This window comes from Tasmannia lanceolata, unplaced genomic scaffold, assembly GCF_043159265.1.
Source record: "Tasmannia lanceolata isolate RefF3 unplaced genomic scaffold, GAP_Taslan_0.1 ptg000037l, whole genome shotgun sequence".
In the NCBI taxonomy this organism is placed as follows: domain Eukaryota; kingdom Viridiplantae; phylum Streptophyta; class Magnoliopsida; order Canellales; family Winteraceae; genus Tasmannia; species Tasmannia lanceolata.
Genome location: NW_027518714.1, coordinates 4,499,226 through 4,569,977, shown reverse-complemented (window position 1 = coordinate 4,569,977; position 70,752 = coordinate 4,499,226). Strand labels below are relative to the sequence as shown.

General features: G+C 38.7%; 6 protein-coding genes across 7 annotated transcripts; 2 read left to right on the top strand and 4 right to left on the bottom strand.

The window, feature by feature from the left end:
- The first annotated feature begins 28,479 nt into the window (after window positions 1–28,479).
- Window positions 28,480–31,177, top strand: LOC143861930 (phospholipase A1-II 1-like). The gene is made up of 2 exons (XM_077372900.1): window positions 28,480–29,233; window positions 30,396–31,177. The coding sequence occupies exons 1-2, from the start codon at window positions 28,634–28,636 to the stop codon at window positions 30,993–30,995; spliced, it is 1,200 nt and encodes a 399-aa protein (XP_077229015.1). The 5' UTR covers window positions 28,480–28,633; the 3' UTR covers window positions 30,996–31,177.
- A 1,084-nt stretch (window positions 31,178–32,261) lies between these two features.
- IPT9 (isopentenyltransferase 9) lies at window positions 32,262–45,364 on the top strand. 2 transcript variants are annotated; one of them, XR_013239611.1, is made up of 11 exons: window positions 32,262–32,631; window positions 32,781–32,834; window positions 35,164–35,206; window positions 37,057–37,165; window positions 38,948–39,146; window positions 39,280–39,505; window positions 39,723–39,817; window positions 41,063–41,157; window positions 42,922–42,986; window positions 43,910–43,985; window positions 44,721–44,766. XR_013239611.1 is itself a non-coding variant. In XM_077370692.1 (11 exons), the coding sequence occupies exons 1-11, from the start codon at window positions 32,350–32,352 to the stop codon at window positions 45,024–45,026; spliced, it is 1,404 nt and encodes a 467-aa protein (XP_077226807.1). In that variant the 5' UTR covers window positions 32,266–32,349; the 3' UTR covers window positions 45,027–45,364. The 2 variants fall into 2 exon arrangements, 1 of the variants encoding a protein (XP_077226807.1); XM_077370692.1 differs by lacking the exon at window positions 42,922–42,986 and adding an exon at window positions 44,942–45,364 and having other exon boundaries at window positions 32,266–32,631; window positions 44,721–44,860.
- An 854-nt stretch (window positions 45,365–46,218) lies between these two features.
- On the bottom strand, window positions 46,219–48,375 carry LOC143861858 (adenylate-forming reductase 06235-like). Its single transcript, XM_077372811.1, has one exon. It carries the CDS (start codon window positions 48,060–48,062, stop codon window positions 46,410–46,412), a length of 1,653 nt encoding a protein of 550 aa, XP_077228926.1. The 5' UTR covers window positions 48,063–48,375; the 3' UTR covers window positions 46,219–46,409.
- Window positions 48,376–48,986: 611 nt separating this feature from the next.
- On the bottom strand, window positions 48,987–57,012 carry LOC143860301 (GDSL esterase/lipase At5g45910-like). The gene is made up of 6 exons (XM_077370872.1): window positions 56,987–57,012; window positions 52,294–52,526; window positions 51,322–51,546; window positions 51,094–51,242; window positions 50,277–50,553; window positions 48,987–49,371 (listed from the first exon to the last, which is right to left on the bottom strand). The coding sequence occupies exons 1-6, from the start codon at window positions 57,010–57,012 to the stop codon at window positions 49,145–49,147; spliced, it is 1,137 nt and encodes a 378-aa protein (XP_077226987.1). The 3' UTR covers window positions 48,987–49,144.
- LOC143860300 (GDSL esterase/lipase At1g28590-like) lies at window positions 56,756–64,472 on the bottom strand. Its single transcript, XM_077370871.1, has 6 exons — window positions 64,209–64,472; window positions 61,011–61,239; window positions 59,907–60,055; window positions 59,531–59,798; window positions 56,987–57,307; window positions 56,756–56,908 (listed from the first exon to the last, which is right to left on the bottom strand). Exons 1-5 carry the CDS (start codon window positions 64,470–64,472, stop codon window positions 57,045–57,047), a joined length of 1,173 nt encoding a protein of 390 aa, XP_077226986.1. The 3' UTR covers window positions 56,756–56,908; window positions 56,987–57,044.
- A 168-nt stretch (window positions 64,473–64,640) lies between these two features.
- LOC143860993 (adenylate-forming reductase 06235-like) lies at window positions 64,641–66,766 on the bottom strand. Its single transcript, XM_077371872.1, has one exon. The coding sequence runs from the start codon at window positions 66,451–66,453 to the stop codon at window positions 64,801–64,803; it is 1,653 nt and encodes a 550-aa protein (XP_077227987.1). The 5' UTR covers window positions 66,454–66,766; the 3' UTR covers window positions 64,641–64,800.
- Window positions 66,767–70,752: the final 3,986 nt, after the last annotated feature.

The window sequence follows — 70,752 nt, the reverse complement described above, 5'->3', positions numbered from 1 at the left end:
GAGATATTGAGAGAAGATTTTCAGACAGAGTTGTGGAATCTTGAGCATAAATTCAAGATCTTTGAGACGGGAGTGGAGCACAGTGGTTGAAGTTTTGCCAGAAAACCACCAGACTCCTCAAAAAAAAAAAATTCAAAGGCTTTGAACCTTAAACAAAAGGGCTTGTACATCAAATACATCAGGAGGCCATCCTTGATCGTTTGAGCTTTTATAGCCAAAATCCTAATGTTTTAAAATCCATTTGTAAACCCTTTGGGCCAAAAGCAAAATTAAAACAACTTCTTTTCAAACACATTATAAACCCGGGGCATTTATGCACCCGAACTACGTCGGACCTGATCCCCACCTCTTCAGGGGTACGTAGGCAACTTGATTAATTCAAGTTCGGTCAAACCTTGGGATAAAATCCCCTTTGAAAATTTTGAAGCTAAATGCTAAACCATTCTTTGAAAAATCCCAAAGCGAACTACGCGGATCTGATCCTCCATCTTTGGGGTACGTAGGTAGTCTGGCTAGACCAGATTCGGTTCAAATCTTTAGAACCTTAGGTATTCAACCCTTTCGAACCCAAGCCCACCTAGAAAGTCCTTCTGGTGAAACAAGCAAAGGTTCGAGGCGAATGAAAAGAAAAACAGAAAGAAAAGAATGAGAGTCTGAAGACCCACTAGGTTGAAAACCCGAAAGGGCGGCCTAGAGATATACATTTGCTAAGTTAACAGCCAAAAGAGTTAGCTTATGCAAAAAGTCAGGGTAGTGGTCTGCTGGATTGAAAACTTGAAGAGGTAATCCAGTCAAGGGCAAGGACTTCCCATGAACAGTTGAGTTGAATAGGAGCAGAAGGAGTTCATCAGTTATGTAGAATTCCCAAGTTTGAGTACAAGCAAAAGTTGAGACAAGTAGTCTTTTAGACTGAAAGCTTGGAAAGCAAAAGTTGAGATAAGTAGTCTTTTAGACTGAAAACTTGAAGAGCAAAAGTTGAGACAAGTGGTCTTTTAGACTGAAAACTTGGAAGACATTAATTGTGATTTCTTCCGAAAAAGAAATCAAGGAGACGGAGAAGCAACCTCTACCCAGGGCAGGATCCTGGAATCCGAGTAGTGTCGACAAGACTTACTTTGATATCCTTTTAAACTAGGGGCATTAAGACCGAGCAATCCGAAAGGGGTAACAACCATGACGGAGATCCCGATGGAGGAAATTAGGTCATCTTGACATAGTTTTTGAGAGTGCTCTAAGAGTGGCTAACCTTACCATAACAAAATAACACATTTTATCTAAGGGTGAATCAAAATTTAGTCAAGTCCCTTGAATATTGTAAGTCTTCTTTGAAAGAGTCATCAGAAGTCTGTTTCTGGTTTATCATTGTTTTTCTTTTAGAATCAAAAGTGTTTGGCACTGGAGAGAATGGGTGTATACCTTCCAAAGTGAAAAGAAAATTCAAAGTAGATCCTGGTTTAAGAATCAAAGAAGGGCAAGAGATTTGTTATTCAGACCTGCCTGAAACATCAAAGCCTCAAGCACTGAGCAAAATGAAGAATTCTTACATTCAGCCTTTGTGGAGATGGTTTTACCACTATACCAAAGAAAGAACCCATGCAAACTCAAATTTTTTCTACTTACCTTGCTTTTGCCTTCTTAAGACTTTGTCATGGAAGCACATCATACTAGGGGCATCTTTTATGACTTACGTCATAAAAGATATTACACAATGATAACTGGGATATCTATTCTTAGCAAATAGAAAGCAGAGAAGCTTGAACATGCTCTTTGAGTTGAATTCCTTGATCCAATTGTTTCTTTTGGAGTCAGTTTCAGAAACTTTAATTCCCAGCGGAGTATAAAATCTACTCCTGCATCCTTCAAACCTCATCAAAATGCTTCTCACCTGTTAAAGAGAGTCAGCACCTGAAAATCTCATCAATCTATTTGAGTTTTGCTTTCAGCAAAGATCATGCGCTCCTAGTTATTCTTGGTAAGAGATGACTGGCCCATTAGTGAAATCGATCAAAGATGGTAAATTCTTCATTCCTTTTGAAAGATTTTAACAGAGTTTGAAATTACCGAACTTGCGTTACGCGGTTTGGTCTTTTTGAAAGATTTTAACAGAGTTTGAAATTACCGAACCTGTGTTACACAGTTTGGTCGTTTTGAAAGTTTTTAACAGAGATAGGAATTACCGAACCTGTGTTACACGGTTTGGTCCTTTTGAAAGATTTTAATAGAGATGGAAATTATCGAACCTGTGTTACACGGTTTGGTCTTTTTGAAATGTTTTAATAAGGAAAATATTTCCGATCCTGTGTTACACGGATTGGTCTTTTCTTCCTTCTCCCGGGTATTTAGTACCCCGATGATTAGTAGTGTAATGTCAAGTAGTGACTTACCTAATCATCGTTCCGCAATGTGCAGCTTCTTAACGAGTTAGGAGTCATGTGTATCTGCGAAGAGGTTTGTAGGGGACTGTTTAGCAGGACCTACGAATTTGGGTTTATGTGGAACTGTTTAGCAGAACCGCGTGATCCGGAGTGATTCGCTACCTTGAAAGAGAGGAGTCAGAGTTACTCGGATAGTTAAACAGATTTATTTTCAGTAATGATCTGTATAACTATCGCTAGGCTTGAGACTTAGTCTCGCCTCTGGTACTTAGTACCCAGATGATTAGTAGTGTAATGTCAAGTGGTGACTTACCTAATCATCGTCCCGCAATGTGCAGCTTCCTAACGTGTTAGGAGTCATGTGTATCTGCGAAGAGGTTTGTAGGGGACTGTTTAGCAGGACCTACGAATTTGGATTTACGTGGAACTGTTTAGCAGAACCGCATGATCCGGAGTGATTCGCTACCTTGAAAGAGAGGAGTCAGAGTTACTCGGATAGTTACACAGATTTATTTTCAGCAATGATCTGTATAACTATCGCTGGGCTTGAGACTTAGTCTCGCCTCGGGTATTAGAAGTTTGAGTTTAGCTTGAATATTCGATTACCCTAATAATTGGTCGAGTCTTTGACTGATCGGCATGATTTAAAAAAAAAAAAAAAAAAAAAAACTCTTTGAGTGTTTGGTTTTGAACTTGTTTTGGACGAGTTTCAATACATTGGTCTTTGGCCTATTTTTGTAGGTTTCTAAAAAGAAAAAAAACTCTTTGAGTGTTTGGTTTTGAACTTGTTTTGGACGAGTTTCAATACATTGGTCTTTGGCCTATTTTTGCAGGTTTCTAAAAAGGAAAAACTCTTTGAGTGTTTGGTTTTGAACTTGTTTTGGACGAGTTTCAATACATTGGTCTTTGGCCTATTTTTGCAGGTTTCTAAAAAGGAAAAACTCTTTGAGTGTTTGGTTTTGAACTTGTTTTGGACGAGTTTCAATACATTGGTCTTTGGCCTATTTTTGCAGGTTTCTAAAAAGGAAAAACTCTTTAAGTGTTTGAGTTTGTGCTTGTCTTAGACAAATTTCAACGTGGTTTCTAAGAAAAAAAAAATGAAAGCTCTTTGAGTAATTGAAGTGATTGGTTTGTTTGTTTGGTTTGTGCTCTTTGAGCAATTGTTATGTGTACTTTGGCTTAGCCTGATATATAAAAAAAAAGAAAAAGAAAAAATGTTTGTGTTTTTGTAATCGTTCGTTCGTTTTTTATTAATTAGTCGAGTCATGAGTATTAGGGAGAGACTATCTCTTTGAGATGTCTTAGTTGCCGAGTTAAGAGTCGGTGAGAGACTATCTCCCTATTGTTAGTAGAGTTTTATCTTTGTGAATATCGTTTTAAAACTGAAAACCCAAAAATTTGCTTTGTTTTGGTTTCGGGTCAGTCAAAATGTGTCGTCTGTTCAGCTTTGCCATTCGCGTGTTACACACGCTCTGCCAAAGAGGGGCATCTGTAGACACCCCATTTTGACCGGACCCAAGTTCGCTATGCTTGGGAGAAACCCCATCCGATCATTTCCGCCATGTTTTGCATTTTTCCGTGAGAGGTTGAGAGAGATTATTCATAAGAATCCAAGCGAGGGAGAATTTGGACCCGTTTGGTGGGCCCGCATTGAACATTTGTTTAAAATTCGAATCAACCGAGGGCCCACATTGTGGGGCCCACGTTGTGGGGCCCGCGTTGTGGGGCCCGCGTTGTGGGGCCTCAGTAGGGCCTCTTGTGAGGCCTCTTATGAAGAACAATAATGATGGATTCTCCACTAAAGAAACATGATGGGCCCTCCACTAAGAACAATAATGATGGATTCTCCACTAAGAAACATGATGGGCCCTCCACTAAGAAGAATGATGATGGATTCTCCACTAAGAAACATGATGGGCCCTCCACTAAGAAGAATGATGATGGATTCTCCACTAAGAAACATGATGGGCCCTCCACTAAGAAGAATGATGATGGATTCTCCACTAAGAGGGACAACATGATGAGCTCTCCACCAACACATCTCTCTCTCTCTCTTTCTCTCCCTATATATATCTTCCTTCCCATCCATAAAAAAGAGGAGAAAAGGAGAGATTTATCTTCCATTATCTTTTTCTCTTCCATTATCTCTTCCAATCACTCCCTCCAATCCCTTTCCCTATATTCTTCTTCCATTATCTCTCCCAATCCTTCCCTCTAAGAGAAAGTGAAGACGGCGGAACGGATCGGCGGCAACATTTTTTTTTGGGGGTTTTCTTTGCTAATTGAAAGGGTAAGACAAAGCGTATATCCGAGGATTACTTACCCTAGAGACAAGGAGAGCTAGCAAGGTTGGTATTCCAAAACCCTCTTTCATATATCTTAAACTAGAAGCATGCTAGGATTGAATTTGTGATTTATTTTTATTTTTTCTTATTGTTATTCAAAATATGTTTTTTTCAATCTCTGAGTGTTTTGAACATTAAGAAGTGTAGAAATCTGGAATTTCGAAGAATTTTGACTTCGTTTTGACCGTAATTTGACCTTTTGAACTTTACCCTCAAAGGGGTAAAATTCTAAAGATTGAATTTAAGAAGATGTCAACATAGATCCAAAATCAATGAAAATTTAAACATAACATAATTGTAAGATTTTGAATTAGTACGAATTTCTTTATGAATTCTTGATTTGATTTAAAGGGTTTAAAAAATCATTTAACTCTAGGGGTATTTTTGGAAAAAACCAATTTTCAAAAACTCTATAATGTTTTCAAAAGTGAAATTTGGATGAGATGCAAATTAAATCTAATCTAATCTCCCGTGAATTTTTCAAGATTTTTGGTTTCTGTTGGATATTTGTTTATGATTTTTTACGTAAAATCATGCATGCTGTATTAAATCTGATAAAAATAGTACATTGCAATGAAAACTTCTGAAAATATTTGTTTGATAATTACTACTGGAATTACATGTTTTCATAAAGTTTAAACTGATTTGGATTTGATTTACTATGTGTTTCTTTGTTAATTCATAATCTGGATGGATATTTGTAAAATCGTAAATTAATAGTAAATCATTTTTAAAATTTATGAAACTTTTACAGTAATCCTTTCTTATTGTAATAAACATACTATAGAAATTTCATATTGTTTTGAATTGATTTGCTATACGTTACTGTGTTAATTCACAATCTGGACAGAAACTTTCAACATTGAAAAACTAATAGCAAACCACATTTAAAATCTATGAAATTTTTATTATAATCTTATATAATTAAGGAGAAGTTACTGTAAAAATTTCATCTTGTTCTGAAAAGATTTGTTATATGTTGATGTGTAAATCTACAATCTGAATTGAAACCTTTTAAAATCCTTGAGTAAATTGAATTAAAATCAAATTGTTTTAAAAATTTCCAGATCATAATATTCCATCACATATTCAATAATTAAATTATCAAAATAGAAACCTTAGGAATCACTGATTTCCTTTGTAAAATCCTGATGCTGTGATTAGTTTGTATGTTTTATTTTCTCATCACATTTACTCAAACTTAATCTAACAAAACCTGAAGGCATCATAGATTGCGCGAACTTATTGCACACACTTACATCACTTGCATCTAAACCCCTGCATCTCACATGCACACACGTCCTATTTTAGGAACCCGGAGTGTTATCTAGCATGGTTGACTGGGATTTCATCACCTGGTGCCTCTGTGCTAGAGAAGCATTCCACCCTTAGCCTAGTACCTTTATGATACGTAAACGGATCTCTTGTTCACGTACTGATACGCCGGACACTGGTACAGTATATCGAACATGGATTCGCGCTAAGGGAACTCTTGGCCTTACCCCTAGATTAACCCACACATGCATGTAGTATACGAACACATGTGCATCACGTGTGTGAGCCTAGTTTAGGATATCCTACCCATTTGTGTCTAGATTAGGCCGTAGTCCATCTTCCAATGGCTACGATCGGTCCTAGGTACACAAACAAAGTCATGAGTCGAGATCCTTTCTCCACTCCGCTAGATTAGGGTTAGGGTTGATGCCTTCAGGTAACACTGATAAAATGTGTGAAGATTAAAAAACTTTTCCTTTGGGGTTAGGATGTAAATCCCATTCATTTCCAAAGATCTCATAGGATTAGTCATTCATGATCCATCCGTTGAAAGCAATCTTATGCTATCTCATCTCATCTTGATCACAGATTTTCAATCTTCTATTATATGATTCGATCGCGTTTCCATCTCTTTTAGAGAGTCTTTTGACTCATCTGTCTTTAGTTGGTGTTATTAGAGTCTTTGACTCGTATTCCTTTTCTTTTAGAGAGTCTTTGACTCATATATCCTTAGTTGGTGTTAGTGGAGTCTTTGACTCGTATTTTCATCTCTTTTAGAGAGTCTTTGACTCATTTATCCTTTAGTTGGTGTTAGTGGAGTCTTTGACTCGTATTTCTTTTCCTTTAGAGAGTCTTTGACTCATATATCCTTTAGTTGGTGTTAGTGGAGTCTTTGACTCGTGTTTTTCATCTCTTTTAGAGAGTCTTTACTCATTAATCCTTTAGTTAATGTTAGTGGAGTCTTTGACTCGTGTTTCTTTTCCTTTAGAGAGTCTTTGACTCATTTATCTTTTAGTTGGTGTCATTGGAGTCTTTGACTCGTGTTTCCGTTTTTAGAGAGTCTTTGACTCATCTGTTTCATTTGCAATATTATTAGAGAGTCTTTGACTTCGTTATCTCATTTCAGTGTTATCAGTTGCTCTTATTAGAGAGTCTTTGACTCGTTTATCCTTTAGTCGCTTTTATTAGAGAGTCTTTGACTCATTTATTCTCCAGTTACTGTCATTAGAGTCTTTGACTCATTTGCTCTTATAATAGTATTATTAGAGCATAGTTGATTTGCCGTAAGTGTTTGATAGGTAGAGAGTTCGTTTCGAACTACGTTGGCTTGATCCTCTTCCACGAGGTACGTAGTGCAGCTTGGGATCCACATCCCAAGTCCAGCCAAACCTTTAAAAATAAAAATTTTAAATCTTTCAAAGTTACAAAAATATTCAAACCATTTTCAAAAAGATCTTCCTCTAGAGTTAGGAGTATGTCCTAGCTGTTTAGGTTGTGTTCTAGAGTTAGGAGTTTGTCTTGATTTGTATTGATATGGTATGTCCTGTCGTGTGAGTGTCCCTAGAGTTAGGAGGCCTCGAGTCGATCGGTTAGACATTTAGTCGAACCGATGGCTAGACTAGGCATATAGTCATCCCGTGGTTTTCATTAGGTTGCACGGCCTAGTTACACATAGGATTGTAGGAACCACCTGCATTAGCTTAAGGCTAATCAATCTGCATTTAGTTAGGGCATATAGGATGTCCTAAAATCCATCATTCATTGGAATTTAAATAATAGTTCAAGAAGCTTTAATAACTAGTCCGGTCTTTTAGATCGAGTCTAGGATAGAGGTCTAGGTGTCTTAGGCATCATAATTTTGAATAGGGCATCGAACTACGTGGGCTCCGATTCTTCCCGAGGCCGGGATACGTAGTGCAGCTAGGATGGATGGCCATTCTGGTCCGAGTCCAGTCCTGCATTAGAGTTAGGACTTGTCTTGTCCCGTCATACATAGCATAGATTTGTGTCTCATGTTTTGATATGTTTTCTTACTTTCTTGTACTGATACTATACCTTTGGTTGTAGCTTGCATGTGCGTGTCCACCAGAAACTTAGACACCCATTAGGCATGTCACTCATAACCTAGCTTTGCTTAGGTGACACATTTTTCATTTCATTTTACGTGTTTATTTCTCCATTCTCAGGAAATGCATGCTTAGGTAGACGATTCCTGAGGATTGTTCCCATTTCACATGATTTTTACTCAAACTTCTTTGGAATTAATGAAAATGGCATAAGAGACCAAGTGCTTGCACTCGGGCGAATTGGGGGTGCTCTCAGACCTTCCCCATTCGTAACCAGGCACGAACCCATATATATTTCTGGTTATCCATTGCACAGAGGATTTGATTTTAGGGTTCCATGGCCTATCCATGGATGGCGACTCTGAGTTATTATAGGTATGTCTCGGTTTCGAACCCCGGTTCCGGATCAAGACATATCCCTTTTTTTTATATCGCCACTCGTGCTATGCTATGAGGGTGGCATCCGTTTCGAGAGTTCCTTGGCAGAGCTCTCCTTCACATTGTGGAGATCTTAGAGGATTGCTGTGGGGACCTCGCGTCCCTCGCCGCACTCGTCCTCTCCGGATCGGGGTCCACACAAATGTGTAACCCAATACCCATAAGGGTAAGGGGTATGTTGCCAAGCCGGGCAGGGTGTTCTCCCAAAACCAAACGACGCACAAAAAGGAGGGTTTAAGACCTATGAGACTAGAGGTAGTCTTCTAGAGGTTAACTCAGGTTGATTCATTAATGAGACAATGCCTGTCTCCAAAGATTTGGATCTAAAAGACTAGGCAAGTCTTTTGAGAAAAAAGAATGCTATTCGGACTGCGCAAGTCCCCTAGAGATGGGCTTGGGCTAGCGCCTTCATCGCCCTTGCAACGAGAGGGAATTCTAATATCAAAGAATTTTAACAGAAATCTATAAGACTGTGTTAGTCTATCAAAAAGAGAAGAAAAGGCTACCAGATAATCGCAAATTTTATTCTAAGAATAAATCAAGTGCTAAGCAAAGAAAAATATACAATCTAATAGCAATCATAAAATGATAAATAACATTAATTAGTCCAGACCAGCCGCTGGATAGCCTAATAAAGTAAAAAAACAATATCAAAACACTTCAAAACCAACCACAAACCCCAATACGGGGACTCCAATGAAATCAGATGATGCCAAAGTAATCATCTGATATCATATACACATGATAATATTTCTAATCCCGCCTTGAGATCAGACAGTACTCATGTCGATAATATCGAATAGAGTAGTCATCTGATCTCCTTCTTCCTATTAACAATTTATTTAAATAAATAGGAAGCAAGTAGTAAACTAATCAGTGGACAACAATTATGTGCTAGTGAAACAACCAATGGGCAGCAATTTATGCAAAATAAGGGGTAGCAAGTAATGAACCATTAATGGACAACAGCTATATGCTAGTGAAACAACCAATGGGCAGCAATTTATGCAAAATAAGAGGCAGCAAGTAATGAACCATTAATGGACAGCAGCTATATGCTAGTGAAAAAGATCAAAGGGCAGCAGTTATGTATAGAATAATGGGCTTGGGCTATCGCCTTTATCGCCCTGGTTCAATGCTTTCGCTTAACCTATCTCAAATCTCACTACCAAATGATCACACAAATTATCTTAGATCCCAAAGCCCAACTGAACCATAGGAAGGTTAATTTTAAAATCAATTTTGAACCAGATAATGTGAATAATAGTAACCATAAGTTGTTGGTAAGGATACTATCTTATTCCTATATTTGCTCTAAACTCCTTTATACCTTTGGCTTCCATCTATGCACACAACTAAACTAATATTTTATCATGAATAAAATAGAGTTATCATAGATTTTACCTCTCTCTGATGGCTACACCTAATTCAATTCCTTCTTAATCATTGAACTGCTACTATAATCATTATGATTGTTAGCAATGTATCCCAATAGGAAGGGTTTGCAATTAAAAAGAACGAATGTTAATGAAAGGTTTCTCATATAATTAGCAAAACATGCTAGTGCTAGGGACATAACTTTGAACCTCTATAATTCTTATTTAAATAGCAACAACGAGCCCATCTCATCAACTGTAATCTTAAATAAATCAATTAATGTGATAAAAAAAATTAATTTTATCATCAAAATTTCATTAACAAAATGTTAAGTTGAGGTACTCTTGAAGTAGTAAAAATCAGAATTATCCAACTGAACTGGCGACTATCCAACTGAACTTAAACATTGCAAACCTCAGGCATTTAAAAGAAAACATAAAAAATCTGATTCTATCAATTCAAATATTCAATCAACTACACTATAGTACCATCAATTCGTATTTGAAAATATAAACATAACTACTCTTCAAAATGGCACCATAAACATGCTATCTTCTCTAATATGTAAAGAGAACAAAACTCATGCTAAAGCGATCCAAGCACTTTTTTTTTTTTAAAAAAAACTAACATGAAAAGAAAAAAAATATATATATATTATAACATAGTTATCAATTTTGTCCCACACAGCATAGCTTTATATTTTGCACAGGTAACAGACCACAATGGACCACATTTATTATGCCATTCTCGAATTTATTCTTCTCTCTACTCAAGCTTTCTATTTCTGGAATTATTAATGGCAATAGTAGTAATGATGGTGGAGATTTGGCCAGAGGAACAGGTTCATGGCTAGGAATCTAAGGCCAAAATAAATAAACTTTGGTTTCAATTAAGGTAGAGAAGAGGTCTAATGGTGGTGATTCTAAAAAGTGGTTGGGTGGCCAAAATGAAGGTGGAGAAGAAAATGAGTTTCAAAATGGGTTTGATAGATAAAAAAATGATAAAAAAAAAAAAAATGGCGTTGGGTTGATAGCACTAGCAGGTGACAGAGAAGATGAAAACATGTTTTGTGATAATAAATAAAAAAAAATGGACAGAACTTGTGCTGCTATTCAAAACCGAATGTAATTGGTCATTACATAGATAAGACATATACAATACTACCCTGTTAAAAGTTAAACCATAAAGGAATGGGCTAATCTTTACAATATACGAAGTATGGGCTGAACCACATATGAATAAGCTGGACTTGTGCATAACAGGGCTGGGCTGTGAACTGGATTGTATAAGGACAAAACATGTTGAAAAAGGGTGGAAATGAATATTGTTAATATCATAGTGAAATGAGGGATGCAAACATCAAAGTGAGGTAAATATGCATGACATTAAACTGAAGAAAGTTTACTGAATTTATTTCCATTCTACATATCTGTAAAGATTATTCTACATATCTGAATTTATTTCCAATGAAATCTGACAGAAGACTAGAATGTCAATGCATCACACAGTACAACTGAGATTAGGGCCTATTTGGATGCCATAAAAATTGGTTATTATTTACAAATAAGATAATTTTAACTTACTTTTACTTGCAAATAGTACATTAAGGTCTATTAACCGACACAATAAATGCAGAAATGAGTAACAGATCTGATTTTTATTTATTTTTTTTTTGCTTTGATTCCAAAATGATACAGATATGAGGAAATGAGATCAGGCCATGAAATCATTGAATTTAAACGAATGAAATTATAATCGTTAAGGTGAAAAATATAAGATAATCATCAAAAGCAATAATCATAATATATAGATAAAACAATTTTTAATGAAAACATGAAAAATACCTGTTATCTTCGTCTTCTTCTTTCTTTTTTTCTTTTTTTCTTTCTTTCGATCTTTTCTATCTTCAAATTTCGATCGGCAAAGGAGAAATACTTGCAAGATCAGATCTGCCAAAAAAAAATGATCGGAAAAAGGAAAACCACAAAGGTTTTGAGGTTTCAAAACTCAGATCTACTCTCTTTCTCTCTGATGCTCTAATTTTTTATATTTTTTTTATAGATCTGAAGCTTTGGATGAGTTAGGGTTTAGAATTAGGGAAATTAGAGATCTGATGCTAAGAAGGATGGCAATCAAGGAGATCTAAGGTTTTGAGTTAGATAAGAGGATAGATCTAGAAATTTCAGATCTAAAATTAAAACTTCATATCTGGAGGATTTGAACGGCTGAAGGTGGAATATTCTTGAAATAGCAGAGAAGATAATCGGAGATCGCTAATAGCCGGCCGGAGAATCTTTTCTCGTGAGGGAATACGGCCGGAGAAGAAAATCGGTAGACTAGGATTTAGAAAGAGGTATTGAAAGCAAAATAACAGCAACTAATAGCAAGTAAGGATGCAAATAAGATGATCAAGGTGAGAATCTAGCCGGAACTCCGATGATCTCGTCGGAGGGATGATCGGAAAAGAAAAGGGAAAAAGGGTTAGGGATTTGGGGATTTCGCTCTCTGATTTCAACGATTTTTTTTCTTTTTTTTTTAAACGAAACTTCTGCTGGTATTTAAAGGGGATTTGCGATAATGATATTGGCACTACCATTTGATATCTGCACAAATGTGCGACTTTAACACACTAATTCACCCCCCCACACTTGATAACTGTACAAACTCTGCTTGTCTTTTGTGAAATTTTTTGTCGGATTTTTCTGGAATTTTGCCAGGACATTTCTAGGGCTTTAAGGCTTCTAAAAGTGTATTCATGGGCATTTAGGGGCTTGATTTGACTTGGATTTTTCCTAAAATACAAGGTTTTTAGGGGAAAATGAAAATTTAGTGGGCCACCCCCTATTTACACTACACACACCCTCTCAGCCCGATTACTGGGCAAACGAGCTCGGATCTTCCTGAAATTTTGGAGGGACCTTAGTGAAACCTTAACCAGGCTTGGGGTGAAGTTTGGGACCCTATTGGTGAGATTCGGATGGATTTGGCACGAGCCGGGAGGGTTTAGGGCTTAGTCAAAATGGGGTGTCTACAGTTGCTTACACATGTGAAGCCTAGAGTTAGGAGCTTTGCCCTATTTGTAGACTAGGGTAGCTCATTTTATATGGCTACAACTCGGTCCTTGTACGCACTCACCAGTCTGTCTTGAGTCGAGATTTTCTCGACTCCGCTAGATTAGAATTAGGGCTGGTGCCCCTGGTTAGGATTTGTGTGTATGTGTATATACCTATATCTATTGATTATGTATATTAAGGTTCTTCTCTTAGTTAGAGTTCCTTATTTTTTTTGTAATCAGTTATATCCCTTTGATATTCAGATCTAGACCTAGTCAGTGGCTTTTTACCGCCATTTCCTTGGCCAGGTTTGGTCCTTGATCTCTTGATTGTAGGATTTGACCTGTTGTTGTATATTCTCACCTTTGGTCAGTCTTTTAGTTGATCACCTTTCTCTGGTAATCATTATTCATATATCTTTGACTGAGTTACGAGGATCCCTTGTCTAGCGTCGTTATGCTGCCGAATTTTTCGCAGAATATTTTGAGCATAACCGCTATTTCTTAGAGTTAGGAAAACCGTGAGTTTGCCTTTTCTTGACTTCCTTGTCTAGCGTCGTTATGCTGCCGAATTTTTTGCGGAATATTTTGAGCATAACCGCTATTTCTTAGAGTTAGTTAAACCATGAGTTTACCTTACCATGGGCTTTCTTGTTTAGTCGTTATGCTGTCGATTTTTTCGCAGTACATTTTGAGCATGACTGCTACTCTTTAGAGTCAGTTTACTTAGTCTGGACCTTGACCTCATCGTATAGCTGTTATGCTGCTGGATTTTATCCAAAAACATGTTAAGCATGATTGCTATCCTTTGGAGTCAGTCTACTTTGTCTTGATTCCCATATAGACATTGCTCAGTAGGATTAGATCCTTACCTGCTTTATCTTGAGATCTGGCCGATAGCTCGTTTGCTGTCCTTATGACCATGGTCTATCATTTTTGATCATATTGATCGTACAGTTGTTGATATCCATCATTCAGATTTTAGATCTGGTCTTTGACCCTACTTTTGTCATTCTTATGGCCATGGTCTATTATCTGAGCCATTGTTTTTTCATTGATCCATGTTTACCTATCATATATCTTTTACCTTTGGATCATATCGAAATCATTGAAGAAAAAGTTTGATCTTACCTGTATTCTTTGAGTGCATGATCGTTGCTGAGATCGAAACTTATTTTAATTAGGGATGTTTATCGTTCCTGACTCTTTCATTCCCAAAGGAAGAACATTTATACTCAAAAAGACTTAAAGGTGTGGATTGAGAATTCATTGAGACCCTGTTGATGTAGGTCATGTTATCACTGTCTATTTTTTTCTTTAACCTTCATAGACAGTATTTCTTTGATTTTCAGAATAAAATACTCTTTGGTGTGTTTCAAGATTACTCTTTTCTCTATTTGTTCAGAATTTTTATCCCATGACTATTGATTTAGTGTGTGTGCTTCCAAGTCAACAGTCTGTGTTTAGCGAAAGACCATTCTTTCAAAAGACTGACCATATCCAAAATCATTTGATCCAGGCAGTCTATTACTTCTCCTACATTGTCAACATAAGCCTTTTGTTGCCCCATTTAACCTAGACCTTGTGGAGTTGCCTTTTCCGGGATTCCTACTCTGGGATTGAACTTTATAGTTATCATTATCATGAGGAAAGGTGTATCACCTATAAACTTTTAGTGTCAGTTCACCTCCTTTGAAGAAGTGTCCTGTATTTTTAGATTTGTCTTTCATTGAGTGTACATCAACTTTCTTCTCTCTAAGTTGAAAAAGTTCAGTTATGTAGATGTTTAAAAAAAAAAAAAAAGGTGACATATCTGTCAGTCTTTCTTATATAGAGTCAGTGTTCTGTTTTCTATCAGAACTGATGAAGAGCCCATTGAGGCGTGTCAAAAATCATCAATGAACTTACAGTTTTCAATTCTATAAAGTGGTTGATTTCGTATCTTTGATACTCTATGATTCACTCTTAGATCTAATGTTTAAACAACTAAAGACCCCCTTCTAGGATGAGAATGCAGACGAAATTCACCTCGAGATCTGAAAGATGGTCGAACGAGAGGAAGAGCGTCGCGCATAGCCACTTGAAGAAGAAATCGAAGCTATCGATAGTGGTATCGAAATCCGAAACTCGGGAAAGATGGATTGGCAAAACTTTATCTCCCGAGGAGTGCAAAGAATTGATAAACCTGTTTAGAGGGGTTTGAGGTAGTCTTGCTTGATCCTACAAGGATAAACCAGGGGAATGCCCTGTTATTGAGCAGAGCAAGACTCCATTGGATTTAAACATTTAGTTGAAAGTGAAGATTTTAAAAAGTGGAAACGTCAGACATTCTGTGGAGCTGATGAAATATTGAGAGAAGATTTTCAGAAGAAGTGGAGCACAGTGGTTGAAGTTTTGCCAGAAAACCGCCAGACTCCTCGAAAAAAATTTTCAAAGCTTTTGAACCTTAAACAGAAGAGCTTGTACATCAAATACATCAGGAGGCCATCCTTGATCGTTTGAGCTTTTATAGCCAAAATCCTAATGTTTTAAAATCCATTTGTAAACCCTTTGGGCCAAAAGCAAAATTTAAACAATTTCCTTTCAAACACATTATAAACCCGGGGCATTTATGCGCCCGAACTACGTCGGACCTGATCCCCATTTCTTCAGGGGTACGTAGGCAACTTGATTAATTCAAGTTCGGTCAAACCTTGGAATAAAATCCCTTTCAAAATTTTGAAGCTTAATGCTAAACCATTCTTTGAAGAACCCCAAAGCGAACTACGCGGATCTGATCCTCCATTTTTGGGGTACGTAGGTAGTCTGGCTAGACCAGATTCGGTCCAAATCCTTAGAACCTTAGGTATTCAACCCTTTTGAACCGAAGCCCACCTAGAAAGTCCTTCTGGTGAAACAAGCAAAGATTCGAGGCGAATGAAAAGAAAAACAGAAAGAAAAGAATGAGAGTCTGAAGACCCGCTAGGTTGAAAACCTGAAAGGGCGGCCTAGAGAAAGGTAAAAGTCATTTTTCTTGCTAAGTCAACAAGCAAAAGGATTGACTTATCAGAAAGTAAGGGTAGTGGTATGCTGGATGGAAAACTTGAAGAAACAATCTAGTCAGAGGCAAATACTTCTCATGAAAAGTTGAGTTGAATAGAAGCAGAAGGAGTTCATCAGTTACGTAGAATTCCCAAGTTTGAGTACAAGCAAAAGTTGAGATAAGTAGTCTTTTAGACTGAAAGCTTGGAAAGCAAAAATTGAGACAAGTGGTCTTTTAGACTGAAAACTTGAAAATTAAAAGTTGCGACTTCTTTTGAAGAGGAGACTCGAAGAGATGGTGAAACAACCTCTACGCAGGGCAGGATCCTGGAATCCGAATTGTGTCAACGAGACTTACTTTGACACCTTTTTAAACTAGGGGCATTAAAACCGAGCAATCCAAGGGGGATATAACCATGGCAGAGATCCCGATGGAGGAAATTAGGTCCTCTGGACATTGTTTTTGAGACTACTCTAAGAGTGGCTGACCTTACCATTTAAAAAATGATACATTTGATTTAAGAGTGAATCAAAATTTAGTCAAGTCCCTTGAATATTGTAAGTCTTCTTTGAAAGAGTCCTCAGGAGTCTATTCCTTGTTTATCATTGTTTTTTTTTTAGAATCCAAAGTGTTTGGCACTGGAGAAAATGGGTGTACACCTTCCAAAGTGAAAAGAAAATTCAAAGTAAATCCTGGTTTAAGAATCAAAGAAGGGCAAGAGATTTGTTATTCAGACTTGCCTGAAACATCAAAGCCTCAAGCACTGAGCAAAATGAAGAATTCTTATGTTCAACCTTTGTGGAGTTGGTTTTGCCACTAAACCAAAGAAAGAACCCATGCAAACTCAAATTTTTCTTACTTACCTTGGTTCTGCTTTCTTAAGACCTTGTCATGGAAGCGCATCATACTAGGGGCATCTTTTATGACTTGCGTCATAAAAGATATTACACAATGATAATTGGGATATTTTGTTAGCAAATAGAAACCAGAGAAGCTTGAACATACTCTTTGAGTTGAATTCCTTGATCAAATTGTTTCTTTTGGTGTAAGTTTCAGAAACTTCAATTCCCAGCGGAGTATAGAATCTACTCCTGCATCCTTCAAACCTCATCAGAATGCTTCTCACCTGTTAAAGAGAGTCGGCACCTGAAAATCTCATCAATCTATTTGGGTTTTGCTTTCAGCAAAGATCATGCGCTCCTAGTTATTCTCGGTAAGAGATGACTGGCCCATTAGTGAAATCGATTAAAGATGGTAAATTCTTCATTCCTTTTGAAGGTTTTTAATAAGGATAGAAATTGATGGTTCCGTGTTCCACGGTTTGATTTTTCTTACATGGTTTTAGAAAGTTTTCAATAAAGGAAGAAATTACTATATTCTGTGTTACACGGTTTGATCTTTTCTTCCATCATAAAAAAAAAAAAAAACTCTTTGAGTGTTTTTGTAAAGATAGAAGGTACCGAACCAGTGTTACACGGTTTGATCTTTTTGAAGGTTTTTTAATAGAGAATGAAAATTACCGAACCTGTGTTACACGGTTTGGTCTTTTTGAAAGGTTTTAATTGGGGAAAAATCGCCGATCCTGTGTTACACGGATTGGTCTTTTCTTCCTTCTCCCGGGTATTTAGTACCCTGATGATTAGTATTGTAATGTCAAGTAGTGACTTACCTAATCATCGTTCCGCAATGTGCAGCTTCCTAACGTGTTAGGAGTCATGTGTATCTGCGAAGAGGTTTGTATGGGACTGTTTAGCAGGACATACGAATTTGGGTTTATGTGGAACTGTTTAGCAGAACCGCGTGACCTGGAGTGATTCGCTACCTTGAAAGAGAGGAGTCAGAATTACTCGGATAGTTAAACAGATTTATTTTCAGCAATGATCTGTATAACTATCGCTAGGCTTGAGACTTAGTCTCGCCTTGGGTATTTAGTACCCTGATGATTAGTATTGTAATGTCAAGTAATGACTTACCTAATCATCGTTCCGCAATGTGCAGCTTCCTAACGTGTTAGGAGTCATGTGTATCTGCGAAGAGGTTTGTATGGGACTGTTTAGCAGGACATACGAATTTGGGTTTACGTGGAACTGTTTAGCAGAACCGCGTGATCCGGAGTGATTCGTTACCTTGAAAGATAGGAGTCAGATTTACTCTGATAGTTAAACAGATTCATTTTCAGCAATGATCTGTATGACTATCGCTAGGCTTGAGACTTAGTCTCGCCTTGGGTATTTAGTACCCTGATGATTAGTATTGTAATGTCAAGTAGTGACTTACCTAATCATCGTTCCGCAATGTGCAGCTTCCTAGCGTGTTAGGAGTCATGCGTATCTGCGAAGAGGTTTGTATGGGACTGTTTAGCAGGACATACGAATTTGGGTTTATGTGGAACTGTTTAGCAGAACCGCATGACCCGGAGTGATTCACTACCTTGAAAGAGAGGAGTCAGAGTTACTCTGATAGTTAAACAGATTCATTTTCAGCAATGATCTGTATATCTATCGCTAGGCTTGAGATTTAGTCTCGCCTCGGGTATTAGAAGTTTGAGTTTAGCTTGAATATTCGATTACCCTAGTAATTGGTCGAGTCTTTGACTGATTGGCATGATTTTGAAAAAAAAATTTACTCTTTGAGTGTTTGGTTTTGAACTAGTTTTGGACGAGTTTTGATACATTGGTCTTTGGCCTATTTCTGCAGGTTTCTAAAAAAGAAAAAAAAAAAAAACTCTTTGAGTGTTTCGAGTTATTCTTGTCTTAGACAAATTGCAACGTGGTTTCTAAAAGGTTTAAAAAAAAAAAATGAAAACTCTTTGAGTGATTTGAAGTGATTAATTTGTTTGTTTGGTTGGTGCTCTTTGAGCATTTGTTATGTTTACTTTGGTTTAACCGGATAAAAAAAAAAAGTGTGTGTTTGTGTTTTTATAATTGTTCGTTCATCTTTGTTAGCTAGTTTAATTAGTTGAGTCGTGAGTATTAGTGAGAGACTATCTCTTTGAGATGTCATAGTTACCGAGTTAAGAGTCGGTGTGAGGCTATCTCCTATTGTTGGTAGAGTTTTACCTTTGTGAATATCGTTTGAAAGCTGAAAAGCCCAAAAATTTGTTTTACTTTTGGGTCAGTCAAAATGTGTCGTCTGTTCAGCTTTGCCATTCGCGTGTTATGCACGCTCTGCCAAAGAGGGGCATCTGTAGACACCCCATTTTGACCGGACCCAAGTTCGCTGTGCTTGTGCGAAGCCTCGTCCAATCACCAAGCTAGGATCCCCAAATTGCATCGCAAGCTAGATTGAGGTTTCACCAAGACCCCCGCTAAATCTCATTAAATTTCGGGCAAATTTGTCAAATAGGACGAGCGGTGCAAGAAGCGCAGTGCAGACTAAAAGGGGGGTGGATTATCCTAGATGGGGCTGTCCAAGGTAATAGAGGGGGTGCGAATTTGGCATTTGCTTTTATAAAACCCATTTTTCGTTACAAACGGGAGGATTTCATTTTTTCTAAAAAAATCGCAGAGGAAGAGGAGAGAAAATCCAGATCTGAAACCCGAATCCATCTTCTCCGACCTAGCTCCACCTTGCCGCCGGCCATCTGCGACCCCCATTCCCACCACCGGCACCATCATCTTCTCCAATCGGACACCATTAAATCCGGCTAGCCACCTCCACCTCCGGCAAACCCCACCGGAACCCAGCCGGACATCCAAAACCCCATTTGCAGAGAAATCTCGGATCTCAGATCTGAGATTTCAGATCTGAGACAGACAGACAGAGAGAGATCTGAGAAGAGAGATAAGACAGAGAGAGAGAGAGAAAAAGGGATTTGGGGTTTTTTTCCTTTGATTTCTCTTCCTCCGGCGATCGTTCCTTCGATCCGAAGCATAGAGATTGAGAGAATCATCTAGAGAGAGTTCCTCTTCTCGGGCGAAATTGCCGGAGATCCGGCCGGCACCATTGATTCTGGGTTTGCAAAATCTGCAAAGGGAAAACCTAGATCTGCGGCCTCATCACTCTCACCATTTTGACCTCATCTTCACAGCCATTTCCCGACCGGAATCCGGTGAAATTTGTCATTTCCAGCCATCCTCTTCCTCCGTGTCTTGATCCTTAACCCTAGCGAGAATCCGAGAGAGAGAGAGAGAGAGAGAGAGCTGCTTCCATCTCAGATCTCGTGTTAAATGCTTCGTTCTCCGGCAGATTTGTCGAAATTCCGCTGCAAAATAAAGATAAAAAAAGGGAAATCAGAGAAAAATATATATAGAGAAAGTGAGAGTTGGCCATTTTCTCAGGCCTAGTACCTTCATTCCGGCGAATTCAGGCCTTGGCATTCTCTGCAATTTTGGTGAATTTGCAGGTTCCGATCACTATATTTTGTCATTACCCTCTTTGGATTTCATTAGCAGAATCAGGTAATTCTATCTCCCTCTCATCTTTTCTTATGATTAGATCATAGATGAAGGCGATGATGCAAGCTTTAATTCTATGTGTTACATACTTGTGATCTTTCAAGAAATTAGGACTCCCCTCCTCTGATCTTTGTGGAAAATGGCATCATCGTGTTCTGTCTTGATAATTGCATGAGTTTACCTTATCTTACCAGTGAAACAAGATAGGCTTGGTGTCATTGGAATTACTTTGTCATTTCATCTCTTTTAATGGTTTTTATCACAGGCTGTCTCCAGATTATAAGAGCATTTGACGGCTCTGTGTATAATAAAAGGAAGGCAGCTTAATACCCTAGTGAAAGCATGGCTGTGAGAGTGTCATTTCCATAAGACATTCATTAGAGACTGATATTCCCACAACCATGTTTTACTTATGGAGCCTTTTGGATTTATTTGTTGAATCGGCAACCAATTCCGGACAGTGATTGTTTCTCTGATCTAATTGTGATGCTTAATTGTACCTTGTGTTTGGTGTAGCTTTTGTTCATGGGAAAATCTTGAGTTTTCAGTATGGGTTCTAAAACCATTTCTAATGCTTTGTTGGGATACAATCTTCCCTGGTGACTGTCCTAACCAAATGATGTTGTTATGATTGAATGTGAGGATAACAATAGATTGATCGTAATTTCCCGACTCTAGGCTTATGCATGTAATAACATTGTATTTCATTGTTGATTCCACCCTGTTCTGACCTATGGTGTGGATTTGCTGTCACTTGTTTGCTGAAAATGGTCATGATGAAAACATCGTCATTTTGGTTGCACCAAGGAATCCTACTAGATGTTTGGAAACCATTAATGCTAATGATTGCACAAGGTTACGATCTAAGCTTTTCAACCCAGATGGTGTAGTAGGAATGTTTTGATTGGATGATCTCTTGTATTCTATATCTGTTTGGATCATTTTTGTGGGTTTTATGATGGTGGACAAGTATTGAGGAATATGCTTTTCCATAGTTTATGCTGCATGGGTCAAAACCTTCCAAAATTCGCATGCTTTTGTTTTCATTTGATTCGATTATGTTTAGTCTTGGTTGATGAGGAGCCTCATACCTTCTGTTTGTCCTTCTTTATCTTGTGGGTTTTGGGCAAATGTTTAGATTCCGTTTTAACTTCTAGAGCTTCCTTTGTTTCTGGGACCTCCGTTAGGGTTCGGTTTGCTCCCAATCATTTGATATCGTCTTTGATTTTTCAGGATCTTCCCCTCATTCAGGGCGATGAAGGCGTTAGCCCAAGCCCATCTTCAGGGGACTTGCTTAGTCTAAGTAGCAGTCCCCTCCTTTGTATAGTAGACTTAGTCTTTTGAAAACCCTTAAACCTTAGGTTTCCTTCCTCTTTGTAGGGGCGATGAAGGCGATAGCCCAAGCCCATCTTTAGGGGACTCGCTCAATTTAAGTAGCGCTCCCCTCTTTTGTTTAGTAGGCGTACTCAACCTTTCAGATATGCCCCTTGTTATGCATCAAAAATTTATAAAAATCAGAAATATCATTGCGTGCATTTGTATAATCTATTAAAAATTTTAATATTCTTCTTTTGTACTAAACTTTGAGTTAGGTTCTGAAGATGAATGGACTGTCCAGGTGAGACTATTTTGAAAGCTTATTTTACTTAGGCTACCCAGCGGCTGGTCTGGGCTAATTAATTTTATTTCAATAAATTGTTTAATTGAAGGAGGAAATCAGATGACTACTCTATTCGATATTATCGACATGAGTACTGTCTGATTTCAAGGCGGTTTGTAGGAATATTATTCTGTGTATTTGTGATATCAGATGATTACTTTAGCATCATCTGATTTCACCCCCATATCGGGGCAGTGGTACTTGTGGTTGGGCATAGAAGTGTTTAATGTTGTTTCTTGCTTTATTAGGCTATCCAGCGGCTGGTCTGGACTAATTAATATTATTTATCATTGTATGATTGCTATTATTACAGATTGTGCACTCTTTAGTTGTAGATCATATTTTGCTGATATTTGACTTGTTTTTTATAATAATTGATTGGAATTTGCGATTATCTGGTAGTATTTTCCTCTCTCTTTGATTAGACTAGCACAGTCTTTTAGATTTCTGTTAGATTTCTTTAGATACTAGAACCTGTACTAGGAGACATACTTTGTCTCGTTAGGCGATCCTCCTTTGGAGGCACGCCTCATTTGTAGCTTAATCTCGGGGGGATCACCTTGATCTTGATGGATAGTGTACCCATAGGAGGCATGCCTTGCCTCATTTATAGAGTTCTTCTCTAAGTTGTATCTCAGCTTATACCCTCGCTAGTTGGAGACCAACTAGGTCTGTTAGTTGCCTTTGTCTTTAATCATTGCCAGGACAATGATGGATGTACTGGGAGTCTTTCTTAGGAGACTTACTTAGTCTCGTAAGCACTCTCCTTTCAGGTGTTTTTATTGGAGAGTCTTTGACTCATTCTTCCTTTAAGTCTAGTATTAGAGAGCCTTTGGCTCACTCGTCCTTTGGATAGCACTGTTAGGGAGTCTTTGACTCATTCTTCCTTTAGATGGTAGTTTCTTTTCCTATTTTAGGAGACCAATTGGTCTTATTAGAGATGTCCTTTCTAGGAGACACGTTTTGTCTCGTTAGGCAGTTCTCCTCTGGAGGCAAGCCTCGTCGCTTAGAGCTCATCTTTGTGTGTGTTTAGGAGACCCGCCTGGTCTCATTCTCTCGTTAGATCTCCTCTTTGTGCGTTGTTTGGTTTTTTGGGAGAACACCCTACTCGGCTTGGCTTCATACCCCTATCCTATATGGGTATCTGGTTGCACATTTGTTGCACCCTAGGGCTAGGTAGCTGTCCGGCCCTGCTGGGTGTTTTACCTTTGCCAAATATGCACAAGGTCTCTTATTCCTTTTTACTTGTGAGCTTCTCCTTATTCGATAGTCCATTCGCATAGGAGTCTGCTCTGATTAGAGAGCCTTTGACTCATTCACCTTTTAGGTGGTCTTTTAGGAGAGTCTTTGACTCATTTGCCTTTTCGGTGGTTTTCTAGAGAGTCTTTGACTCATTTATCTTTTAGTTGGTGTTATTGGAGTCTTTGACTCGTATTCCTTTTCTTTTAGGGAGTCTTTGACTCATGTATCCTTTAGTTGGTGTTAGTGGAGTCTTTGACTCGTGTTTTCATCTCTTTTAGAGAGTCTTTGACTCATTTATCCTTTAGTTGGTGTTAGTGGAGTCTTTGACTCGTGTTTCTTTTCCTTTAGAGAGTCTTTGACTCATATATCCTTTAATTGGTGTTAGTGGAGTCTTTGACTCGTATTTTCATCTCTTTTAGAGAGTCTTTGATTCATTTATCCTTTAGTTGGTGTTAGTGGAGTCTTTGACTCGTGTTTCTTTTCCCTTAGAGAGTCTTTGACTCATTTATCTTTTAGTTGGTGTCATTGGAGTCTTTGACTCGTGTTTCCGTTTTTAGAGAGTCTTTGACTCATCTGTTTCATTTGCAAGTATTATTAGAGAGTCTTTGACTTTGTTATCTCATTTCAGTGTTATCAGTTGCTCCTATTTGAGAGTCTTTGACTCGTTTATCCTTTAGTCGCTTTTATTAGAGAGTCTTTGACTCATTTATTCTTCAGTTACTGTCATTAGAGAGTCTTTGACTCATTTGCTCTTATAATAGTATTATTAGAGCATAGTTTCCCCTGAACACCCTAGGGTTTGTCCCTAGGATGTTGTTTTGTATATTCCCTCCGGTCTTTGGCCAAAAGGGTGAAAACATAAAAAATAATTGATTTGCTGTAAGTGTTTGATAGTTAGAGAGTTCGTTTCGAACTACGTTGGCTTGATCCTCTTCCACGAGGTACGTAGTGCAGCTTGAGATTCTTATCTCAGGTCCAGCCAAACTTTGTAAATAAATATACTTTAACCCTTCAACTTTAAAACCTTGTTTTTAACAAAAATCTTCCTCTAGAGTTAGGAGTTTGTCCTAGATAGAGAGTTTTAGAGTTAGGAGTTCGTCTTTGATTTGTTGTGTGCTTGTTTGTGTTTGTTTTAGAGTTAGGGGTTTGTCCTAGCTAGGAGTGCCTCCGTCCGGTTAGTTGGCGATTCACATCGCCGACTGATGACTAGGTCTTGGATACGTTAGCAATCCTATTGTTTTCCTTAGGGCATGCAGCCTAGTTACACTTAGGTTGTAGGAACCACCTGCATTAGCCTAGGGCTAATCTGCATTTAGTTAGGGCATATAGGGTGTCCTAAAAATCCATAATTCACTGGAATTTAAATAATCGTACAAGAAACTTTAATAACTAGTCCGGTCTTTTAGATCGAGTCTAGGATAGAGGGCTAGGTGTCTTAGGCATCACAGCTTAGAATAGGCGCGAAGAACTACGTTGCCTTGATTCTCGTGGAGGCGGGGATACGTAGGCTTCTTTGGATGAATACCAGACCATCCGAGGACTCGGGCTAATAATTTGGAGTCTTAGGATTTATTATGTTGTTATTATATGTTTTGATGTGTTTTCTTACTTTCTCGTACTGATCCTATACCTTTTGCTGTAGCTTGCATGTGTTTGCACATCAGAACTTAGACACCCATTAGGTTTGTCACTCATAACCTAGCTATGCTTAGGTGGCACATCTTTCATTTTATTTTATATGTGTTTATTATCTTTATCCTCAGGAAATGCATGCTTAGGTAGACGATTCTTGAGGATTGTTCCCATTTCAGATGATTTTTACCCAAACTTCTTTGGAGTTAATAATAAATGGCATAAGAGACCAAGTGCTTGCACTCGGACGAATCGGGGGTGCTCTCAGACCTTCCCCATTCGTAACCAGGCACGAACCCATATATATTTCTGGTTATCCATTGTACAGAGGATTTGATTTTAGGGTTCCATGGCATATCCATGGATGGCGACTCTGAGTTTATTTCAGGTATGTCTCGGTTTCGAACCTCGGTTCCGGATCGAGACATATCTCTTTCTTTTATATCGCCACTCGTGCTATGCTATGAGGGTGGCATCCGTTTTGAGAGTTCCTTGGTAGAGCTCTCCTTCACACGTGGATGATCCGGATGGTGATAGGGACCCGTTCCCTCGCCGGCTATCTCGGATCGGGGTCCACAGGCTATCTCGGAACGGGGTCCACAGTGCGATGTTTTGATCGTGCACTAAATGTATCACTTTACAAAATAACATGTTGACAAGGATTTGGTTAAGGTTATTCTGTTAGATAGGACCCTTGAATATGTCCTTGGACCTGAGGGGTCATTTTGGTCTGTGGGCACACCTTTTGGTTGTTGTCTTCTCAACAATAGTCCTAAGCTCGGGATTGCTAGCGGATAGTATTGGGTCATCAGGTAAACCCATGGGAGCAATAGTGATGCCCAACAATGAATCCTCTACCTCTCTCATAGAGGAAAATCATTTACGGTTTCAATCTCAGCTAGGCCTTTAAATAGTAACTGGCCAGTCAGTTTGATAAATAGTTTATCAAAGGTTTTCTGAAAAGCAATGATTGTTTTCAAAAGAGATTTGCAAATGCATTTGCTTGCTCAAGCTGATAGATTGAAAGATATACCATTAAGTGGGCCCAACAGTAATTGATGTCCACCCCTCATAGGACTCAACTTGATAAATGAAGGGTTGGAGGAAGGACATACACATTAGATATAATTAGGGTATTTTGATATAATCTTTGCCAGAGTGATGTCCTTGTGGGTGGGGGGAAGGGGGGCTACATTTGTGTGAGATCATAGTGGGACCCTTATGTGGGTCATGTAGGATCCACCATTTGATCCTTGCAACGATCCCACTCACAACTCACTGGACCTTTTTGGATTGTTGGACAATCCAGGTTCCGCATTTAATCGTACACCTGGTATAGATTGGGTCCATTGCATGTGATACACGGAGGAGGCGCACCTTACATAGGGTGCGTACTCTTTAGTTTAAAGAGGAGATAAATCATATTGTGGTGTGTGCATATTTTAATTGACATGTGCATGCACAATTAATACTTAAATCCTTTTAGATAGGAGTTAAGTGAAATCCTATTGGCTGATTTTGTCTTATTTCCTATTGGTTGGAATTAAAAGGGAAGAGGGAGAAATTAATTGATTTTAGTTTCTAATTTGTAAGAAGGTCAAACAAACCCAAACAAATATTGACCGGGCACTTGGATGAAGCTGCTCCCATCCCTCATTTTGTTCAGGTGGAATATTTGTCTAAGGAAAGAAAGCAACTAATGAACCCCGCCCTTGTGCTTGCCCTATCCTTTACTTGCAAACTTGGAGAAATCGTTTTTGGCTATAAGTGTAGTTTGGAAAAAAAGTAAAAGAGTTTTATTTTTCAAAGTTTCCAAAACCAAAAGGATTTCCTGATAGGAAAGGGGAATTGAACTTGGATGTTCAAAAAAAAGGGAGGGAGAGATGGACGATTTTCACTCTTTATTTCCCTATTGCTAAAAAACATCCAAGCTTCTCTCTCTCTCTCTCTCTCTCTCTCTCTCTCTCTCTCTCTCTCTCTCTCTCTCCTATTCAAGTTCTTTGGAAGAGCAATAAGAGTTAGTGATTTTAGTTTGGGATTGGATCCCAAGTATATCTTCTTTTCCTCCATCCGTATGACGAGAGGACCACTACTTTGACTTTCAAAGCGCTTGAGTTTGAGAAATGTCGAGCACCTAAAGGGGAGTAAATTAAGCAGTGATTATCTTCTCAGATTATCTGATGGTGAAGTTTTTTATTCTTCAATATTTCAACTCATCGCCATCATGAATCTAGTAACTAGGATCTTGGATTGGTCAATGGAAAGAATTTTTTTTATTTTTAGCGCACCCAAGCTTCCGCCGCGCGTATCGATTCCACCACTGACTTTCAAGAAGTCAGGGTGATTCTTCAAGGTATTCTTCTGATGACTCGAGGAGAATTGAACAATCTAATAGTGGAGGGAGATTCCCTTGATGTCATTAGATGGTTAGATGAGAGATCAACTCATCCCTAAAGATTTTTAGAATTGATAGATGAAATTTTTGATAGGGTGGAGGGTCAATTGGTCCAATTTCATCATATCGTAGATCGGTGAATGGAGAGGCGGGGCGGGAGTGAATAGATTGACATTAGAGATTTTGGACATTTTACTCCCAAGCCTTGTTGCTTTTGTTATTTTGTTTCTTATAATAGAGGGCGAGCCTTGGCGCAATGGTAAGGTTGCTACATTGTGACCTGGTGGTCACGGGTTCGAGTTACGGAAACAGCCTCCTACGTACATCAAGACCTCCCCAGACCCCGCAATGGCAGGAGCCTCATGCACTAGGCCGCCCTATAACCTTGTACTTATTCTCATGACTGTCTCGGTCATGGTTTGGAGTTCTAATATATTCTTACCATTTCAAAAAAAAAAAAAAGCATTGCCTTAAAATAAGGGAAATGATAAATGCACCCCTTTTCATCACTTGGGACACCCAGCAACAACAGTGTATCAATGATTACAGAGGGGCTGATGTACTTCACGTAAGAAGGATTCAACGGATTTGATTGCCACGGACACTGCAGTTGGGTGTCCCATGTGATAAAAAGGGGCGCATTTATCATTTAACTAAAATAAACCTAAAGATCAACAATGGGTCCCATATGGAGACTAGTGTATATAATTGAGACAGTTAATATCGTGGACCATCTTGAGGCCGGCGACCCACTTGATCTTGGTCCCATGGCTAATTATAAAATTGTGGTGAACGGAAATGGGCTGTACCTCTGTTGGCCACCCGACGGGCCCAATCACGCACATGTGGCATATGTGGGCCCAAAACGGCTGTTTTGAAAGGACCTAACAGCCACCATCATCTTAGCATCTTTCTACTACTAAAAGATTAACATTTTTTGCACCAAATTAACCAACTAGTACTCCAGTTGGTAGAAATGGTAGGACTCACCAAAGTGTGTCCCATAATGTCGACCATTACTATTAGGCATTGGTGGAGTACCAAATCAAACCTTTATCTCTACTTCCATTGAGCACATATGTTTGTTGCAACTTGCAACAGAAACGCAAACTTGTAAGCGTCATGAATTTCTAGTGAATACATGAAACAAATATGCACGCATAAATTTCTAGTTTGTTTCTAGTTTTAATAGAGGTAGAAGGATGGGACGAGGATGGTTGGATTTTATCTTTTTGTTCTGATCTGAATTTTTTAACGCACTGCTTTCCTGAAGAACTAATTAGAATCTTATAAAATAGATAGGGGTATAAGGAGTACCCAAGGCAAAATAACACATTTCTTGGCTTACTTAGCAGAAATGTCTAGAAGAATAGTGAATAGATGGAGAGAGATCAATGGCAGTGATAACTGGAAAGATCTTATCGACCCTCTCGACATCGATCTCCGGCAAAAAATACTTCACTACGGTGATATGGCTCAGGCCACCTATGATGCATTCAACTCCCAGAAGGTATCAAAGTTCGCGGGAAGTAGCCGGTATGCCATGTGTGACCTCTTTGATAAGGTGGCCCTTGTGAATGGTAATCCATTCCAATACAAAGTGACTAAGTTCTTCTATGCCACATCTGGGTTTGAAGTTCCTGATGCATTTTTGTTGAAGTCATTATCAAGGGAGCCGTGGAGCAAGGAATCGAACTGGATGGGATTTGTAGCAGTGGCTACAGATGAAGGGAGGAAGGCATTAGGGAGAAGAGACATTGTGATTGCGTGGAGAGGGACCATTGAAGCATTGGAATGGGTCAATAATTTTGCTTTTACTTTGGTTCCTGCTTCTAAAATATTAGGTACAAGTACTTCTGGGGGTGGAAATAATCCTATGGTGCACATTGGTTGGCTCTCTATTTACACTTCCGACGATCCACTATCGCCGTTCAATAAGGAGAGTGCCAGAGACCAGGTGAATTCCGATCATCTTTCTAAATGTTAGAAGTAATATACATCTTTTTTGTTTTGCTAAATGTGCAAGAATAACATTAGCTTCAATACAGTAAAAGATTCATAAAAAATGCCTATGTAATTAAGGGGCTCTTTAGATACCTCTAAACATTATTTGCATACAATCTCATGCCATGTTTAGGAACCGTGGATTTTTTTTCCATGGAATATTAGTTTATCAAGTGGTGAGGGAGGGCTAGCGAGGGTGGGAGGAGAGATTTGAGAGGGCACGAGTGAAGAAAGGGTGAGAAAAGGCTGAAAAACATGGAAAACACTAATGAAATTACAATTTATTTTTTCTCTACTTTTTAGCCACTTCTTACCCACGTCTCAAATCTCTTCATCTCCCACCATTGGTAGCCCTCTCTCACCACTTGATAAATTAATATTCCATGGAAAAAAATCCATGGCAACCAAACTTGGGCTTAGAGATTGTTTTACCTCCATCGGCACCAAGTGCATTGCCAAAAAATCAGCCATTCACCCTTTTGAAAAGGACTGAGATTAAAAAAAACACATTTTTCTAGTGAGAATAATCTTAACCCTTCACAAAACCGGGAAAGGCTGATTTCAGGCGACGGTGCAACCATAGGAACCTCTAGGTGTTATTATGTGCAAATGTCTTCTTCCTTCTCATATGCACTATGGTCGCTAAACTCCAAACTCAGGTTATAAAGGACTCCATAATGTTAACTTGAACATCAGTTGATGTGAGTCAACTCCTCGCATAAGATAAAGGACTCAAAAAAAATCTGCAATTTAGGTTTTCTTGGTAGGACCCTAGATGAGGCTTGAGGGAAAAGGGTGTAGGATGATCTGACCAAGGAGTTTCCCGATCAACGGATCTGATGAAAATGTACATGACGCACAAGTGAGCCCCACCAAACGTCTTCTAGGAAGCAGAGTAAAAGCCTCATTATTCAGCATTTTCCATACAAAATACATACAAATTTATGAAACTTTAATCTTTTCATGGAAAAATCCCTCTACTCGAGTCTTGAGTGAGTAGGTCAAGTTGAGTTGATTTCGACTACTTTTGAGTCAAGTCGAGTTTCCCTTTACATAGCTAACTTTTTTTTTTGGTAGGTAAGCTAACTTGAAACTAAAGAGATGAGAGTTTTCAGGTTCTATGTGAGGTGAGCAGGCTCTTGAACGAATTTAAGGACGATGAAATTAGCATAACCATTACTGGCCACAGCTTGGGTGCAGCCCTTGCCACATTAAATGCGGTGGACATTGTCTCCCACGGGTTGAACAAGGCCAAAGATTGCCCATGCCCAGTCACGGCCATCGTCTTTGCTAGTCCCCGCGTCGGAGATGCCAATTTCAAGCAGGTCTTCTCCAAAATGGGGGATCTACGATTGTTACGCATCCGAAACGCCATGGACATTGTTCCCAACTATCCGCCCACCGGTTATGAGGATGTTGGTGTGGAACTAGAGATCGATACTCAGAAATCAAATTACTTGAAGGGTCCTGGGAATGTTAGAAGCTGGCATAGCTTGGAGGCTTATTTGCATGGGGTTGCTGGAACTCAAGGGTGTAAAGGAGAGTTTAAGCTACAAATTAAGCGTGATATAGCTCTTGTGAATAAGTCACTGGATGCTTTGAAGGATGAATATCTTGTTCCTGTCTCGTGGTGGGTTGTGCAGGATAAGGGAATGGTGCAAGATGCAGATGGCTATTGGCATTTGATGGACCACGAGGAAGATGTTGATTTCTAAATCATGTAAAAAGATTGGGCTAAGATAATTAAGCTAGATGATCTTTGCTGCAATTCCTCTTCTGGCCTAAGGTTAATGGGTAAGGATAATTTGGGGATAGATGATATAAATGTACAAAATTATTGTAATACATAATGATTTAAATATGTATTTTTTCTTGGCATGGTGCCCCCATTAGTCTTGCTGGTCGATCCCTTTGCAAAATATGGTTATCATAAATTTTTGGGCAATGATATATTCCCCCAATTTTTTTACCTGGGACAACCCCCAATCTAAAAGAGTAGCATAAATACACTGGAGAGGGCTGTCCCAGATCCAAACTGCCCCATAGGCCCTGTTTAGACTGCAGGAATTATGGAAATGTTTGGAAAAGAAAAAGTTTTCCAGATTATCCTACTTTTCAATTATTTGATTACAATGAAAAAATGTAAATCGAACTACCGGAATTCAAATTTTATTTAGGGAGATATATGTCCGCTACTTTTTTAGTTGCGACATCCCCTCTTGTTAAAAGAGCAGTCATAAATACACTAGAGGGGGCTGCCCCAAGTAAAGGGAGAAATGTGAAATCGGTATTGAGGGACTTATGATCCATATCTCCCAACTACAGCTAGTGAATTCCAAAGAAGCCTTATGCCCCATTTGCAATTGAGATTAATGTCAAATAATCATATTTACATATAAGAAGTGAATTTTGGTCCAAAACAGATTATCGGACTCAATATTAAGGCCCTCTTTATCCGGGACTTTGTAAATTGATTTCCGAGTCCAAAACTGATTATTAGACTTCAAACTGAACCAAATTTTGAGTCCAGCAGTCAATTTTTGACTCAAATCCATTACCCTCTCGCTAGTGATGGAGTTTCTAGATTGAAATTTGAGGCTTTTGATTTCTTATCCCCTTGAGCACTTGTTTCTACGGGTAGTGGACTGGCTGTTTATTCTTTTGCCATTTAAAGAAGTCATTCAACTCTCGTAATTAGGGGTGGCAATGGTTCGATTTCGGTTCAGTTTGACCCCAAACCGAACCGAACCAAAATTTGAATCAGTTTGGTTTTACTTTGGTTTCAGTTCCGCCAATTTTCCCACCCCTTACTCATAATCATTAGAAATATTCGGTTTGATCCCCCAAATTTCGGTTTGGTCAAACCAAACCTAAACTAAATTTTCGGTTCGGGTTAGGCTCGGTTCCGGTTCGGTTCGGCCAATTTTGCCACCCTTGCTCGTAATCCAAAACGAACGGTACCATTTTGAGTCCAATAATCAGTTTCGGAAAAATGAGAAAATCCAAAACAAACAGGGCCATAAAAAGCACCCTTTTATCTCTGTCCAGTCGCACTGAGTGAGAAAATCTATGAGCAGTGTATCGAGTTTACGCTTGTGGGGGTTGAGTCTCGCCCCTAGAATGCACCCATGGAATCTCACAACAATCTCCGCTCTTCAAATTCCTCCTCACCTTTACCGCCCTAAGCTAACCCTAACCTTTTGCTCCATTTCCGATCCCTACAATATCGAGAAGAAACAAAAGAAGAAGGTCATCGTAATCTCCGGTCCCACAGGCGCCGGAAAAACCAGGCTAGCTCTAGAGCTAGCCAAGCGACTCAACGGAGAAATCATCAGTGCAGATTCCGTCCAGGTTATCAATTATTCAAATTGAATCTCAATAACTAATTTCTCCCCACTCTTTTAGAACCCAATAGGGTCTGATTGTGATAACCTTACTTTTATACGCCTAACAGCATCAGTTTTATGAGTTGTCTGGTTTAAATACTGCTTGGATTACAGGTTTATCGGGGACTTGATATTGGATCTGCAAAGCCTTCGCCTCGTGACAGGAAGGTATTTCTACTGTTATAAATTTATGGAATTTCAAGCTTCTAATATTGATTTTGCTCCTTGGTTCTGTTATTTTTTTTAATTACTGATTATGAAAGCCTCAGGCAGGCTTTGCCCTCTCTTTTTAATAAATTGTTGCTATTCGAAAGATGAGCCTTAGGCATCTTAGGTAAGATACCTGAATTCGTGTTTCTTCTTTTCATCAACCTGTGTAGATTTAGTTCTAAGAGGCATCCCAATTGTTGAAAGTAATTTGTGATTCATTCAACTTCGTATAATGGACATTAATCTTGAGTTTTGTGATCAAATTGGAAGACCTTGCATGGCTCTTTTTGCCTGTGAACAATATGTAAGTATATACTTGATACACCTCAATGTACCTTATTTTTTCCTCAATAAGGTTTTTTTTTGAATGATATCTAGCACTATTAAGTTAAAATGCTCAACTTAGAAAATTCCAAGGAGTGCCAAGAATATGGTTGAAATTGGTCCAACCAACCCATCTAGAATAATAAAAAGAAGAAAATTGGTCCGAACAGTGTTCGTTCTTTTATTATCTAAGAAAGGTGATGTAGGACTGACAGGGCAAGGAAATATAATCTCTAGAAAACTCAGATCTAGACAATTAGTCTTTTCGCGAACAATGGAATAGGCAATAACCGATTCTATTTTTAACTCGGTCCTAAAAATGCTACTCAAACTGGAATGACTTACGGAAATATAATCGTTTAGCAGTCTAGGATGTAGCAGAAAGTCATAAATGTTCCACTTGGAAAATAAGGGAACTAAATCTTCAAACTGTATGAATGGGTGTTATTAATAAAGATGGAAACTCAAACTTCAAAGAAAACTGTTTGTAGGGTTGGAAGAAATTGATAATAGTCCTAGATGACTTAGAAGCTTGAAAGCGGATAATGTAATCGTAAGACCATAGTTGCCGGAAACACCTTGCCGGATTGGGAAACACGTTTTGGAAACATATTCGAAATGTGACAAAAAATTTGGATAAACATTTTCGGAGCACATGAGAAATATATTAGAAATGCGTGGTAAACACATGGGAAACTTATGTGCAACATGTGTGAAATGCTTGAGAAACACATTGAAAAGGAGTGGAAAGGGTATGTGTATGGGAAACAGTTTAAGAAATCTGAACAAAAAAATTGTCGAATGTTCATTAAAAAGGAAAACAATAGTATATATGGTAATAAAAAAGATAAATAAGTAAAAAATTCTGCTAAAAAATAAAATACTTAATGAGCATTCATAAATTATATACGATGCCCCTAATTTAAATAAAAATTATGAAAAAATTATAAATATATGTATTTATGTGTAAAAGCTCGTAAAAATTAAGATTTAGAGATTCCAAATCTACAAGCACACAAAAATGGATAAAAACTTATGAAATACAAATTAAAATAAAAAGTAAAGTAAAATAAAAATAAATATATGAGGTGCATTTGTCACATATTTCTCTTGTTTATCTATGTTTCACATGTGTTTTCCTCGACGTTTCTTTATCATTTCTAAAACATTTCTAACATGTTTCCTAAGACGTTTCTCATATGGTTTTCTATCTCTTGATTCTCGTTTCCTCTATATTTTCCCATGTGTCCTCCTTTTGTTTCACGATTTGCTTTCCGAATTTGTCTTCCAAAATGGTTGCTATGGGTAGAACTATGGAGAGAATGAAGAATAAAATGATTTATAGCAAAGATAAACAAGTACTCAATAAATAGGATAACAAATACTCAATAGAGAAATAGATCTAAATACCTGAAATCACTTAGATAAAGAAGTATAAATATGGTGGCATCACACTAACACAACCCAAGGCTTCACGCCAGGGGAACCCTAGGCGTATCACCCATGGTTTCAAGGCCTCACACCTTGAAAAGGAGAAATCACATCCACAATTTTGCAAGAGTTGTAAGAAAAAGTCTTTTTATTCATTCAATTCATCATAATGTTGATGGACCTAGGCCTTTATTATAGACGTCTAATCTTAGAAGGCACCAAATTTGTAAATAAGATATTGGAATGTAGAAGGTAATGTTTTTTTTTAAAACCTTGATTTACTTCTTATTTGACTTCCATTGTGAATACTTATGCAATTTTTATCAATGAAAAATGTCTACAATGGATTTTCCGAAAGCATATATGATTCGATTTTCTCGGTTTGTAAAATCAGCCATTTTTGGTCCTCATATTAATGTTCTATAGTTAGTCAGTGATGCTTGCCTTCTCTTTACTTTCTTTTGCCAGCAATTATTCACAAATACATTGAACTCAACATACACATTTTGGTGCAAATGGTTTTTGTTTGCAGGAAGTGCCCCACCATCTGCTTGATATACTGGACCCATCTGAAGGTATCTTACGTCACTCAACTCAACTCAACTTAACTCAACTAAGCCTTTGTCCCAAACTAGTTGGGGTTGGCTAATGAATCCTTTAGAAAATTTTCATGAAGAAGGTGAAAGGATCTACCCAGCTCAAATTGACCAAGTCTACTCTTGACACCAGTTGGGTTCGTCACTGCCAGTAGAAATTCTGGAACATGATGCTTTTCTTTGATAATTGATATTTCCACTTAATATTTAAATAGAAAGATGTTAAGCCTCTAACAACTTTAGTATTTTTATATGCAATTTCATATTTTCATTCCATTCTTTAGAACTGAGTTTGTCGGACATACATGTGGAAATATACTAGTGTCTATGCTAGTTTGATACAAACTTTTAATTGGACATGGATACATGTTTCTGAGAGGGTTCATATGCAGAAAAGGTAGTTTTATAAGCTTTTCAATATTAAAGCAATACAAACTTAGATGTATTGAGAAACTTATTCGCCTTGTTTCATAACGTTGATGCAGGCCAAATCATGGTTATAACTGAAGCAATGCGGGAAGCGATGGGCCTAAAAAAGAGAAAATATGAGAAGCGAAAGGCTCCAAGTAAAAAAGAAATGTGTGCCTAAGCATCATTGAAAATCGACATGATGCATGTAGCAAACCTCATTGGAAGTGAACAAGAAGTGTATAGAAAGAAATTGGGTTATAAATAGCTTAGGGAGGAATGGTTACTATAGGTTGGTTACAAGTAGTCTGGACTTCACGCCCAATTAAATTTACGTGTTTAATGTCAAGTTTTTGGAAAACAATCCACATAAGCTTTATTTTGAACTTAAGATGATTTTTTTAAGTTTTAAATGCACTCCTTCAACATTATTAGATGGGAAACACTCTTTTAGGAAAAATAATCATCTAAATGGAAAGCGTACATTTAATTAAGAGGAAGTGTCTAGGAAGCGAGCTTTCCCTAAATTTGGGAAACGAGCATTCGTGGAAGCAAGCTTCGCATCCAATTAGGAAGCTTCCAATAACCATGTTTTTTATTAACCTCGTAGGGCAAAATGCAAACTGGGACAAGAAGTCGACCAAGGCAAAAGGGAGCCGACTCAGACAAGTTGATGATTGACGCGGGGTGCTTTGAAATAGTGCTTCGTGAACCATTTGATTTTTTTGTTGTTCGGCTTCGGTGGATACATCATCTACTAGAGGAGTACTCTCCTGAGAGGTTGCTTTAAACTGAACTTTGATGACTCAAGCATAGGAAAGCTCGGCTTGGCAAGGGTTAGTGGGCTCATTCGTGACCAAACTGGGGTGATGAGAGTGGCTTACTCAGGGTCTGCTGGGGTGTAAGCCTGCTAGGGTAATTGAGTCGCTAACTCTATATCCACCGTATGTACTGATCCGTGTAATCGAGGACTTTTATTTTTTATTAAATCCATATTGGTTACACAACAATAACACGAGTGAGCTGATGCCTTTTCAAAAGAAAATGTTGTTGGATTCACCTTGTTAACTAGACATTTAATGACGAATATGTGATAAAGCGGCTTTCATGCTTTCTTATTTTTGTATGTCCACTTTGATTGGCTATATCTTTTTTCAATGAAGTTAAATGATGCTTGTTGAAAGAAAATTTTTGTTTCTAAATTATTCGTCGATGATCAATATTAGTTTTTGTCCAAGACTCCAAGTTACAAAATGTTGTTAATGTGCAGAAGTGGATGATATGATTCTTTACTTGTACTTATTGGTACTTTGTTTTTATTGCTTAGACCTCACATATATCTTTTTTTAGTAATTGATTTTGAATTACTTTAGTTTATTTTCACTAGTGGTACTGAAGATGTTGCTTATTTTGTCTCCTAGATTATTCCGTTGGACAATTCTTCCATGATGCAAGACAAGCGACAAGAGATATTTTGGACAACGGCCATGTGCCAATTGTTACTGGTGGAACAGGATTATACTTACGATGGTATGTGTTGATGTATCATCTTGGTATATACCTGATATGCAGGTTTCAAATTGATTTTCCCTCAGAAATCTCAGGACTCGTAAGCTTTTGCATTATATATGTATGTATGTATGCATTGTGTCATTTAAGTTTTATCAGGAAAAGTGAAAAACCATCAAGACCTGCCACAAGGTGAGTTGCATGACGCTGCGACTTTAGGCATGTGTGAGCTATTCTATTAGGATGAAAATGTATGCCTTTTGTGTTAATATCTTACATAGAGTTAACAGAGTATGGGAGAGCCAACTTAATGTTTGTTTCTTGATCCAAATTGGTTGTCTGTGTAGCTGTTTGGGGAAAAGCTTTACCATAAGTATTAGTACAATGACGAAACTAGTCTAGGTATGAGTTATAATGGGCAACATATGACATTATATATTACAGCATGAGTTATAATGGGCCAACATATCCCTTTTTATCATCTAACACTATCATTATACTTATAACCGTCACAGTTCTTAAGAAATGAGCCCACCATTTTAAAAGAAAAAAGCTGAAGCATTTAGGTTGAGGAAAAGAGTAGTCCCCTGGAAGCTGTCAAGCTGTCTGATCAACACATTGAAGGGTACAAGGCCCTATCTCTATATGAATTGTGAGGATTGTTGGCGTATAGCTAAAAATATTTCCAGTGTAAGCAATGTCTGTTCATGAGATAGTCAACTACACCAAGAAGTTGATATGATACAAAGTTGGATCTGAGTAGTGTCTTCACATTGATTCATTTTGTGCCAGTGATGTTTTGAAAAGGAAGAAGATTAACTGCGTACTTTCTTTAACTGAAGAAGTATCCTCCAATCGAATTATCAGTTCCAAACCCAAGGAAATTTATGACACGACAAAGGACTTTCAAATGAAACTGGTTTGATAGTTGAGTTTTAAGATTGTCAACTCATCATCTGTAGTGATGACTGATGAGTATGTGCTTCACATACACACGTTATATATTTAATCCAGTAGTTTACTGGCGAACAAGCATTGGGTAACCAATTGGCCTCTTAACAAATCCTCTTTAATTAATAATGCCGTTGGACTTCGCAGACTAAGCTTGAATAGCCTATTTCAGACCATGTAGTGCCTTCTTTAATTGACATACAGGTCTGTGTTTGCATGATGAAGTCATGCAGGAAGTGTCGTATGTACACTCTCGTGCATGTCTTCAGGCAAAAATGCATTTCTGATATCCATTTGTGAAATTCTCTACTTGTGAGCTTCTTTTAAAACCAAATTGGTTCAATTTGTATCATCTTAGAGGTAGTCACACTTTTTTAGTCGATACTCATTGCCATATTCCTGGATGAAACCTTGATCCACTAGCCTGCTTAATATATCCTAAGGAGTCATCTGATTTGTGTTTCACCCTGTGTATCCACTTTCTTTCAATTGCTTGTTTACCTATAGGAAAATGAACCAAATCCCTTGTTTGTTTTTTCTGCAGCGTTATTTTAACTAGGACTAATAGGATGAGAAGGAAAAAAACCAAAAATTTCAGAAGGAATTGATTAGACTTTTTTCTTTCTAGATAAATTGTTTCTGATTTTTTTTACTTTCCTTGTAATACTGTTTAAGTCTTGTCACTGGTTTCTGATTCTTATTCATTGTAGCGAGTTAAAATATGGATCACAAGCTAAGATATCCAGGCACATGTGCGTTGTGATTTAGATTCCTTGCTCCCTAAATGTTTGTTAATTATTTGAAGTCCTATTTCTTCAGTTCATATGGATAACCATCTCTTTTTTACTGAAGGTATATATATGGTAAGCCCGAAGTTCCAAAAGCATCTTCAAAGATTGATTCTGAAGTCTCCTCAGAGCTCATGTGTTTACAGAGGAATGAAGACTGGGATGCAGCTGTGCAGTTGGTGACAGAAGCAGGTGACCCAAGAGCCCAGTTTTTGGCTCGCAATGATTGGTATCGGTTAAGGCGTAGCCTTGAGATTATAAAAGTGAGTCCTTATGGTTTCTTGTCAGGGCCATAAACTTTGGGAGTTTGGTGCTTTTTTTCTGGGTTTTTAATTTGATGTATTAGTTACTCACTAATAGATCTAAGCATTTTTTTTTCTTTCTTTTTCTTTTTAGTCTAGTGGATCACCTCCATCAGCTTTCCGTGTACCATATGATTCTTTTAGGGAACAACTGGATTCAAGAATATCTGACCCCTCATATGATGACAAAAGTTCTACTGTTGGTATTGGAGAAAAACTTTCCGAGGATCTGGAGTATGACTTCTTCTGTTTTTTCCTTTCAAGCCAAAGGGTGGCTCTTTATAGACATATAGATTTGCGGTGTGAGGAAATGCTTACAGGTAATCCAAAATCCAACAATATGCAAAGAAAAAAATTATTCTAACACAGGTATACTACTGTCCATAGTTACATTATCAATTTATTATATGCTATCGCCAAATATTTTGATCATAAATTGGATGTCTTACAATGTGACCTAACGGTGGCTTGATTGAAAAAATGAAACCATTTTGAGTGAATTGGTTCAAAGTCGATAACACTAGTTTTCAATTGTAGGAAGTCAAGGAATTCTGTCAGAAGCTGCCGGGCTTCTTGAAATGGGTCTTCTTCCTAATATGAATTCTGCAACTCGAGCAATTGGATATAGGCAAGTATGTTTCTGTTACCCTTTTTTATTGTTGTATGCACTTCATTCATCTTATATGTTCATTCACCTTGTTGTGTAATCTGTATTCCAATCCAGCCATGGTGAACATCTTATTTTATTTATTTGTCCTTGATCAACAGAGTGACCATACTTATCTGTAATAGGAGCTCTGTATGTTCTACGTAAAATCGTTGAAGCATAATGTAGATCCGTGGCTACAACAATGGTCAAGTTGTCATGATTTGAGGCAGTTTATTCTGACAACCTACAACATTGAACCTAAAGCTCTCTTATTCTGACAACCAAAGGCAATTCATCTCATGAAATCCAATTATCATGCAAGTCCTAAGCATATGTAGATGGTTATTTCAATTTTCACTAACGGGAAGGTAGTGATCGAAGAAATCAATTTAAAGTTGATTTCTATTGGGGCTTAAGTAGCTGATATCTTGATGAAAGCTCTTTCAAGACGTTAACTTACATAACATGATATCAAAGCCTAGTCAGGCATGACATCTTAAAAGGGATCACCAAAGGCTTTTATTAAGAGGTTTTGCATGTCATAGATGTGTTTTGTTATATATTATGACTTGACTTTCTGGCCAAAATTCCTAACCCTGTTCCGTAAATATATCTAAATCAGTTACATTACATGACTTTGGTCTGTACAGATGCATCACTTGTTTCATGTGATGCCTCTTTTTTGTAAGTTGTGGCAAATCCCAGATGGCCTCCACACACACAGAGAGAGAGAGAGAGAGAGAGAGAGATTTAATCTTTTTCTCAGCTGTTTTGTTTATGTAGCAGCAGATTCGTTTCTGTTCTAGTATTCATTCATTTTGTCCGAATTTTAGGCCACGTTGGGCAGCCACGCAAGTTTTTTCCATGGAATATTAGTTTATCAAGTGGTGGGAGAGGGGCAAGGGGGTGCGAGAGGGGAGGGTGGGAAGTGGCTGAAAAAGAGGGAAAAGGAAAACTCTATTCAACACTTGATAAACTAATCACTTGGTAAATTAATATTAGTTTTTCCGCCACATCCCACCAGTTCCTAACGCATGCCCTCTCAATTCTCTCCCTCTCCCATTTTCACTACCCCTCTCCCAACACTTGGTAAACTAATATTCCATGGTTGCCAAGCATGGCCTTTGTGTTTTTTGGGATAAGTCTGGGCTTCTTTTTACATTACTTCAAACACCAAGGATGAAAATTGTTTTTGGTGTACCTGATGCTTCATTTTTATTTGCTACAGGCTATGGAATTCTTGCTGAAATGTAGAGAACAAGGTGGTAGGAGTTCTGCGGGAGAATTCAATTATTTTTTATCTGATTTTCAGAAAGCATCTAGGTAGGCCAATGTCCTATCATATACACTTCATATAGTACTTACCTCGTATTCATTTAGTATGGAGTGTTCTAAATAACAATGTTGAAGTAGTAACACTATGGACATTCATTTTTTGAAAGAGAAGGTGGTTTTGCACCATAACTATGTTGCGAACAGTATTTAATTTTGTGTTTAGATGATAGCACCTTTTCAGTCTTTTAGATCTGGATTGTTGTTTCAGCTTGCAGGTCACTTTATATCAGTAACAGAAGAGAAAAAGAACAATGTGGGAGTTGAATATGAAAAGTGGGTGACTGTTTAGCTGTAAAGAAATGGTTATGGAAGGGCATGGAAAACTTTTGGAAAACATGGGAAACAATCAGGAAATGATATGGGAAGTAAACCCCAAAATGGATATGGGAAGAGATTAACAAATTGGACTGGATTGTGAAAAAGAATTTAATCTGGGAAATGTTATCAGCACTACTGTATTTTGATGAGGGCACTCCTCATTTTATTAAAAGTACGGTATGGCCCGCACTATAGAATGATCCAAACCGTCCATTAGATGGGCCACAGCCTAAATAGGTTGTGCCCCAAAAATCATTTCCATAGGTTGATTCTAACCCTCCGATCTATAGAGGGTTAGGATCAACCGAGATCGGAGGGTTAGGATCAACCTATGGAAATGATTTTTGGAGCACAACCTATTTAGGCTGTGGCCCATCTAATGGATGGTTTGGATCATCCTATGGTGCGGACCATACCGTACTTTTAATAAAGTGAGGAGTGCCCTCATCAAAATACAATAGTGCTGATAACATTTCCCTTTAATATTATCATAACTTAAATTTCTTTGAGCATGTCCAGTATTACCCTTGGTGGGATGGGTAACAAGTGTGAAGCAAAAATGATGTACTAAACATCAGAAAGTAAAATGATATGTTCTGAATCTCCTCCCTATAAGATATGCTCAATTTGGTAGTATTAAGATATTTTGATGATTTAGTCACAACTTAGTTCTTTATGTGATGAGGGTTACTTTTGCTTATCTTTTGATAAATGCAATATAGACAATTCATATGTTTTGATATAGTATCAGGGCCTTTGGCTATCTAGGGTTATGATTTGCAGATATATTTGCTTTCCCTCATGTTTTCTTACTATTGCTGTAACTGCATCTACCCCAATGCCCATGTGGGTGAGGTGATCATAAAATCTCGGCTGAATCGCTTTTGCTTTTCAAGTAGCGAATTTGGAGTACACATATGACTTACTCTATTGGCAATAATTAGAAGGGCTTACGCATATTACTTACTCTATTGGCCAAAGTTAGAAGGGCTTGGATGACTCTTCTATTTTGAGAGAGGTCAGCAGGATTTCAGTTCAGATGCACCTTGGGTATTTTATAAAAAATAGAAAGTGAGCATTTTATTTTTAAATTTTTCTCAATGCATCAACGGCATAGATTGGGCAATTTGAGTCATTTTTTTAGTTTACACGTTTTCCTATTGTTTGCCGTCTTTTCAGCCATTCTTTTTATAATCTTTCTTCATTTGCATGGGTTGCCACTTGATTGTGCATCTTCCTTGCATATGCAATGTATGCATCGGTTTATATAGTTTCTTTTTTATTATTATTATTATTTTTGCTACTTGTCATTCCTTCTTTTGTTTTATCGCTTCCCACTGATATGGGCTTTGAGTCATGTGCTGATGCGATATTGATTAGAATTGATATCCAGATCTTTCATGTTCATTCTTAAGAACCCACCTTAATCTACAGATTTTGGCGTGTCAGGAATTGAGGCTGTAGAAAACTAGAGATCCCATGATGCCTCGAGAAACAAAGTACGACCATTTTCGTGCAATTGAGTTTTGTTCTGTCCTTATGCACCACTTGATTTCATTATAAATTTGAAGTGAATTCCATCCATTGGAGCTCTCTTATCCCGCTCTGTTTTCCCACTATTTTGAACATGGTGCTCCCTTCATTGGACATTAATAGTTGTCCATCACTCCATCTGGAGGTTACTTAGCCCTTGTTGTACTTGTGCTGATCTTTGCTTATGGTTGAAATATCACCTACAAACTTGGTATGTTCACGTGTTAATCAAATGCTCCAGACCAGGTAGATGGCTTTCTTATGTCACAGAGATATGCTCAATTTTCTTAAGACTAATTTTCTGCTAGCTTTGGTTAGCTGCCTTTTGCCTCAAATTTCAGCAATCAAAGTATCACCACCATTTGAGATTTAAGCATATTATGAATGCCGCATAAGCACAATTTAAATTTAGTTACAGATTTACTGGAAATGTATGTTATGCTTGTTTAAATTTCAACCTTTAATTTATATGTGACGTTGCCTTCTGATGCAACTTCTCTTGTATGGATTTGAAAATTGGGACCCATTGAATTAATCTAGTTAGTGTGTTTAAATTTCAACCTTTAATTTATTTGTGATACTACCTTCTGATGCAACTTTTCTTTTATGGATTTGAAAAGTGTGACCCATTAAATTAATCTAGTTAGTGTGTTTACAGAGAAATTATTTATTTCATCTCGCTTAAGTAATTATGTTTTAAATAGATGATTTGGACTTTGTTAGTTAATTTATAAACTACAGTTGCCTGTTAGTTTTCTTGCATGCCTCTGTTTATAATTTCTCACTTTCATGTTGCTTTCTTATCGGATGTATTCCTTTTAGTGTATAAAGCTTACCATGCTAGCTTTTGTGTTACCAAATTATATACTTTATTGAATGATTCAAACAGAAACTTTGCAAAAAGGCAGTTGACATGGTTCCGTAATGAGCACATTTATCAATGGCTTGATGCTGCACAACCCTTGGTTTGTAACCCTTCCCTTATTTATTGTCTCTGTTTAGATTTGTCTACTTGGATAAGTACTTACATGCATTATATCACATGCTCACATTCATGATAAAAAGGCAAAAAACTAAATTTCGACTCTTTAGAAATCAACAATCTAGATTTAGGGACTCAAATCTGTGAGTGAAAACCATTATCAGAAATTATTTCCACCTGCTTTTCCAGTGTTTCTTCCCACTTTGTTTGCCTTTTCCAAAAAATAACCGTATTCGCACCCCTTTTATTTGGATTTTTTTAGTCCGTCGACGAGAAATAGGGTGGGCCCACATTGTTTGGGGTGGTCCAAACCATTCATCTGATGAGCCCTGACATAGGTAGGGTGTCCCCAAAAAATATCTCCATAGGATCATTCTTACCCTTCAATTTGTGGAGGTTTAAATGGACAGATTTGTGGACGTCTAAATACGTCCAATTTAAACCTCCACAAATCGAAGGGTTTGGATGATCCTATGGAGATGATTTTTTGGGCGCACCCTATCAATGTCAGGGCCCATCGGATGAATGGTTTGCATCATCCAAACAACATGGGCCCACTCTATTTCTGGTCCGACGGATCAGAAACACACAGCGGGTAGAAAAGAGTAAAATGCACATGTCAAATTAATTTAGACATACGTATCTGGGAACCCTCTAGAATCTTGTATGTTTTGTGTTCTATGTATCAAAATGAACTTAAGAAAAACTTGGTTGGCAGGAAAAAGTTCTCGACTTTATTCTTGATGCCTACCGTAATGAAACTGGGAAGGTGGTGGTGCCTGAATCACTTAGAATGGAGAAGGATGTAACTAGTCGCCAGGAAACATATGAACTGAAGTCCTACCGTACAAAAAATAGGTATTACTGAGCAATAATGTTTCAATATTTAATCTATTTATTATTGAACACAAATAACCGAATCAATTCTTGCATATGCAGGTATTTTGTCCGACATGAAGATTGTTCTCTTGTTTTGGATTGGGTGAGGAAGACCCAAGGGCAATTAAATTCGGCCTTCTCTTGATCATAAGAAATGAGGCTGCTGGCAATGAATATAGCTGGTTGGCTTCTGTGAATTGCGACCAGGTGCGTTATTATCTTCTTTGCTTTCCCACAAAGTTGGATCAATTCACATAAGGAATTCTCACATAATGAGTGAGAAGTGGGGCCCTATGAGTGTCTTCATTTAAAAATTGACTTTCTTTTTAGCATTTTCCGTTCTTTTAATGTCCTTGGTTGAACTATTGGGGAGAGTATTTATGCTAAAATTGACCTGTAATCTTCTTCGCCTTGCATTACAGGACCAATATATTCTTTTTTTTCCCCTTAGATTAATACATCCCGGCTCTAAATTATTGTTAATTTTTTGTGTTAGTATTTGTTATTTGCAATTTATCAAGTTTTGCTTATTAGTTGTTTGTTGTTATTATTATTAAGGGGAGCCCCTATTTCCAAGGCCTCTTTCAAATGGATTGACGTTTATTATTATTATTATTATTATTTTATGTGAGTGTGTTCGGGTTTTTTTTTTTTTTTGGTGGGGCGCAGGGGCGGTAATTTTTGCTGAAGTCCTCTGCTTTATTTGCAAAAAACAGTCTTCTAGTTTAACAATTTGCAAATGGAGTCATGTTTGAGTAAATTTTGCAAATCAGGTCATGACATCAATTTTTTACCAAACCACCCATGTTAGATTTGTTTTTTTTTTTTTTTTTTTTTTGACTGGTAGAAGACCAATGATTACCTTGTAACGATACCAAACTACCCGCTATGCTCAGTGATAAATTTTGCTATGTTGGGTCCCACCAACTCAACCCAAACCCATTCATCGGGTGGGGCCTACCATTTTGCCTCATATCTTGAAGGGGTAGATCCTACGGTTTGCACCCAATCCCATGTAGGTAGGGCCCACAATTTTACACGCATGTTTTGGTGGGGTGGGCCATATATTTTTACATGCGCTATTATTTTCAAAAGAAGTCTTCTATTTCATGGTAGTATCATTGATGAATTATGCTAGCATCATGGGTGTCAGAATATGGGCCCACCCCATCAAAACATGAGGGTGGTTTTCAGAAGGATTTTATGTGAATTTTAGAAATTTTCAGTTTCACTCATCAGGGTGATGCAGGATGAAACACACACTGTATAAAATTTCTAACCAAGAGGAAAAAAGATTAGCTAAAGTGCCAGTTTCTGCACTACTTCATTTTAAAGAATTTATTGATCAATCCATAGTTTATTAAAGAACAGAGTTCTTATACAGTGCCGCCTTTGATCACAACAAAGATTGCAGATATTATTTCCTTTTATTTTAAATAATTCACACAAACATAAAATATAAAAGAAAAAACTTCATTACAACAAAGACTATGCATTCATGCAGCCTAATTTCCAAACTTAATAGAATCTAAGAGTCCCATATGGGTCCGAATGCAGCAATACCAGAAGCTTTGCATGCATCAACCACGTCTCTACTTCCTTCCGGATTGCTCGTCACAATCACTACCTCTGCTCTCCATTTCTTCGCAGCTTCAACGCTCATCTCCGCCACATTGGGACGACCCAACAAGGCAGTGTCATGAATAATCACCTTCTCTATAGGAAACCCACTAACCATATCCTTAATCTCCTTCCCAAAGTTCTGTTCAATCCCCTTAGCTACCCACACCAAACAAACATCAGCAGCACAAGGTTGCAAGAGGAAAGAAAGAAAGACACAGATACCAGACCCTGTCGCCACCAAAACCACCCTTTCGTACATATTTACAAGATACGGGAGGCCCGCAAAGTGCACAGTTCGGACCCATAAATGGTCAGGTGGGTCCGAAACCAATGCATTTGTGAAGTCTCCTACTGCACCCGCGAGCATCATATGCTCTTTCTTTCCGTCCGATATGATACCAAATGCGTGCCATTCGGATAAAGGAGACCGGCTAATCCTCCCTAGTAACCCAGATTTCACTCCTCCTTCAAACTTTATCAAAGAAGCATGTGTGGATGGAGCAGTGACTGTGACGGGCACTCGTTTCACCGTAACCCATGGAAGGATTATCAGAATTGTGATGGCTAATGTAAACCAGAATTCTTGCTCTTTTATAAGAGTAGAGATACTTAAATTGACGTAGGATTTGGAAGCTGGTTGGTAAGAGATGGTGAGGATGACGAAAACCCATAGGAGGGCGAGAGCAGTCCAGCCCGCGAACCGGTGGGTCCGTTCGAAAACATTGTGGTGGAGGTGGCGAACGAGAGGGAATGCAGCAAATGAAGAGAGGAAGAGGAGAGAGAGAATGGTAGAGGCAACTGCTATAATCTCATTTGAAGTGTTTTCTCTGTCTTTGAGTGTGAGGATAAGGGCGTAGATTAGCCAGGCAACGGATGAGATTCCGCATCCGCTGTGGACCCCACCCAGGGATTGGAGGAAAGAAGTTGTGGCAGTCTTGAGATGGAGTGGGACCCAAGTCCTACCCAAAGCCTTGACCGCTAGATAGAAGACGAGTCGAAGGAAGGACTCGGTTCGACAGAGGGTGAGTGCGAGTATGTTTGCCATGGAGAAGAGGGCAGCTTTTTTCTTTGCGTATGGGAAATGTCCGGTTGTGGCGAGAACTAGAAAGACTACGTTCAAAGCTAAACAGAGGGCGAATAGTCGCTTGTAGACTGTGAACAGACCTTGGTCTAGGAGTATTATAGAAAGCCTAGACCCTCTCTGTTGCTTTGGTTTAGCAACAGAACTAAAATCTCCTTTGTTGTTGGCCTGATGTTTCTCTTCTTGTTTCTCTATGTCTTTAGCTTCTTCTAGTACTATCTCCTCCTCCTCCTTGTCTTCGTCCTCAAGATCGCAGAAATGGCTGCTTGGTCGACTTACAGACCTCTGAATGGCATCGGGTGCGGGAAACACTCGAAAAGAGCTTCTTCTTGAGCTCCAAGGGAACCGAACCCATTTGCCATCGGGTTCGTCTTCTTGGGGAGCTTGGATCACAAATGGGCTTGTTTTATTAGCATTGATCTCGAAGGTAACTCCTCGGCAGCTCGAGAACCTTATCACTTTTTCTGGGTTTTCCATGCCTGGCTTTCTGGTTGTTTTTCTTCAGCTTACAAGCTTGCTACACGAGAAAAGAACTATAGTGAATAGCAGCAGTATATAGATGGAGAACGATGAGAAGAATTAATTGCCTCAGTAGCTGCTTTTCTGTCATCCAACAAACCCACAATCTGATTTTTGCCATTTGTTTCTTTCCCCTTTTAAGCTCTTAATCAACTCCTATTTCACCATTAGAATTTATAAAGCTCACAAACTAGAGAATTCGGCAAAGGCACATCGCAAGTGGCAATTTCTTAAGATAAAGCCGTCTCTCCTTTTGGCTAGCCAAATCTAAACGGAAGAAGTCTTGGGAAACATGACAAAGACTCCAAAATCAAATTTCAAACAATCCATTATCCATCAAGCCAATTGTATAAACGCGTTTAATCTTTCTGGGAATTTTTATGGTACACAGCTGTACACGGCATTGTACTTGATTGATCGTTTCTGGCTTTCATTGGAGGCATGTTTTTGTCGTTGAATGCATCTAGTCTTCCAACGTCCTATTCTTTTTGTTCAGTTCATATCATGAAAAATGAATGAAAAAAAGTCGTTGGTATTTCATTTTTGGGGAAATGATAAAAAAAAAGAAAAGACAAATGGGACTTTTAACTGAAATTATGAGAAAATGAGTCTCTTTTCTAAATTATGAGAAAGGGGTGAAACGGATCCCAATTAGGGTTGCAACTTGGGTCGGGTTTTACCCGGCCCACATCAGCCCGGCCCGAAAAAAGCATAGGTCGGGTTCAAAGTGGAACAAAATCCAACAACAAATACATCAGCTTAACAAATACATCAGCTTGACCAGTATGAGTATGAGCGTCTCGCACATTACTGACAGGGTTCTGTGTAATCCTAGAATAGTAGACATGCGCACAACACTAAATAACGTGAGTCGGTCATAAGTTTAGAAAGAACCGAGAACAACTCAATTTGGTCTTGCTTTTTTGGCAAACCTCATTTATTTGATTGAATCATAGATACTAGGATACATTATTACAGAAGAAAAATCCATGAAACAAAACCAATAAATAAGGATGTCATCCAATTCCCTTCCCCCCCATCTAGTTTTTGAGAGGAGATCTCATGGGTGGCATAGAGTAGGGCCCTTCAATCAAACCAGAGGCAATGTAGCGATAAGCGGCTTCGGTTAAATGGATGCCATCCCAATTCGTATATGTTGACGGTATGGTACATGCTCTAGATCCATGGTGACCGCACCGGGCTGTAATGTTGAAATTGTATGGGCCGCCCCCTCCGCAACAAGCTGATAGTGTCCCACTGCTAAATCCTGCAACAATTTTAGTGAGAGTCAGAGGACATCAAAGCAAAGTCCTTCCAATATGTTAAAACTCCCAGATTATCGTATGGGCCTCTGAAATCTGATATAAGATCCTGGCAATTAGTTAAATTTCTGCTTCCAAGAAGTTATAGAGTGGAGTGTGATGAGACTTACTACACAAATATCTATAAGGTGAGACACTTCATCAAATTGACGTCACAGATTAATGGAGTATAAACAGATGAAAACTGATATTTACTATCAGATTTATTGAGTCTGATATCGGCTGATAAAATCTGGCGGAGATAGTACCTTCTCGCCTAAACCCGTGATTTTTCTTGCTTGAGAAGACAACCATGGCAATATTAGTGCATTTTTGTAACATTTTAGAACCCTACATAAAAATGACAAACTACATTGCATTTGTTCTCTCTCTCTCTCTCTCTCTCTCTCTCTCTCTCTACCCAGGTATACAAAGTAGAACCTAGGGGCACTCTAACAGATGGTCGGATTCAAAATAACCCACCATAGTCCGGTCAACCAAACATGAAATTTTTATTTTACCGGGATAACCTAAGCCCCACCTATAAGCCATCTATCCAATTACTCCAAACTCAAACTGATCAGATGAATCTTAACCATCTCATTAGGGGCCTCAAAATAAATTGTAGACACGAAAGATATTGGTAGCGGTCTACATTAAATACGTTTGGCAGGATGGAGCCTCTAGTAACTCGATTTTTTGCGTTAATGGAGATGTCAAGATGGGACCCACCTTGCCGTTGTCTATAATGAAAATCAACTGCTTTTCAAGGAGACAACTTACCAAAACAGCGGGCCCACTACACAAGGCTAATAATCTCTCTTTGTAAAGTTTAAAATATAAAAAAAACACAAGAAGAAAGGGTTCTCACCGAAATGCTTTGGGGAGTGGAAAAAGCGCATGGCTGCACTGTAGTAATCAGCGTACATTATTTTGGCTTGTGGGTATTTTTGCCTCAGACTCTCCAAAGCTCGTTGGAGTTGACTGTTATGGTACTTTGAGAAACGGTTCAATGCCTTCAAGCACCCGTTTTCTGGGTCGTAGTTTCCTTTGTTGGGGCTATAAAAGAACGTCAGATAAATGGCAGAACAGCCTATGGGTAGATTTCCAGGCACTACAAGCTCCACTGCCCCTTCCTCTATCAATGTCTGAAATGGGTCAACCACAATTTCAGTAATGTCAAACGCAAGTGGATAAAAAATTACAGAGAATGATCTAGCGTGAAACACCCACATCTGAAAATTCATTATGGGTGATAATTTTTTTAGATTGGAAGATGATAAATAAGTGGGCCTCAGTACTTTTTTGCCTTCATGGAAAGTAGGGACCAAGTTTAATTGGATGATGATGGAAATGTGACAGTAATGGTAAGTGGGCTCCACTGTGCTTCACTGCTATGAAACGGTGGGATAGACATCTCATTATAGGATTGTGAAAGATTTAGGTTTGAGAATTGATTTTGGAGAGTGAAAATCGACTCCAGAGAAAGATCACAGACCTTGATTTTGGGTCCCAAACTGAATATTTGACTCAAAATTGCGTTTAATTTTAATTTCGAGTCCAATAATCAGTTTTAGAATCAAACCCCAAAAAAAAACAGGGCCTTAGTCATATTAAAAATTTCTTTTTGGCCACTTCATCATAAGATCATTTCCCAAACCATAACGTTATCATTCCTATGTTCATACAGTGGCAGCTGTTGTGATGGCTTGGACCACGATGGGCACAAAAGCTCGGACTTGTTCCATCGTTGCACCCTGAAAGAAGGCGTAGTTGTAATCGTTTCCACCGATTTCTCCCACCAAAAATAGAGATTTGCTGAAATAAGTGGCGCAGTCTACATAAACATGAGAATGTAAATAGAAAGATTGAGGAGAAATATGAGAGTAGAAACAAGGAAAAGTTGTCTACCTAACCTTTTTGAGAGTTGCAAAAAGTAGACTTGAACTCCTTGAACCAATCTAACTGAGAACTCAATGAAATGTTGGTCCACATTATTGCACGAGAAAGATTCCTCCCTTGGAAGAAGGCGGGATCGAGAGCCGTAGCTCCTGCAACCGCAAAATTCACTCCGCGCTGAAAAACTTTGCCACGAGAAAGAGCTAGATAGGGTTGCACCTCTGGTAGCCCATATGCCTCCACTGAATTCATAGAATTCACACAAATTTCACGATTAACATAGCATCTTTTGATCTGGTTAGGTCCTGCCTAAACCCATCTTGCCTATCAAAAAAAAAAAGAATTGCATCTTTTTTTTTTGTTCAATCATGATATACAAGAAATTCGTGCCAAGTTGATGGAGTAACAAGAGGTAGTGGCAGACTGAAAACAATTGGAGAGAAAATAAAAAAATGATTCATGTAGAAGAACCCAACTAGTGTCAGGATTAGATTTGGTCAATTTGAGCCGGATAGGTCCTCTCACCTTCTTCATGAAAATTTTCTAAAGGTTTCATTAGCCGACCCAACTAGTCTGGGACAAAAGCTTAGCTGAGTTGAGTAGAATCATGATGTACAAGAAGTTCTAATAAATGAACAGTATCGATCCCATCTACAAAATATACAGAGAAACTTGGTTTATAAATCAAGTTTCGGTGACTTGACCGGGTCAACTAAGAATCAAACAACCAATTACTCCAAAAGCTTAAGCTTTGTTGGTGTTATCTAACCATTTATACTTCAACCCTCTCCTCGGGTGTCACTCCTCTCTTTTTTGGGTTGGCCATACATGTGAATTTTTAATATCAAGGAATTGTTGGGTTTAGCAATAGCTCCATACCATGTGAAATAACTAAAAACTGTAAAAGCTTTACCTTTAGAGTTGGTGTTATTTAATCAGTTTTACTTAAAAACAAAAAGAGGTGAAGCATGAAGGAATGAGGAAGGTACCGATGAAGTCAATGATCAATCGACCATTGGAGCAGCGGCCTGTAGGGTGGTGGAAGTAAGTCTCACCATATGGGAACCTACCAATGGCGGGGAATGCGAGGGCTCCAGACAAGAGAAAGTTTCCAGTGTCTGCGAGGGAGTCTCCAAAGCTGAAAATGGACTCATATGGAAGGGACGTAGAACCTGTCTCAAGGAAGAACAAGTTGCAGAGTAAGAGGATGAGGAGATGCAACCTGTTAGGTCTAAAATTGGTAACAGGTTATGGTAGGGCCGGAAGGGCTGATCTGGCACGCCACAGCTGGCGAGCAAGGCGCTTTCCTGTCCTGCACAAGACACATAAGGTCAGAAGGCTGAACCGGGGCGGTTGCTCCGGACGGACCCTTCGACACTCAAGTCAGTATGAGCAGGGGTCATAAGTCCGAACAGCAGAGGACTAGTTAAGTGCCTTGAGTGGTGATTTTTGTTCACCCCCACCTTTGAGCAAGTGAAGGCTATTTATAGTGATCCTGAGCCACCTACCAGGACAGGTGGTAGCCCCTGTGTGGACCAGGTGTCATCCCTAAGAGGGACAGGTGGAAGTCCCCGATTGGTCCAGGTGTCATATCTAGCAGGGACTGGTGTTGGCTTTGCAGTGGTCCCTGTGAGGGCCACGTGTCAACAGCCGATTGGTTGCAGATTTTGGACCCCATCAGAACCTCACAAAGAGAGTAGATGGAGAGGAAGCCATTCAAGGAGGTGAGTTAGTGTAGTTACAGTTGCAGCTATAAAGGACCCATCTTTGGGAAATGAGCAGATTTTCATTAGAAATTTATTAGCATTTATTAGTTCGAACTTTAAAAAGAAAGGTTGTATACTACGTGGACGAACACGTTACATTCGATTCTAAAAGCCTCAACATTTAAACAAGGGCAGTGATATGTCGACTCCCCAAATAGTTAAATCGACTCTCCATGTGTCTATCTCTCCTCTTTCTCTCTCTAACCTAGAGGAGAGAGAAAGACACATGGGGAGTCGATTTATCACTCCCCTTAAACAAATGTGCACTTTTATTAGGCTAACATGGAAATGTTGCGAATATCAATTTCCCAATTTAAGAGTGACCAACCAGATTTTGCGGTGGCATTAATGAATCGTGAGTCCATTCTTGTCAAATGCGATTGCCAAAATACAATTGGGAGTAGAATAATGCAAGGACGATATGGATCAAAAAGATCTCTAGAAAATGTTACCATTGGATGTTTGTGACAGATGCATAATTAAATTTGCAGAGGGATTTGGTAGGCAATTTCTCCTAAACCGATTTCGCAGTTTACTTCGGAAGAGAGAATAGTCACCGAGATCAATTAAATTAATTTGACAAAATCTGCTAAAACGTGAGTTTGGTGACTGTTCTATCGTGCAAAAGTGAGCCGAGCGAAATTGCCTAGCAAATCCTATTTACATATTGGGATTTGCTAGGCAATTTCGTGGAAAGCCCATTGACTTTTTCACGAGATACTAGACACCTCAAATGAATTAAATGAATAAGACAAAACATGCTGAAAAGTGAACCTCTTTGCCTGTTCTCTCGTGTAAAATTCAGCCGCCAAATGGCTTTTGCCCAGCAAATATATAACTAGGGGTGTCAACGGATCCACTTCGGACCGGATCCGCCTATGTCACGGTCATTATCCATTCAAATTCCTTATCGGCCGGATCGGATTCGGATTGTTCTTCGGATCCTACTTTCCACGTCACGATCACGATCCATTTTAAATCGGACATTCCATTGGAGTGTCCTATTATGTCTTACTAAGCTTAGTACACAATTAATTTTTTTTAAAAAAGAGTTAGAATGTCACTCCACCATAATGAAAAGCAGTGATCGACTTCAAAGAAGTGACTAAAAACAGGGAAAAATATGTATCCACTATCCAGTATTCTAAGAAGATAATAGAAACCAAAAACTTAGCAGGAGTTTTCCGTGCTTACTGCTCGGATGCATGGAAGGCAAGGTTGCTGCGATGATGAGGGTGAGAGCAATGACTAGGGACAGAACATGGAGTAGATGGGTTATGGTTACAGATAGGAAGATGAGATGTTCGTTCCACAAATGGCGAGAGGGTACTTACACGGGAAGGAATAGGAAATTTATTTCGAAAATGAGATTTCATTCAATAAAGATGGAAACCGGTAACTACTAAAAGAATATAACTATTTTGACGAGAATACCCCCACTTAACATTGATGTTGTAATGATTTTGAGGGTATTACTGTAAGATGATTTCGGATCGTGACTGTCCCTAAGGACTTTCGCTGCATGTCTGGACCCGATCCAAAAAATTTCGGATCATATGATTGGGAATCCGAAATATGCCATGGACCCTCTTGGTAAGCTTATATCCCGTTTATTAAAGTTCGGATTCGGATGGTCCATCAGACCGTCTGGATCCATTGACACCCCAATATATAAGCACTAATTAAGTGGGCAAGACCACTTGTTTTACACTTTTCTAATTGTCTACTGAGTGCTTTTCGGGAATTATAATAGCTTTTGATAGGTGGTTAAAAGATGCAGCTCAATGAAACCATCTTTCGCGGCGCATTGAACTGTAACGTTGAAAATAAATACAATATATTTGTATAGGAATTGATATTTTCACCTACTTTACCACCAATTCCACCCATATATGTTTGTCTTATTGTAATAGGAAAAGTAACAGCGATCCCACCTGGCCACCCCTTTTGTTTGTCATTTCCTGGGAACGAAGTAGGGGTGCAACTCGGGTCGGGTGGGTCAGGTTTTGAAGAACCCTACGCTACCCGAGAAATATCTCGGGTCAGGTGGGGTCGGGTTTTTTTCCGGAAAACCCACAATTCCCAAACCCGGCCCTACCCATGATAGTTCACGGGTTGGGTCGGGTTTTTTCACGTTGACTCGTTGTATACAAAAAAACAAATCTTCACACAAAAAATCTCTAAATTTATGTAATCAAGTGTATAAACTTAAGAAGGAAACTATATTTCCATATCACAAACATGATCACCTCAATGAAAACAATTATATCAATATATTGAAAAATAATTTGCTATGTTATTTAAGATATAATTAAAAATGTCATGGTACACCTACATAAGCCGGGTCGGGTTTCTGGTTTTTTTCTTTAAACCCGACCCTACCCTACCCAAGATTGAGCCGGGTTTTTAAAGTAAAACCTGACCCTACCCAAGACCCATGATTTCTAAACCGGACCCATGCTATTTTCGGGTTGGGTCGATGCACGTTGCGTAAAACCCGACCCAAGTTGCACCCTTACTAAAAAGAGGGTTCCTCAGGCCCAACCCAACGCGAGTTGCACCCCTAAAACGAAGCCACATTCTGGCTAAGATAAACAGAAGGGCTGGCAGTTGCCGGAAAAAGGGGTGGAAATTAGCATTTTACCAATATTGGCTGATATATTGGAGAATCTTAAATCATTTTCCCCTGTTCGTTTGAGATAGTCCCAACCGATTGAGAGCCCCAAACATAATTCTGAGTCCGATAACCAGTTTGGGGCTCTCAATCTGGTTGGGGAACAAAGCCCTTAACCAACTGAGCAGAGTAAGCATTTTCCTAGGGTGGCTCTCGGAGCCAAGAAAACCCTCATTGAATGAGATTAAGAGTGACTGAATATGTCTAGCATGGTTATAGTGTAAATCAAATAAATGTGACTTAAAAATTATATGCAAACAAAGAGATAAGAGAAAAAAAATAGATGAAGAGCTTAAGCTTGTAAAAAATAATAATAATGAAAATTGATGAAAATAATAAAGTTTTTTGCTTTTGTATGTAGTGGAAATAAAATGGTTGGAACCTTGTGTATGAAATCTCCCTTGAGTAAATTTATAGAATTATAGTGGTTAGGATTTTTTTATATTTTTATTAAGACATAGAGAAGGAAGGAAGAGAGGCATCCGAGAGTTCATGAAAGATTGTATGGGGAGAAAGGGTTTGGTTTCTCAAGGGAAAGGAAATAATTTTGAAAACTAGAGAAATTATATGGTGCACGCCTGTGCCTAGGCAATTTCTCAAAGCGAATGAATATATTCGCCCCTTCTTCTTACTTGGGACAGTAATGCAGGGAGGCATAGCCGCAACAACACAAGATGGAGATCACACAAGCAGTGACTAAAATGCCACAGTTTTGGGAAAAAAAACTCCAATATAAAACGGGAAGGAGGCAAGCTCCTTTAACCACGTGAAGGAGCCAATGCTCTCTAACGCCTTCTCCAAGAGCTTAAACTTTTGGAGTAATTGGTTGTTTCACATGGACAACTTCCATTGAATGTGCTTTAGTCTCAACTGATATTTATCTTTCCAGAAACCAGACACAATCATGAGGTGTCCTTAGACAAGCTTGCTATCCTTTGTTCACATCGACCTTTGTTCTTGGATAAAATATTATCCGAACAAAACTGGTGAACAGTGGACAAGATAATTTCATGATAAACTTATCTAAGCAAGATAGCCAATCGTCCATATAATGCTGTAGCTGTTGGTGCCTCTAAATGGAGTTCATAGCAAAGGAAGGAAACTCTACTGGCATGTCACAAAGTTACAAAGCATGTCTTCTAATCACAAGCAATGCTGCAATACCTGCACCACATTCCCTAAAATAAGAATCAAGTTTGTTTCCATATGACTTTTATGTAACATGGTGTTCATCAAATATACCTTTTGTCTGATGCGCCGTCAAACATATCGTTTGATAAATCAATGTTCAGAACTGAAGCTATTCATAATGGGGATGGTTAACATTCTCGGATGCTAGTGACGGGCATGAGCTAGTGATAGGAGGAATGGTGTATGGTCCTTCTATTAAACCAGTTGTGATCATTCTATTTCCTGCTTCTGTCGGGTGACGACCATCCCAGTTCCAATACAACGACGTGTTGTTGAATGCCTTAGCCCAGGGAGAACCGCAAGGGGCCGACGAGTTGAAATTATAAGGACCTCCCCCTCCACAGCATGCTACGAAGGCTCCCTTGCTAAATCCTGCATTGTTGTTTATCATGGATATGATAATTTTCAGAAGTTAATTGGAATTGAAGAACATTAGAAGATATTGGCACATGAAAAAATGTTTGTGTAGAGTGGCTATCAAGAAACTTAAAGAAAATGGATAAGAAAAATCACAAAAATAAGATAAAAAGGTACTTGAAATTCACAGCCCTTTGTTTTGATATTCATGCATCTCTCTTTGTTTTAGACTTCTCTAGTTTTAGACTTCATTTTCCTATAAATATTTTTAAAATGCCAACATGACATCTCTGTTTCCAGCTTAAAAGGGCCATCTAAGAGGTCAAAGAAGCTCCAAGTGTTCTTTTATCAAGCTCTCTGACCTGATGTAGTGTGGTTTAACCAGGCCAAAGTGGAAAGTTCTCAGGTCATTAAAAATAAAGAGGGGTAACTTTTTCACTTTCAAATTTCTTTCTAAGTTCATATGAATCTCCTTGACTGGTGTTAAGAAATACAACTGAGAATAAAACAGAATAATCTGTCCTCCTTGTACTAATTTTGCTTTTAAGTCACATACTCTTTGGAAATACATTATTTTTTCCCTTCACTTTTTTGAGAGATTAGTATTATTAGAAACAAAAGCTACAAATATCAGACAATTAGGTCACCCAAGAGGAGGAAAAGAGGGAACATAAAACCCTACGACAGGATAAGATACCAAAAGACAGAGAGAAGACAAATGCTCTATCCACCATATGAATAAACAACTTCAAGACTGTGCCAAGGCTTAAGAACAAGAAAGTAAACCCGGTATGAGCAGGACCAACTTTGTTTCAACTTTTGCTGCCTCCTTGAACATGCGGTTGATTAAGACCAGGATTAATAATGGTCGACTCCCCCACAACATGTTGAACCAGATATAATGTGCAGGAGTCAGATCTATACCTGAGCCAGAATTTGTTGAGAAGGCCGAAAAGCACAATTCTAAGATTAGTGAAACAAGTCCTAACTTTCAAGCGGTTTTTTACCTGGCATTCCTATTGAAGATTTCTTGGCCTTTGTAATCCCAAAAGGCAATTGGCAGGAGATGAACTGATCTCCTGGACCTCTCTAATGGCAATCTTTGGAAACGAAGGTGCATTCAGAGGCTTATTGTTTGCCTTAATGCTAACACTTTCATGTAGACAGCAATTGAAGGTCAAGTAACCTTCATTTGTAGCTGTCTTGATGAGGTTTTTGCATGCATTATGAAATTGGTTGTAGACCTATGACGTAACTTATAATCTTCACATAGTGGAGCCACTCACATTGTTTATTTCACCCATGGACATAGGCACTATTTGAGTCTGTGCTTGTTTGATTTCTCCTGTTATTATGCGTAATGCATTGAACCCTAGCATTTTCAAACCACTATTCTATTATGGTTCAAGCTCAATTAGATAAGGCAGACAAAGGTAACCCAGAGACGCAATGTCAATACCATGCTTTGCCAATGGCCTTGGTATAATTATTGCTGCAATCTTCGAAGGGTTCCTAACTCAAATTTAAACATCGATAGTGATTCACTTGAACAAGGTCACTTGAACAAGGTCTGAAATGTTACCTATTTCTTCTCTAATACAAACAGATTGGTAGAGTAGTGGCCTGGAATACTGATCAAATCTTCAGACCCAGCAGATCATTTCACTAGCAACAATGCAAATCCCAATTCACTTTTACTTGGTCACGCAAACCCACCCCCATCAACTGTTCAGTTGATTCAAGATGATAGAACAAGTGTTTCTTGGTTTAGAGAGTCGTAAAAGTGACTGCGTGATTGTGGGCATGCAAAGAGGCTGATATTGCCATCTCCATCATCCCCCCATTCCTCTCCTCTCTTATGTTGGATAACTGTAATGGGGGACTGTATTGCCCCTTGTAATCTGACTTCTTTTCACCAGGAAATATGGTGGGGGTCTGCCTAAACTCCAGCTTGCCTACCAAAAAAGGAGATTTTCCCTTGCTTAAGGCATTTCTAACCATTCCCAGCTAATCAGTGTGACTAGCAATATCAGGATATAAGATCATATTGGTTACTCTGCAAAGAAGTGCCTACTAAAGCAGTTCAATATATTATACTAGAATTGGAAGAGCCAGGTAATAAGAATTTAAGATACATTTCATCTATAAGCCATACAGTGTAATACTTACAATTTTTTTATTGTAATGCAGACATAGATTATGCCAGATATATGCTCTAAAAGGAGGTGTAGAGCGCACCGAATTGGTATGGAGATCCAAAAACAGGAAGGGCAGCATTGTAGTAATCGACATAGATGATGATTGCATTAGGGTGCTTGTCTCGCATCCAGTCTAGCTCTTTCTGTAGTTGCTGATTGTGGTACGAGACCAACTCGTTTAAGTCCTTCCGACAACCAGTTAGAGGTTCATAATTGTCCTTACTTGGCCTACCAAAAATGGTGAGAAAGCAGCCAATGGGTAGCGTCCCAGGGACCATGACTGTGGTGGCCCCATGCTCGATCAGCATCTGCGGTGCATCGAACAAATCAGAATAGCATCAATCTTTTCTAAAATCAAATCCTGGGAAGAGAGAGCTAATTTGTCACAAGAAGTATGTTTTAGTTTCATTTCTTACGTCGACTGCTGATGAAATGGCGGTGGTAATTTGAGATACAACAGTATGAAGCTCTGGTGTGCTCCATCCTTTTTGGTACACAAGGCTGTAATCGTTACCTCCGAACTCTCCCATGAGGAAAAGAGACCTTCTAAGCATGTCCCGGCAATCTTTCAATTTTCAATTATTACACAAAAAACAATAAAATAAATAAAATGAGATAAAGGGAAAAAACCAAAGTCTAATATCTCTATGTAATCATCCATGCATGGTCCTCTTAGGACTGTCCAACCAATGTGCTTTTGGGGCCATGGTCCATCCAGGGTCGGAGGGACATATAGCGTGGGGTTGGCCACGGCCACCCCAATGACTTGCAAAATCCCTTTTATAGTACTGATATGTGCAGAAATTATTACAGAAAGTTAGTAAGCGGGCCCCCCAATGACCAATGCAGGTAAAGTGTAAATTAGTCCGGTCCCTAAGTGTAAATTCCTGGCTCCGCCCCTGAGTCCATCCATAATGGAGCTTAAAAAATAAGGTAATTAATTTCTATAAAGATATTTACATCTAGATTAAAAAAAAAAAGAGAGAGAAATATGTACTAGGCTTTTGGGCCTTGGGCATGCCTGATATAGCCACTTCCTATATATTGGGGAACAATGAAGACTCATTTATTATCAAAATCAAGAAACACCCAAAGCTATTCTCTCCTACCTCATCGGAATACAATGTGGTGGTCTCACTACAATATAGTGGGTCCTACCTTTGATTTGATATCACATTCTTTGGTGTGGGCAACAGAAGATCCAAAGCAAGGCCTATTAAACGGACGATTCTGATTGGTCAAAGGTGGGACCCAATAGGCCACATTGTACTATTAAGATGCACCCATCAAACATACTAAATTGCTTTCATATATGAATGATGACAGACCCACATCCCAGTATCCCACTACTGTGAGTACTACTCAGTCGCCGACTCGGTAGGAGGTGTGTCGACTCATTAAATCAGGACAGAGTTAGAGTGAGTCCCGAGATTTTATTCCCAATTTTGTTTCCCTACTTAAGCTAAGGTGCTAAATAGAAAAGTCAGAAGAGAACCAGGAGAGAAATGGAGGAGTTTTACTTGATGAATCTGGGCAAAGAGTAGGCAAGAGCTCCATGAACCAGTTGAGCTGAACTCCCATTGAGTAGTTAGTCGACAAATCCTCAATCCCTCTCTCTGCAAAAAAGGCAGCATCGAGAGCCGTACCTCCTGCCACTGCAAAATTGGCTCCGCCCCTAAAATCTTGCTCTTTCGAACGACTCACGAGATATGCAGGCAGGAGTGGAATTCCAAATTCTTCAGCTATTCTCTCATAAAAGAAACAGTTTCAATTAGTCCACAAGAATAAGAAAGAATGAGAAATTCATGTGTAGGTAAAAATAAAATTACCGAGCAAGTTCAGATGCACCTTGGGTATTTTATAAAAAATAGAAAGTGAGCATTTTATTTTTAAATTTTTCTCAATGCATCAACGGCATAGATTGGGCAATTTGAGTCATTTTTTTAGTTTACACGTTTTCCTATTGTTTGCCGTCTTTTCAGCCATTCTTTTTATAATCTTTCTTCATTTGCATGGGTTGCCACTTGATTGTGCATCTTCCTTGCATATGCAATGTATGCATCGGTTTATATAGTTTCTTTTTTATTATTATTATTATTTTTGCTACTTGTCATTCCTCATTTTGTGTTGTCATTCCTTATTTTGTGTTATCGCTTCCCACTGATATGGGCTTTGAGTCATGTGCTGATGCGATATTGATTAGAATTGATATCCAGATCTTTCATGTTCATTCTTAAGAACCCACCTTAATCTACAGATTTTGGCCTGTCAGGAGTTGAGGCTGTAGAAAACTAGAGATCCCATGATGCCTCGAGAAACAAAGTACGACCATTTTCGTGCAATTGAGTTCTGTTCTGTCCTTATGCACCACTTGATTTCATTATAAATTTGAAGTGAATTCCATCCATTGGAGCTCTCTTATCCCGCTCTGTTTTCCCACTATTTTGAACATTGTGCTCCCTTCATTGGACATTAATAGTTGTCCATCACTCCATCTGGAGGTTACTTAGCCCTTGTTGTACTTGTGCATTACAGGACCAATATATGTTCAAGAGGGTCCCACTAGTTGAACGGATTGGGGTTGCTGAAAGGATGTTCTCAACATTTAATTTTGCTGCCGGTATATTCTTTTTTTTCCCCTTAGAATAATACATCCCGGCTCTAAATTATTGTTAATTTTGTGTTAGTATTTGTTATTTGCAATTTATCAAGTTTTGCTTATTAGCTGTTTGTTGTTATTATTAAGGGGAGCCCCTATTTCCAAGGCTTCTTTCAAATGGATTGACGTTTATTATTATTATTATTATTTTATTTATTTTATGTGAGTGTGTTCGGGTTTTTTTTTTTTTTTTTTTTTTTGTTTTTTTGGTGGGGCGCGGGGGCGGTAATTTTTGCTGAAGTCCTCTGCTTTATTTGCAAAAAACAGTCTTCTAGTTTAACAATTTGCAAATGGAGTCATGTTTGAGTGAATTTTGCAAATCAGGTCATGACATCAATTTTTGACCAAACCAAGCATGTCAGATTTTTTTTTTTTGACTGGTAGAAGACCAATTATTACCTTGTAACGATACCGAACTACCCGCTATGCTCAGTGATAAATTTTGCTATGTTGGGTCCCACCAACTCAACCCAAACCCATTCATCGGGTGGGGCCTACCATTTTGCCTCATATCTTGAAGGGGTAGATCCTACGGTTTGCACCCAATCCCATGTGGGTAGGGCCCACAATTTTACACGCATGTTTTGATGGGGTGGGCCATATATTTTTACATGAGCTATTATTTTCAAAAGAAGTCTTCTATTTCATGGTAATATCATTGATGAATTATGCTAGCATCATGGGTGTCAGAATATGGGCCCACCCCATCAAAACATGAGGGTGGTTTTCAGAAGGATTTTATGTGAATTTTAGAAATTTTCAGTTTCACTTATCAGGGTGATGCAGGATGAAACACACAGTGTATAAAGTTTCTAACCAAGAGGAAAAAAGATTAGCTAAAGTGCCAGTTTCTGCACTACTTCATTTTAAAGAATTTATTGATCAATCCATAGTTTATTAAAGAACAGAGTTCTTATACAGTGCCGCCTTTGATCACAACAAAGATTGCAGATATTATTTCCTTTTTTTTTGAAATGGCAATAATAATATATAGCAAATTTAGGAGGCCGAGATGGACCACTCATATCTACAATAGGAAGCAAGAAAGAAACAGGAACAAAGAAAAAACAAAATACAGAGAAAACCCCTTTCAGGGAGGAAGGTGGTCGAACCACAGAATAGAACCACCGGAGACACCACGCTTAGCTAGCGCATCCGCCTTATCATTTGCCAATCTTCTAACATGTTGAAAGCCGATAGCGGACCCCGCAGTTAAGTCCTCAATCTCATCAAAAATGGAAAGAAATCTCCACGGAGGAGCCACCCCACCTTTCAACCAACGAATCACATTTAACGAATCTCCCTCAACAATGGTTTGATCCATCAACCTTCTATCAATATTCAAAATGCCAAAATGTGCCGCCCTTACTTCCGCATCCGAGGAATCAGACACACCAATAGAACCGTAGTATGCCCACATAACATCCCCCTTATCATTGTGACAAACCCCTCCCACTCTTGCCGGACCCGGATTGCCGGAACTCGCACCATCGAAATTAACCTTATACATGTTTTGAGCAGGGGGCTTCCACCTATGCAAAATAAGATCTCTGCGCTCAACACTAAAGCACACCTCCCGCCAACCTTCCCAAAGATCAAAAGCCGATACAAACCGAAAGGATGGGAGGCATCTCACCCAAGATATAACCAAGGTGATGATCTTCAAGTAAATCCAATGAGGATTCATGGCTTTCCCCTCAAAGACTCTAGAGTTCCTCTCCTTCCATATAGACCACCACGTAGCAAGTAAACACAAATTCCACAAGGTTTTTCCTTTTTCCATCCAAGGAACCCCTCCCCATTGGTGCAAAAGTGACGGAATAGATTTTGGAAAAACCCAACAAATCCCAAATCTCATGAAGATGAATTGCCATATGAGCCTAGTGAACGAACAATGCATAAACAAGTGATCCACAGATTCCCCATCATGCAGACATAGTGGGCAATGATCAATAAGCCACATACCACGGTTTCTCAGAAAATTAATAGTTTGTATTCTATCACGACAAACCGCCCAACCAAAGATACAAACTCTAGGTGGGCAATGAAATTTCCATACCTTTGCCGAACATGAAGGGTTAGAAATGGGCATAATACTTTTATAGAAAGATTTAACCGAGAAAGTCCCAGAAGGTTCCTCAATCCAAAGCCTTTTATCCTCCCCATTCCTTTTAATGTAACAACCCTCAAGAAGGGCCCGCAGGCTAGAGATCAATTCCACCTCCCACTCAAAAAATGATATTCTAAACCCAGGGTTCCACACAAGAACACCATCATTCCACTCAAAGCAATCGCTAACAAACGCCTCCCTATTTGAAGCCATATTGAATAATCTCGGAAAACGACACTTAAAGGACACATCCCCACACCACACATCCTGCCAGAAAGATATTCTATCACCCCTATACACTCTAAATCTAACCTTTGAGTTGAAAAGAGAAGAAATTTTTAGAATGTCTCTCCAAACCGACAACCGAAGAGATTTTTGCAGATATTATTTCCTTTTACTTTAAGTAATTCACACAAACATAAAATATAAAAGAAAAAACTTCATTACAACAAAGACTGTATGCATTCATGCAGCCTAATTTCCAAAGTTAATAGAATCTAAGAGTCCCTGCATACAGCCTAATTTCCAAACTTAATAGAATCTAAGAGTCCCATATGGGTCCGAATGCAGCAAGACCAGAAGCTTTGCATGCATCAACCACGTCTCTACTTCCCTCCGGATTGCTCGTCACAATCACTACCTCTGCTCTCCATTTCTTCGCAGCTTCAACGCTCATCTCCGCCACATTGGGACGACCCAACAAAGCAGTGTCATGAATAATCACCTTCTCTATAGGAAACCCACTAACCATATCCTTAATCTCCTTCCCAAAGTTCTGTTCAATCCCCTTAGCTACCCACACCAAACAAACATCAGCAGCACAAGGTTGCAAGAGGAAAGAAAGAAAGACACAGATACCAGACCCTGTCGCCACCAAAACCACCCTTTCGTACATATTTACAAGATACGGGAGGCCCGCAAAGTGCACAGTTCGGACCCATAAATGGTCAGGTGGGTCCGAAACCAATGCATTTGTGAAGTCTCCTACTGCACCCGCGAGCATCATATGCTCTTTCTTTCCGTCCGATATGATACCAAATGCGTGCCATTCGGATAAAGGAGACCGGCTAATCCTCCCTAGTAACCCAGATTTCACTCCTCCTTCAAACTTTATCAAAGAAGCATGTGTGGATGGAGCAGTGACTGTGACGGGCACTCGTTTCACCGTAACCCATGGAAGGATTATCAGAATTGTGATGGCTAATGTAAACCAGAATTCTTGCTCTTTTATAAGAGTAGAGATACTTAAATTGACGTAGGATTTGGAAGCTGGTTGGTAAGAGATGGTGAGGATGACGAAAACCCATAGGAGGGCGAGAGCAGTCCAGCCCGCGAACCGGTGGGTCCGTTCGAAAACATTGTGGTGGAGGTGGCGAACGAGAGGGAATGCAGCAAATGAAGAGAGGAAGAGGAGAGAGAGAATGGTAGAGGCAACTGCTATAATCTCATTTGAAGTGTTTTCTCTGTCTTTGAGTGTGAGGATAAGGGCGTAGATTAGCCAGGCAACGGATGAGATTCCGCATCCGCTGTGGACCCCACCCAGGGATTGGAGGAAAGAAGTTGTGGCAGTCTTGAGATGGAGTGGGACCCAAGTCCTACCCAAAGCCTTGACCGCTAGATAGAAGACGAGTCGAAGGAAGGACTCGGTTCGACAGAGGGTGAGTGCGAGTATGTTTGCCATGGAGAAGAGGGCAGCTTTTTTCTTTGCGTATGGGAAATGTCCGGTTGTGGCGAGAACTAGAAAGACTACGTTCAAAGCTAAACAGAGGGCGAATAGTCGCTTGTAGACTGTGAACAGACCTTGGTCTAGGAGTATTATAGAAAGCCTAGACCCTCTCTGTTGCTTTGGTTTAGCAACAGAACTAAAATCTCCTTTGTTGTTGGCCTGATGTTTCTCTTCTTGTTTCTCTCTGTCTTTAGCTTCTTCTAGTACTATCTCCTCCTCCTCCTTGTCTTCGTCCTCAAGGTCGCAGAAATGGCTGCTTGGTCGACTTACAGACCTCTGAATGGCATCGGGTGCGGGAAACACTCGAAAAGAGCTTCTTCTTGAGCTCCAAGGGAACCGAACCCATTTGCCATCGGGTTCGTCTTCTTGGGGAGCTTGGATCACAAATGGGCTTGTTTTATTAGCATTGATCTCGAAGGTAACTCCTCGGCAGCTCGAGAACCTTATCACTTTTTCTGGGTTTTCCATGCCTGGCTTTCTGGTTGTTTTTCTTCAGCTAACAAGCTTGCTACATGAGAAAAGAACTATAGTGAATAGCAGCAGTATATAGATGGAGAACGATGAGAAGAATTAATTTACTCAGTAGCTGCTTTTCTGTCATCCAACAAACCCACAATCTGATTTTTGCCATTTGTTTCTTTCCCCTTTTAAGCTCTTAATCAACTCCTATTTCACCATTAGAATATATAAAGCTCACAAACTAGAGAATTCGGCAAAGGCACATGGCAAGTGGCAATTTCTTAAGATAAAGCCGTCTCTCCTTTTGGCTAGCCAAATCTAAACGGAAGAAGTCTTGGGAAACATGACAAAGACTCCAAAATCAAATTTCAAACAATCCATTATCCATCAAGCCAATTGTATAAACGCGTTTAATCTTTCTGGGAATTTTTATGGTACACAGCTGTACACGGCATTGTACTTGATTGATCGTTTCTGGCTTTCATTGGAGGCATGTTTTTGTCGTTGAATGCATCTAGTCTTCCAACGTCCTATTTTTTTTGTTCAGTTCATATCATGAAAAATGAATGAAAAAAAGTCGTCGGTATTTCATTTTTGGGGAAATGATAAAAAAAACGAAAAACAAATGGGACTTTTAACTGAAATTATGAGAAAATGAGTCTCTTTTCTAAATTATGAGAAAGGGGTGAAACGGATCCCAATTAGGGTTGCAACTTGGGTCGGGTTTTACCCGGCCCGAAAAAAGCATGGGTCGGGTTCAAAGTGGCCGCGTAAGTTGTTGGGCCGGATTTACTTTTCCAAAGCCCGAGTGATTCTCAGGTTGGGCCGGTTTTAAAGGTGGAAAACCCGGCCCGCCCGGAAACCCGCATTTATTCCTTTTTTAATATTATAAGTTATAAATAATAACATTGATATGGGTAATTTAGTAATTCTCATTTCTCATCTCACCAAGATAGTAAGAGTGTAAGACACGAATGAAAGAAGGTCTATTTCTCGCATTTATGTCTCAATTGCCTATTGCTCTGATGGCCATCGAAGTCATAAGAAGGTCTATTTCTTGCATAAAATAATCTTTGTAGTTCTTTAATTTGTTTACAGTGGCATCTTTACTCATATTTGATTGTCCATTTTATTCATGCTTTCCATTCATATTCATGTTTGTAGGATATGTATCAGTATATCACAACCACAAAAATAATTTTATGTCATTCTCTATAGGAAAACAGAGGCCATGACTGCATTCTTTTTTTATCGAACCTCAGAACCTGTGTTTTGCATAAATAATTAGTGAGTAGTGTTTAAAAGCTTACAGATCAGTCTGGCCACTAACGAGTTCATTGAGAATTAGAAAATGTTTAAATCATACTTTGTCTAATCATATCACTTATCAGCATGTTTCAATCAACATGTTAAAATCAGGTTTAAAGTGGGTTTAGAGTAAATTAGGACAATTTGGAATAAAAAGGAGGGCATTGCATGAAGTTGGAGGTGGCAATGCGGGAAAACAAGACCCGACCCGAGAAATTATCTCGGGTAGGGCCGGGTTTAAGAATCACGGGTTTTTCCCAAAAAAACCCGGCCCGACCCAACCCGAGGTTGTTTCTTGGGTAGGGTAGGGTTCTAGAAAACCCGACTCGCCCGACCCGAGTTGCAACCCTAATCCCAATGCATTTTTAAAGATAAGAATGCCATCTACTTGGTTTTCCCTCCACCTTTTCGAGAAACGGATCCCAATGCATTTCACCAACCCTTTTGACCTTTTTTACCTTCTTCTTCCCCAAGCCAAGTGCTGAAACTCCATTGCCTTTGGTAAAACTCCATTATCTCTGCTAAAATTCCATTGCCCTTGAGAACTTGTAGATTTTATTAGCTCTCTATATTTTCTTTGGCTATTAAACCTAAGATCGGGTCGGTCCATTGTCATCCATTTGTTTAGGTTTTACATGTTCTTTACAATGCTATAGTGTATTGTCATCCTCTTACTTTACGTCATCTTTATTTGTTATGGTTTTTTGTGCTCACTTTCTCTATCTCTATTTCTCTATCACTCTCTCGCCCTCTATGTTTATGTTTAGAGTAAAACCCAGATGAAACTCCTATCTATATACAATCAAAACCATTATTTAAACATTTAGAACTAATATTTAGACCTCAGAACCACTGTTTATATGTGAGAACCAATATTTAGTCCTTGCAACCACTAACTAGTGGTTCCAATGGTATGAATAGTGGTTCTGATTGTGGAAATACAGTCACGACCCTATCTAAAAGATCAGAACCACTATTTAAACAGTTAGATATTCTATTTATACAGTCGGAACCACTATGTAGACCTCTGAACCACTATATAGTGATTCCAAGAATATAAATAGTAAGAATAAAAAGTTATACAGTCAAAACCACTACAAAAAGTGAGAATGAGTGTATAAATAGTGGTTTAAACACTCAGAACCACTAACTATCCACTGGAAATCACTATTTACCACTATGTAGTGGTTCCAAGGCATAAATAGTGATTCCAAGGTATAAATATTGGTTCATACATTCTAATAGTATTTCATTGGATCTCAAATTTGTCATGAAGGTAGTTCAGGGCCCCTAGTTTCGAAGGTGATTGATTATTGGAGCGCAATGCCGGTGTAGGTTGACTGGAATACGGCACAATTATGCTTTGGAAAACATTTGGAACTTCATTCAAGTCCACTTCAAATATGGGCAATGGTGAATTAGAATAATGAGTGCTAAGTCCATCGCCATGTCTTCCCTCATTGAGAGGAGCTTCGGATGGAACGGGTAAATTCGGAGGGATTGTAGGAATAGAATTGATCAGGGGCCCCACAGCCGGTGCAATCGGAATACAATAAGGAGGGACACCGAGAGTTATATGGGCCACAGAATTACTTCCTCCAACTCTATATTCTTTAGTTATATAGAGGTCCAGAGAATTAATAAATTTATTGTCAAAAAGCATCATCACCAGTTCAAGGTCATCATCATTTCCAAGATCATATAGAATGATTTGAAATGAGTCTAGGATATACCAATATTTTATAGACAATGCAACTTCAATTCCTATAGTCCCAATTTTGTTGTGAATTAGGGTCTCCAATTCTAAGAATTTAATTTTTCGATTCACTATTAGAGGCAACTTTTTTCCGCCAATGTATTTGAAGGATATTGCATCCTTCAAATATCGATCAACGTATAGGATAAAGGAAGCCCTTCGCTCTACCATATTTACAAACCCTGCAAAGATAAGATATGAATGAATGAACTACTATTTAGTTACTTAGAACCACTATTTAACAATCCCAAGCACTATTTTAACCCTGAGTACCACTGTTTTAACCCTAAGAACCCCTATTTATCACTCCAAACAACTATTTAAACACTAAGAACTACTATGTAACACCCAAACCACTATTTTAACACAAAAGACAACTATTTAACATTCAAAACCACTATTTTAACACTAAGAACCACTCTTTTAACTCTAAAGAAATACTATTTAACACTAAGAAGGTAAAAAGGTAGCAATCATGACAACAAGAGAAAAAGGTGAGTTTTGGAAAATGTGCAAAAGGAATGATTGGATGGGGAACCTTCAAGAGGGAAGGGGTATTTTCGTCCTCAATTGGTCTAAGTTTTCTCCCTCTTCCCTTCTTTCATAATTTAGAAAACAGCCCCCCTTTTCGATTTTCTGATCATTGTCCCAAACTTTTTTTTTGAATGGCAGTGGTCGGTATTTCATTCTTGCAAAATAGTAGGAAGATAAAGGTCAAGACTCAAAAATGTCCTCCATTCATTGACATTTGAATTGATGTATTGGGTCATCGCTTTATTCTTTTGGAGTATCAATTCAGAACATTAAAACTCGGCTCCAGACTGGTCTGGAGGAAATATCAATTCCTTCAAAAAAAAAAAAAAAAAAGTAGGCGTGGATTTGATATTTCCACAACCCCTGCTATTAAAGGTGCTGGAGGAACTTCCTCTAGACCAGTCTGGAGCCAAGTTTTGTTCACCTTTTCGCCCCCTATTAATGTGATGAGAGTCAGTTTCTTTGCCTACGCCTTCTTATAATTGGGCTAGAGTAGATATCTCCCAATTAGTGCAAAAGTACAAGTGAGCCCCACCAATTCCAATCATTCAATGAATTTACCAAAAATTGGAGAATTCATTTTTCATGGAAAATAATATTTTTTATGGAAAAAGATTTTGATGAAAAATAAAATTCCAGGATATCTTAGGTTTGCAGTTTTCATCAAGGAGTTTTTTTTTATTTTGGAAAGTAAATCCATGGAAAATGAG

Excerpts from the sequence above, each read along its gene's own strand:
- LOC143861930 (XM_077372900.1), top strand. The coding sequence starts at position 28,634 with ATGTCTAGAAGAATAGTGAATAGATGGAGAGAGATCAATGGCAGTGAT. Across the intron at positions 29,234-30,395 it reads AGGAGAGTGCCAGAGACCAG|GTTCTATGTGAGGTGAGCAG; the intron begins GTGAATTCCGAT and ends GAGAGTTTTCAG.
- IPT9 (XM_077370692.1), top strand. The coding sequence starts at position 32,350 with ATGAGCAGTGTATCGAGTTTACGCTTGTGGGGGTTGAGTCTCGCCCCT. Across the intron at positions 39,818-41,062 it reads GAGCAATTGGATATAGGCAA|GCTATGGAATTCTTGCTGAA; the intron begins GTATGTTTCTGT and ends TATTTGCTACAG. Across the intron at positions 43,986-44,720 it reads TTGATGCTGCACAACCCTTG|GAAAAAGTTCTCGACTTTAT; the intron begins GTTTGTAACCCT and ends CTTGGTTGGCAG.
- LOC143861858 (XM_077372811.1), bottom strand. The coding sequence starts at position 48,062 with ATGGAAAACCCAGAAAAAGTGATAAGGTTCTCGAGCTGCCGAGGAGTT.
- LOC143860301 (XM_077370872.1), bottom strand. The coding sequence starts at position 57,012 with ATGTTTGACGGCGCATCAGACAAAAG. Across the intron at positions 52,527-56,986 it reads GACGGCGCATCAGACAAAAG|GTTGCATCTCCTCATCCTCT; the intron begins GTATATTTGATG and ends TAGACCTAACAG. Across the intron at positions 51,243-51,321 it reads TTTTTGCAACTCTCAAAAAG|ACTGCGCCACTTATTTCAGC; the intron begins GTTAGGTAGACA and ends ATGTTTATGTAG.
- LOC143860300 (XM_077370871.1), bottom strand. The coding sequence starts at position 64,472 with ATGGCTTCAAATAGGGAGGCGTTTGTTAGCGATTGCTTTGAGTGGAAT. Across the intron at positions 61,240-64,208 it reads ACCCTTCATGTTCGGCAAAG|AGAATAGCTGAAGAATTTGG; the intron begins GTATGGAAATTT and ends TTCTTTTATGAG. Across the intron at positions 59,799-59,906 it reads CCATTTCATCAGCAGTCGAC|ATGCTGATCGAGCATGGGGC; the intron begins GTAAGAAATGAA and ends GATGCACCGCAG.
- LOC143860993 (XM_077371872.1), bottom strand. The coding sequence starts at position 66,453 with ATGGAAAACCCAGAAAAAGTGATAAGGTTCTCGAGCTGCCGAGGAGTT.